The sequence below is a fragment of the Dendropsophus ebraccatus genome, chromosome 9 (assembly GCF_027789765.1).
Source record: "Dendropsophus ebraccatus isolate aDenEbr1 chromosome 9, aDenEbr1.pat, whole genome shotgun sequence".
NCBI lineage: Eukaryota > Metazoa > Chordata > Amphibia > Anura > Hylidae > Dendropsophus > Dendropsophus ebraccatus.
In genome coordinates, this window is record NC_091462.1 from 108222176 (window position 1) to 108294264 (window position 72089).

Below are 72089 nucleotides of genomic sequence, written 5' to 3' on the forward strand. Positions count from 1 at the left end.
TGAAAATAAAAACCACATTCTTTTGAATTTATCCGGAGTGCTGCAGTTTTCTACCTTTCTATATCTATCTATATATATATATATATATATATATATATATACATACATATACATACACCTCCTCTACCTGTGTAATGTGTGACACTGCGGATACCAGCGAGCAATATCCTGTACTATCATATATATACAGTATATATATATATATATACACACACACACACACACACACACACACACACACACACACACAGAGGAGAGTACAGGCTATTGCTCTCTGATGTCAGACATTACACAGGTAGGGCAGCGAAGAAGCTGGGGGTAGGGGGGGGGGTAGGCACACTGGGGTGACAGGGAGAAGCTGATGTGGCAGGGGGGAGGGAGGCTGGGGTGACAGTGGGGAGAGATGCTGGGGTGACAGTGGGGAGAGGCTGGGGTGACAGTGGGGAGAGATGCTGGGGTGACAGTAGGGAGAGATGCTGGGGTGACAGTGGGGAGAGATGCTGGGGTGACAGTGGGGAGAGATGCTGGGGTGACAGTGGGGAGAGATGCTGGGGTGACAGTGGGGAGAGATGCTGGGGTGACAGTGGGGAGAGAGGCTGGGGTGACAGGGGGAGAGAGGCTGGGATGACAGTGGGGAGAGGCTGGGGTGACAGTGGGAGAGATGCTGGGGTGACGGGGGGAGAGGCTGGGATGACAGTGGGGAGAGGCTGGGGTGACGGGGGTGAGAGATGCTGGGGTGACAGGGGGGAGAGATGCTGGGGTGACAGGGGAGAGAGATGCTGGGGTGACAGTAGGGAGAGGCTGGGGTGACAGGGGGGAGAGATGCTGGGGTGACAGGGGGGAGAGATGCTAGGGTGACGGGGGAGAGATGCTGGGGTGACAGGGGGGAGAGATGCTGGGGTGACAGGGGGGAGAGATGCTGGGGTGACAGGGGAGAGAGATGCTGGGGTGACAGGGGGAGAGATGCTAGGGTGACCGGGGAGAGATGCTGGGGTGACAGGGGGAGAGAGGCTGGGGTGACGGGGGGAGAGATGCTGGGGTGACAGGGGAGAGATGCTGGGGTGACAGGGGGGAGAGATGCTGGGGTGACAGGGGGGAGAGATGCTGGGGTGACAGGGGGGAGAGATGCTGGGGTGACAGGGGAGAGAGATGCTGGGGTGACAGGGGAGAGAGATGCTGGGGTGACAGGGGGAGAGAGGCTGGGGTGACAGGGGGAGAGAGGCTGGGGTGACAGGGGGAGAGAGGCTGGGGTGACAGGGGGGAGAGATGCTGGGGTGACAGGGGGGAGAGATGCTAGGGTGACGGGGGAGAGATGCTGGGGTGACAGGGGGGAGAGATGCTGGGGTGACAGGGGAGAGAGATGCTGGGGTGACAGGGGGGAGAGATGCTGGGGTGACAGGGGGGAGAGATGCTGGGGTGACAGGGGGGAGAGATGCTGGGGTGACAGGGGGGAGAGATGCTAGGGTGACAGGGGGGAGAGATGCTAGGGTGACCGGGGAGAGATGCTGGGGTGACAGGGGGAGAGATGCTGGGGTGATGGGGGGGGAAGCTGATGTGGGGCACAGGGAGAAGCGCGGTAGAGGCAGGCTGGTCCCCCGTTACGGGGCCGGAGTGAGCTGGGCGTCCGCCCCCACTAACCTTGCAGCAGACCGCAGACCAGCCAGGACGGCCCCCCCCAGTATAGTTACGGGGCCGGAGTGAGCTTCGGGCACGGAAAGGCTGTAATACACCCTCCCGGAAGCTCACAGCTGCAGCCCCTCGGTGCCTGCATTCTCTCCTGCTCTGCAGCGCAATGTCACATGGCCGCCGAGCAGGAGAGAATGCAGGCACCGAGGGGCTGCAGCTGTAAGCTTCCGGGACGGTGTATTACAGCCTTTCCGTGCCCGAAGCTCACTCCGGCCCTGTAACTATACTGGGGGGGACCGTCCTGGCTGGTCTGCGGTCTGCTGCAAGGTTAGTGGGGGCGGACGCCTAGTCCGACGCTGGGGGGGGGGGGGGGAGAGCTGCACAGAATTCTCCTGCCCACTCACTGTGCGGTCTCTCTCCTCCCCTGTTCTCCTTCCTCCTGCAGGGACTTCAAAAAAATGGCCACCCCTCCCCAGGTAAGCTGTGTACTGCGCATGTCTATGCACATGCGCAGTACACAGTGACGGAGCCTCCAGTTTGAGTGAACCAGACGGACTCCGTCGGTTCACTTCAATGTTATAGAGGTGCCGTATAGTGTCTGTGTGTATGTCGTGAAATGACGTCACACACAGACACTATTAAAATGGCAGCCCCCTGTGCATACATTAGTTTGAATAAAAGACACTCAAGACCTATGTTAAAAAAAAAATAAAAAATACAACACACCTATTTTTTCTTGTTACTTTTTATTAAAAAATTTTCAAAAATGTGACACTGTCCCTTTAAAGGAGGCCAAGTCAAAACAATGGAAATTGCTGTTCAATGTTCCCAAAGGTAAATAATGCATTTGGGGAGGAGGAATCATCCATCCAAGTATCATATTGGCAGTTCTGTGTTAGTAAAGACTTTAGAAGAGAAGGATTTAGGGGCAGTGATTCCTGACACCTCACAATGAGTCACCAGTGCAGCCAGGCATAGAGAAAGCCAACAGTATGCTTGGCTGTATATATATATATATATATATATATATATATATATATATATATATATATAAATAATGGTATGCTAGGCTGTGTGGGTATATATATATATATATATATATATATATATATATTGGTATGCTAGGCTGCGCAGCTAGAGGTATAACCAGTAGGTAGAGGGAGATTGTGATCCCGCTGTATAGAGCTCTAGTGACATCACATATGGAATACTGTGTCCAATTCTGGAGACCTCACCTACAGAAAGATATAGATCAAATAGAACAGGTCTGAACACGGGTTACAAAAAATGGTGGAGGGTTTCAGGCGAGACTTAAAGAGTCACTGTCGTATTTTTTTTTTTTGCAGAAATCAATAGTCCAGGCGATTTTAAGAAACTTTGTAATTGGGTTTATTAGCCAAATCTGCCATTATCTGCATGTAAAAAGCCTTTTCCCAGGTCCCCCCCCCTCCTTCCTCTTTTTCATCCACTCTGAAAAATCTGAAAATTGTGACTTGTTGCAGGAGACGTCCCCTGTCTGCTCTATGGAGAGGGGAGGGGGGAGGAGGAAGGAGGGAGGTAGCCGGCAGCAGAAAGCAGATAACAGAGGATTACAGGCACGGAGCTGGGTGACAGCTGTAATCCGAGCTCAGACAGGTCACTAGTGATGGTCAGAACAGATAACGGGTGAGGGATTTGTAGATTAACTCTTTGTTGTCCTGTTTTGGTCTTCTCTTTAGCTCTCTCCATAGGAGAACAATGAAGACAGGGGGGAGAGCTTCAAACTGCTTTTTCATGATAAAAATGCATTTTTCGGATAATAAACCCAATTACAAAGTTTCTTAAAATCGCCTGGACTATTGATTTCTGCAAAAAAAAATTTCACGACAGTGACACTTTAAGGATGTAAATCTTTAAAGTCTGGAGGAAAGAAGAGAAAGGGAGGACATAATGGAAACCTTTATAATATAAGGGCAGAGTAGATGGACCAAGTGCCTTTTTCTGTCAACAATCTTCTATGTTTCTTAGTCTTGGCCACTAGGAATATTATTTCTCTGCAATCTGCTGTCCACTGCCTGTTGTCAGGGCGAATCTGTCTCAAGTAACAGATACATCAAGACAAGTTACAGGATTGAGTGAGTCTGACTGCTCAAGATAGTCAACACTGAAAGGTAAATCAAGGATTCCCTCTCATTTGTCACCACTCAAAAAGCTCAGGGCAGATGTCCCCTTTGTAAATACCAGTGTATCTACTGCTGTATTTCCACAGTGCTTCACTGCAGTCTCTCTCTCCTGGCAGCATTGGTAGCAGCTCAGTGCTTAGTGTAACCCTTTCCTTGCTGTGATCCTGCTGCTGTTGCTTTCAATTCTGTTCACACAGTACCTGGCAAGCTTATGCATCAGTAATCCCTTCACATGTCATCCAGTATTGTACGGTGCAAACCATCAGCTCAGCACAGTGTCAGCCTGCTCAGTCCAGTACACTCTCTATGGCACTATGTCATTGTACAGCAGAGAGGAGTATGTGCTGTGCTGTGTATGGACAGAGACGTAAGGGAAAGGAAGTCCCTGTGTGTGTACTACTGCATACAACATATCTATGGTCTACACCACTGGTGTCAAACTCAGGCCCTCCAGCTGTTACAAAACTACAATTCCCATCATGCCTGGACAGCCAAAGCTTAGATGGGAATGATGGGAATGGTAGTTTTGCAACAGCTGGAGGGCCTGAGTTTGACACCAGTGGTCTACACCCTGAGATGGAATGAGAAATAGCTGTGTACCATGGAGGGGACTCTGAAGAGCTCAATAACAGCAGTGAGAACAGTAAAATCACCTAACTAAAATAACCACACTAAAGGGTTACTCTAACAGAACCAGGCAGTTTTGAAATGAGAGGAACACTTTATTAGAAATTAAGATAACGGATTATTAAAACTTCTACAATATTTTCAACTTAAAAAAAAAAATCTTTAGACAAACACTCCAGACACAGCTACATTCATGTGTAATGTCTCTAGTACAGGATCCGAGGGGGCGGAGCATGGCACAGGCATTCAGGGCACACCAATCAGGGAATCCCTGTATAGGCACCGCCCACTCGGGACCAGCATTGGGAAAGTTATGAGACAGTTGTGTAAACTGGAATTAAACAACCTTTTTATTGTTTAAAAATCTCCTATCACATATATACAGGGTGGTCCAGAAGTAGGTGGACAGTATGTGTAATAGGGTTATGAAGGGGGAGATTTATCAGACATGGTGTAAAGTGAAACTGGCTCAGTTGCCCCTAGCAACCAATCAGATTCCACCTTTCATTCCTCACAGACTCTTTGGAAAATTAAAGGCAGAATCTGATTGGTTGCTAGGGGCAACAGAGCCAGTTTCACTTTACACCATGTCTGATAAATCTTCTCCTTCATAACCCTATTTTAGATACTGCCACCTACTTTTGGACCACCCTGTATTTAAACAATCCCAGGGTTTTGGGGCCCTTACACATAACATATTACGAGCCCCTTTCTAAAACCCATAACAGCAGTTAAAGGGCTGGCACAGGATAAGAACACCATGGCTGCCTCCCTCTAGAAACAGCACCACACCCTACACCCTAAGAGCACAAATCGCTTATAGTCCTTGTTGGCAGGTTCTGCACTAGGGACTCTAACCAGGGGCTGGTGGCCTTATTGTTTTTTTTTTTTTGTTTTTTGCCCAATCCAATCTACTATCTGCAAAATTTTAAACCAAAAACTTTATTGTAGGTTCGGGGGAAGAAGAAAAAAAAAAAAAAAAAAAAAATCACTAGCATAAAAATCACTGGCGTCAATCCTAACGTCCTGTACGGAATAAAACATTAAACAGAGAAGACAACGTCCTGCCGCCCGTATAATCATCCCCTAAATTATAAATTATTGCTTTCCACCTCACGGGCGGATTCCCGGTCACGTAACATGCATTTTAATAGTGATTGTTTACACATTCTTTGAGTCGTTGCAGGTAATATATAGTTAAGGCATGGAGTCATGCGACCAAAAAAAAAAATAATATTTTTTTTTTTTGGAATATTTTTGGTTCTAAAAATTGCATTTTCTGCTGTGCAACTGGAGTCATGAAAGATGCAGTGCAAAAGGGAAAAAAGAAGGATGGCACCCGGGGGGTTGGTCGTGCGCAGTTCACAGGAGAGCACCAGTCTCAGTGGAATTCTTCATCGGTCTGGAAAATCAGAACTTTTGCAGTGTCAATCCCTCATGGAGGTAAAGAATAAAGAGTGGCTGATTTTCAGTTCCCGTCCATCCCCCATATTGTCCATATTAAATAAAAAGAATATTAATAAAAGTTCCCTGTTCTTCTACTGCCCGATGAGAATGAATACAGTGCAAGCAGCACCAATATAAAGTGACGGCCTCCAGGTCCCCTTCCCCTGGATGGAATCCTATCATGTGACCACGTAAAGTTCCTCCCGGTCCTCCTGGCAGATTTTATAGCCGCAGTCCAGCATCTGGGACCACGCCCAGGATTTTTTACTTCTTTCGCGAGGCGGTAGAAGAAAAGCTACACTGGCGGCCACCATGATGTGCCAGAGGCTGTGAGTGTAGAAGTAATTGGCATTGGTTTCTGCGAAGACGTAAACTGAAATGGCGGTCAATGCCAGGACCACTCCGGGTAAGAGAAAGAACACCCAACGCTGCCAGCTCGGAGGGTAACAGTGGCGACGTCTCACTCCCCGAGTTGTCTGAAATAAAAATAAAAAATTATATTAAAAAACACTTTCACAAAATAATTTTTTTTTTTAAATCAACAGGGGTTGTGATCACACACATGTTAAATACATGTTATACACGTTATACATGTGGCCACTAGGGGGTCTCCCTTCACTGTTCATGAGTACAGCTGCTGCGCGTTCACTTTTAGCAGCAGAAAATCCTGGGTGTGCTCGCACTGTATGGTCAGCTCTCCTGTTACACAGCACCAAAACCTCTGTAACCACACAGGGACATTATTCTGGCTGAATTGTTATATAACAAAGTGCACTGCCTCCTGGTAAGCTGTAGATTATCAAAAGATAATCATATAATTAGCCTAAGGTAATAGTCCTTAGTTGATAACTGCATGAAGAACAGGTGTCTTTCCTTGTGTGAGTGTGCAAAGGATGGGGACTTCCTGTGTTTAGTTTTTTCCCCCTTTTTTTTTTTAAAAGAAAAAAGACAACATATCAGCAGCAAGAGAACATGGACCATGGTTTGGCTGTATGTATAATGTTGATTTAAACAGAAAAAAAAAATAATATTAAAAATCATTTTTCTTAAAGTTTTTTTCCTTTTGTGACAGGTAAGCTTAAAACAAAACAAAGAAATAAAAAATGATAAATAGTCCCAATTCTTTAACAGCAAACAATAACCTCAAAAACCAGAAAATATAAATTCCAGAACTGCAAGATAGTCAACTGAAAAAAATATATAAAAAAATTAAAATTTCAAAAATTCTAATAAATTTAAAACTTCCAATAGATGGCAGTGAGGAGGAAATTTTTCCCATTTGAAGGAGAGCTACTTTGCTACTTTTACTTTTTTTCCCCATGGAGCACTGCATGGCTTATAAAACTAGTTTGATGGTTTCCTCAGTCCCAAAAAAAACTAAAAGATTTACTAAAAGGCATATTTTTCTTCAGAATTTATAAAAATAAAAAAAAAATATATCTAAAATGTGAGTAGCCATGTGATCCCACTCGCTTCCACCAAATGTCTACAGGGCCTTATGAATGGAGGAGCAGCACCAAGTCATGTTCCTGCCACACAGAGTCTGGGATAGCAGCAGAGTCATTGCGCCCTATTTTATTGGGTCAAATTTTTGTCGCAATTTATTTTTTACTGGGAATAAAAGCGGAAACTTTTCAAGGATATTTACCCAGGCGATCACCAGGAGTATTAAAGCAAAAAGACAGGGGCCCAGCATGTTCCAGATCCCTCTGCGGTCAAGCTGCATAGACATTGCGATAAGTAAAGTCCCCAACATGAAGAGGACCTGCAAAGGAAAGAGAAAAATCCACCGAAATGAAAACATATTCATCAGGAATCCATCCAGGACACCAGAAATTAGTCCTTGTTTGGGACTGACATGGCCGTAACTTGGGACTTACATATTTGATGATTTTTTTCAGCCGGGCCATGCACAGTATGGTCACCCAGATGGCGACGACAGAGCCGAAGAAGTCACAGAACTGTAGAGTGTCGTAGTCCATAATGCACATGACGGTCACCCCAGGCTGGTCACAGGCATGGTAGAACTGCAAGAGCAAAGGATGCAGGTAATTCACTTGTTACCCTGAGGGGTTTAGGAGTTTGGCCAGTCAGTGGGTGGAAGGGGAAGAGGCCTCAGGTGCACTGGTCACCTAGGGGGAACCCAAGAGCACTGGTCACCAAGGCGGGAACCCAAGAGCACTGGCCACCAAGGCAGGAACCCAAGAGCACTGGTCACCCAGGCGGGAACCCAAGAGCACTGGTCACCCAGGCGGGAACCCAAGAGCACTGGTCACCCAGGCGGGAACCCAAGAGCACTGGTCACCAAGGCGGGAACCCAAGAGGACTGGTCACCCAGGGGGGAACCCAAGAGGACTGGTCACCCAGGGGGGAACCCAAGAGGACTGGTCACCCAGGGATTCCCTGGATGGGATTCCCATCCAAGGCAAGCTCAGAAGAACTGTTGCTTAGCAGAACCTATGAGCATTGGTCACCCAGGGTGGCTTGTAGTTCTACAAATACTATGCAGTTATTTGCCTTAAGAAAGTCCAAATCTTGGAGGAATCTAGAAGGACAGATTCAGTACAGTCACAGTACAGACTGTGAGCTTTAACCAATGATGTATATGGAGGTATGCTCTGTACAGTGTTTGACCTCCAGGGTTGATTACTGCCTATAGGGTCATTACTGACGTTCCGTAAGACAAAGAACATGCATTTTTTAAGGAGGTGCGGGCCTTGGCTGCAGGACAGGGAGGATGCACGTACTTAATGGCAAAAATATTTACATTGCAAGATCCATAATTAGAAGAGACTCGGGGGAGGGGTGCATTATAAGAACAACTCATATTACATCACGATTGTTACAGTTCAATTGTAGAATGTGAATGTTACCCTATGGTCAGAGCTTTGGTCAACCAGGCGAAACCCAAGAGCACTGGTCAACCAGGCGAAACCCAAGAGCACTGGTCAACCAGGCGAAACCCAAGAGCACTGGTCAACCAGGCGAAACCCAAGAGCACTGGTCAACCAGGCAAAACCCAAGAGCACTGGTCAACCAGGCAAAACCCAAGAGCACTGGTCAACCAGGCAAAACCCAAGAGCACTGGTCAACCAGGCAAAACCCAAGAGCACTGGTCAACCAGGCAAAACCCAAGAGCACTGGTCAACCAGGCGAAACCCAAGAGCAATGGTCACCCAGGAAGAACCCAGGAGCAATGGTCACCCAGAAAGAACCCAGGAGCAATGGTCACCCAGGAAGAACCCAGGAGCAATGGTCACCCAGGAAGAACCCAGGAGCAATGGTCACCCAGGAAGAACCCAGGAGCAATGGTCACCCAGGAAGAACCCAGGAGCAATGGTCACCCAGGAAGAACCCAGGAGCAGTGGTTACTAAGGCAATAAAAAGAGACACTATTATATTACAGTAAAACAGTAAGCCCGTCACCTATGCACCTACCGTTGAGAAGAACATTGTATAGGTGTACACAGCAGCTTCCACAAAATACAGGTGATATACAGCGACTACTATAGTGGGTATAAACATCAGGTTACTGAGTGTCAGTAATAACACAGAGGTCAATTGCTGCGCCACCGACAGCGCGTTACGGTTATCTGTGCAGCTCCATCCGGCCCAGCCTGCCAGAAAAACAAAAATATTCACAATCACAGTCTGATATCTCCAACATGGCAAACCGAGGGCCATACTGGGAGCTTATAGGAAACCCTGGGTGTATAATACTCACCTGCTTTGCAGCTGCAGGCGGCGTACAGATAGCCGTTCCTCCGGAGCAGCCTGCACTCCCCGTACGCTCCGCAGTCATCCAGGCAGGGGCTGAGGTAGGCGGTCACTATGACCCTGGAGACCTGCTGCTGACACGTGCTAAAAAGACCAGAAATATTCCTGTATTACATGGAGTTGATGTGATGGCAGGATGTAAGTATAGCATAGAGGCCTTCCATCATATACCATGTCCAGGAGATCCTCTATGGCCACAAACCAATCAGGTTATAAGCTACAACCAGAAACCTCTACCAGACTAAAAAGATATCACAGATCAGACCTTTTACTGCTATTGCTGGGTAGTCACAGCTCCGCCCCTTATGACAGTCACTGGCCCGGGATATCAAATCTCAGGTACTTTTTTTAAAACTTTCTGACAAGTTAGCGGTGACCCGTCCCTGAGACAACCCCTAAATCTATTCTATCATATACCCCTTTAAAGTTCACGAAAAAAAAAAAATCTTTCAAATCAACTGGTGCCAGAGATTTGTCATTTACTTTTCTTAATCTCATGTCTTCCAGTATTTATCAGCTGCTGTATGTCCTGTAAGTACTGGAAGGCTCGATATTGTTTAATAGAAGTAAATTGGAGATTTTTGGTGAACAACTCCTTTATTGTTAAAATAGCTGACAAAGCTTCCACCTAGTGCTCCTCCCTTAAAAACGCTCCCAGCCCACCCAATAACCATCTTCTAAAGATGGCTTAAAGGAGAAGTCTGGCGAAAATTTATCAAAGTATTGTATTGCCCCCCAAAAGTCATACAAATCGCTTATATACACTTATTACAGGAAATGCTTATAAAGTGCTTTTTTCCCTGCACTTACTACTGCATCAAGGCTTCACTTCCTGGATAACATGGTGATGTCACTTCCTGGATAACATGGTGATGTCACTTCCTGGATAAGATGGTGATGTCACTTCCTGGATAAGATGGTGATGTCACTTCCTGGATAACATAGCGATGTCACTTCCTGGATAACATGGTGATGTCACTTCCTGGATAACGTGGTGATGTCACTTCCTGGATAACGTGGTGATGTCCCTTCCTGGATAACGTGGTGATGTCACTTCCTGGATAACGTGGTGATGTCACGACCCGACTCCCAGAGTTGTGTGGGCTGTGGCTGCTGGAGATGATGGCAGGGGGATGCTCAGTGTCCTCCAGTGCCCTGTGTCCCTCAGTGTCCCCCTGCCATCTTCCTCTCCAGCAGCCACAGCCCGCACAGCTCTGGGAGTCGGAAAGTGACAACACCATGTTATCCAGGAAGTGACATCACCATGTTATCCAGGAAGTGACATCACCATGTTTATCCAGGAAGTGACATCACCATGTTATCCAGGAAGTGAAGCCTCGATGCAGTAAGAAGTGCAGGGAAAAAAGCAATTTATGTGCATTTCCCTAATAAGTGTATATTGGGGATTCGTATAACTTTTGGGGGACAATACAATCCTTTAATAAACATTTTTGCCGGACTTCTCTTTTAATGCTTATACATAGACATTATTACAGTCAAAGACGACGAGCGAGGATATTGCTTATTGTGCTGAATGCTGGCAGAACATGCGCAGCTCCACATCCCCTCAGGAGATCCTATTAAATGTGCAGGAAAGGACATAACATTGTAATAGTGCAGGTTAATCCGCCGGTGTGTTCTTGTATTGACACGCCCGATGGGACAATATTTACTCAATGAGGAGCATGAGAAAAACCAAAGAGCAACGTGTCACCTGCTGGAGGGAGAATTATTATGAGAATAATCCCTGCAGACAATAAGAGTCAGTCCATGATATGGCAACAGTCCGTCCTTAAGGGGGAATTCCAGCAGATTTATGGAAAACACCAGGTCTTTTGGTCATGGTCCCCAATTTATAAGTATATAATACTATGCTATGCCATAATACTGTCCCCTATATACAGAAACATAACTACTATAATACTGCTCCTATATACAAGACTATAACTACTATAATACTGCTCCTATATACAAGAATATAACTACTATAATACTGCTCCTATATACAGGAATATAACTACTATAATACTGCTCCTATATACAGGAATATAACTACTATAATACTGCTCCTATATACAGGAATATAACTACTATAATACTGCTCCTATATACAGGAATATAACTACTATAATACTGCTCCTATATACAAGACTATAACTACTATAATACTGCTCCTATATACAAGGATATAACTACTATAATACTGCTCCTATATACAGGAATATAACTACTATTATACTGCTCCCTATATACAAGAATATAACTACTATAATACTTCTCCTATATACAAGAATATAACTACTATAATACTGCTCCTATATACAAGAACATAACTACTATAATACTGCCCCTATATACAAGAATATAACTACTATAATACTGCTCCTATATACAAGAATATAACTACTATAATACTGCTCCTATATACAAGAATATAACTACGATAATAGGTATTGTGTAGAAAATAGAGGAGGTCACTCACAGCATGGTCCGAGTGTGGAACACTGCAGGGAAGGTGGAGGAGCGGGTGCACACAGACAAACGTTTTCACGCGGTCACTAGCTGCGTCAGGTCTGGCCTGCCAGACCTGAAGAAGCGCGTGACCGCGTGAAAACGTTTGTCTGTGTGCACCCGCTCCTCCACCTTCCCTGCAGTGTTCCACACCCAGACCAATAAAGCAATTCACGGCAACTTTGTTGTGAGTGACCTACTCTATTTTCTAGACAATACCTATGTTGGACTGTTTATTTGGTGTGGCGCACCTCCACTAGCCGGTACAATTGTGGTCTTCGGGTCCTGCTATCCGCCGTCCATACAAGTCTATACCGTTGTGCCACCTGTAGTGCCAGCCACTGGACTCTCCCGCTATTCATAATTACTATAATACTGCTCCTATATACAAGAATATAACTACTATAATACTGCTCCTATATACAAGAATATAACTACTATAATACTGCTCCTATATACAAGAATATAACTACTATAATGCGGTTCAGGGAAGAAACAGAGTGCTGCACCTCACACCTATGGCTGATACTAGTGCCCCTAGGCTAAATAAAAAACACATCAGAATTTTGTGTATGAATTGATCAAGCCATACTGCCCCATGTACCTCGTGCCGGTATCTGATACACATGGGTCCCTACACTAAGTCCACACCGTGCCAGTCAGTGGCCACCAACCCCGCAGGCACGCACAGTCAGGGAACGGGGGCCATGGGACGGCCCTGCGACCCCCATGTCACAGGACCAGACCCAAAAACACCACACCAGAACCCGGCCAGCACCGCCGGCGGAGAAGGTCGCAATACCTCATCCAGACTTGTGCTGTTTGGGGGCGACCTTCTCCGCCGGCGGTGCTGGCCGGGTTCTGGTGTGGTGTTTTTGGGTCTGGTCCTGTGACATGGGGGTCGCAGGGCCGTCCCATGGCCCCCGTTCCCTGACTGTGCGCGCCTGCGGGGTTGGTGGCCACTAACTGGCACGGTGTGGACTTAGTGTAGGGACCCATGTGTATCAGATACCGGCACGAGGTACATGGGGCAGTATGGCTTGATCAATTCATACACAAAATTCTGATGTGTTTTTTATTTAGCCTAGGGGCACTAGTATCAGCCATAGGTGTGAGGTGCAGCACTCTGTTTCTTCCCTGAACCGAATAACTACTATAATACTGCTCCTATATACAGGAATATAACTACTATAATACTGCTCCTATATACAAGAATATAACTACTATAATACTGTTCCTATATACAAGAATATAACTACTATAATACTGCCCCTTATATACAAGAATATAACTACTATAATACTGTTCCTATATACAAGAATATAACTACTATAATACTGTTCCTATATACAGGAATATAACTACTATAATACTGCTCCTATATACAGGAATATAACTACTATAATACTGCTCCTATATACAGGAATATAACTACTATAATACTGCCTCCTATATAAAAGAATATAACTACTATAATACTGCTCCTATATACAGGAATATAACTACTTATAGGGACCCGTATTTACCTGTCATCCACTGGGCACAGCACTTGCATAGAGAGATACCACCTATCGGTCACAGGGTAGGGGATGTTGTGAGTGCCACTTGTTGCTCCATCTGACAACCTGAAGGAATATCCCTGTGTAAAGGCTGCAAGTAAAATAGAAGCGATGTAACACTGCTGCGGTCCTAGTGCCTACATATGGTTATAAGTGGCAGCACATGGGTGGCAGATCTATAACATGGCGGGTGGATCATCCCAGTAATAACAGAGATGGCGATAATACAGTTTATAAATATTCCCTATCCGTCCTCGAGGCAGAAGAAGGAGCTTTGATAATAGCCGTAGCCGTAGGTGACATCTTTGCTTACTTTATTGATCCACATACAAGTGATCCAGCTCTACCCGCCCGGTCAGTGCCAATCCAACGCTCGCAGCCATCACCGCCACTTATCACTCAACATGAAATTAAAGGGCCACAGTTATGTAAACAGAGATGAATCATTCTGTAACCCTATCCTATCCTATATCCAGATCCCTGCGTTCCCATTCAGGATTGATACAGCTCACAGCTGAGGGTTTGTTACAGTAGTATCCAGCCTGACTACTCTGTGATCCAAACAGCCCAGACTCCAGACTGTAACAGTCCCCAAAGATCACCAAGAGAAGCGTATAGTTGGGCGCTTCTTCCTCAGCTTGCTACTCTATCCAACTCCTTACATACTATAGGAGTCCATCTCCGGCAAGGAGTTGGATAGAACAGTGAACCTGGAAGAGAAGTGCTTAGCCTTGTGCTTCTCCCAGCTCTATCTAGAGATTGATATTGCTCTGAACCCCTTAAAGGGGGTAGTTAAAAAGAAATTCTTTCAAATCAACTGGTGCCAGAGAATTGTAATTTATGTCTATTAAAAAATCTCAAGTTTTCCAGTACTTATCAGCTGCTATATGCCCTGCAGGAAGTGGTGTATTCTTTCCAGTCTAACACAGTGCTCTCTGCTGCCACCTCTGTCCATGACAGGAATTGTCCAGATCAGTAGCAAATCCCCATAGAAAACCTCTCCTGCTCTCCAGACTGGAAAGAATACACCATTTTCTGCAGGGCATGGAGCAGCTGATAAGTACTGGAAAACTTTGGATTTAAATTACAAATCTCTGCCACTTTCTGGCACCAGTTGATTTGAATATAATTATAATATATATATTATATATATATATATACACACACACACACACACACACACACACACACACACACACACATACAGGTGAACTCCCCTTTAAATTTGTCCTTAATACCGGATCAGCAATTACAGAAAAATTTTGCAGAATGAGGCCTAATGTTCACAGAAAATCTACACTTGATATAACTATAGCAAACTTATTTTTTTTTTTTAAATCTGCAATTTAATTCCAGGGGTCACATTACCTGTATCGCAGTTGTGCGTGAGGTTTAGAGAGAGGACGGGAGCGGCTGGGCTCAGGCACACCACCACTGTGCTGTTCACACTGCTCACACCTGTCTGATGGGGAGAGAACACAATGATGGAGAGATTGTTCCTGGGGCCGTGTCTGGGCGCCTAATCACTTTCATGTCCCTCCTATGACTCTTACATGGCGGAGTGGGGCACTAACTGACCCACTAAAAATTCACCCCCCATAAAAAACCAGCATGACAGATAAGCCACTCCCCTTTTTCAGGTCTGAGCCATTAAGAAGAGCTGTAAGAGGTCACATGACTTGCGGCATAGCCATCATGGAGAAGGCCTTCAGAATCTTCCGTCTTCCTCAGATTTCAGGCCATTTTGTGGGTTAAATTAACTCGACTAATTCAGCTTGACACCAACTAAATCTCCTGAGCTAAAGGGGGCGTACACTACACCGAAGAAGAGGAGAATCCCTTTAAAGTGGTATTTAAAAAAAATATTTTTCTTTTATATTATTTGGTCCCGGCATAGGCCTGAGATTTGTACTTTACTACTTTTAAAAAAAATCTCAAGTCTTCCAGTACTTATCAGCTGCTGTATGTCCTGCAGGAAGTGGTGTATTCTCTCCAGTCTGATACAATACTCTCTTCTGCCACCTCCATATCAGGAACTGTGCAGAGCAACAGCAAATCCCCATAGAAAACCTCTCCAGCTCTTCAGACTGGAAAGAATGACATACAGCAGCTGATAAGTACTGGAAGATTTAAGTTTTTTTTTTAATAGAAGTAAAATTACAAATCTCTGGTTCCAGATGATTTAAAATTAAAAATTTTATGGTGAACTTTAAGGAGAACCATGGTTATTATTTACCTTATTTAACTGCAGAGTGACAATCAGCATCCCACCGCTGTCCATTTCGGAGTCCAGGTCGAGTAGGACCACACTGGGCAGCTGGTTGGCCACGGGCACAGACGGGGTAGTGACGGGGTGAAACCTCACGGATACCACGTCCAGGTCTTCTCGGATTACCGGGAATTTGCGCATACAGGAGGTGGAGGCCTCGCTCGGCGGTGCGGCGGTGCTGGGGGTCGGCTGCTGGCCATCTTTTAACAAGGTGGAGTTGTTTGTGGAGAACATGTTGAGGAACGCCAGGAAAGATCTGGATCCTAAACTTCCCGGCCTACAGACTGCAAAAAACAAACGTTAACATTCAGAAGGTTGGAAAAGCTGGGTGAGAGAGCGGAGAGACCCCCGGCTGTATAGTAATGTATGGCCCCCGCTCTCTAGACGTTCCTTCTATTCAAACACAGACAATGAAAAAAAAACGTCATCTATATACCCGATCCCCCCACGCGATACCTGAGACGTTGTACACCAGATCGAAGGACACGCTGCCGTTCAGCCACTGCGGCTTCTCCACAACGACGCTCAGCCACTTCTCCCAGGGCGGAGACTGCAGGACCACCCCACAGTCTGGACCCTCGCTGCAGTTCACCTGGTGGGCAGAGGAGTCCGGCTGGGTGATGGAGCCCACGGTCACTTTCAGGGGACACTCGGTAGCATTAGAAGTGCATTTCAGCAGCTGGAGATGCAGCTCCCGGGTATATTCAGGGACAAAGATCCTGAGGAGGAAACAAATATATACAGTATATATGTATCTCATCTGATCGTGATGGAAGTGTGCGCCAAATGGGGGCCATTCTATAGGACAGTCTGCAGTCAGCCACACATGGTTTATTAACCTTATCTGTACTGACCCCTTCTCCAATATATGGATCTGATCTGGGAATAGACACATAGGGGGAGAATTATCAAACATGGCGGAAAGTAGAATTGTCTTAGTTGCCCCTAGCAACCAATCAGATTCCACTTTTCATTTTAAAAATGGTCTGTGAGGAATGAAAGGTGGAATCTGATTGGTTGCTAGGGGCAACTGAGCCAGTTTCACTTTACATCATGTTTGATAAGTCTCCCCCATGGTTCAGAGTATCACACATGAGAAGCTTAGATACAAAGCAACACACGTTCAACAGACAGTATCACACATGAGAGGCTTAGATACTCATCACACGAGAGGTGGAGATACAGTTCAGCCGATAGAAGCATACATGAAAAGCTTAGATACACAGCTCCCCAGAAAGTAACACAAGAAGCTTAGATACTGTGTCAAGCTGAGACAGTACTACATATGAAAGGCTCAGATACATAATTGATGTATGTTTTACATACATCAACCTAGCAGAGAGTATCACACAATCAGCTTAACAGGTGGTATCACACATGAAAGACTTAGATACCCAGCTCAGGAGATGGAAATGCACATAAGCGGTTTAGAAACACGGCTCCACAGGCAGTATCACACATTATAGGCTACATAAACAGATGTATCAACCATGATAAGCTTAGGTACACAACTCAGCAAAAGAAGAGGCTTAGATAAACTAGCTCAGTAGACCGTATCACACATGACAGGCCTAGATACACGCTCAGCAGGCAGTATCAGGCATGACAGGCCTAGATACAAGCTCAGCAGGCAGTATCACACATGACAGGCCTAGACACATGCTCAGCAGGCAGTATCACACATGACAGGCCTAGATACACGCTCAGCAGACCTTATCACACATGACAGGCCTAGATACACGCTCAGCAGACCTTATCACACATGACAGGCCTAGATACACGCTCAGCAGACCTTATCACACATGACAGGCCTAGATACACGCTCAGCAGACAGTATCACACATGACAGGCCTAGATACATGCTCAGCAGACAGTATCACACATGACAGGCCTAGATACACGCTCAGCAGGCAGTATTACACATGACAGGCCTAGATACACGCTCAGCAGACCGTATCACACATGACAGGCCTAGATACACGCTCAGCAGAGGTGCAATAGTTAAAATTCTGCCCGTATGACTTAGTCATACGGACAGAATTTTAACTATTGCACCTTTCATCTTGGGAATATGGCTCTACTAGTATTAGAAGGGAAGAGCGTATATACAAAATCGCTCAGGGCACAGCAGTACTCTGCTGTTATAGTGCTTTCCTGCCCCGTTGGGCTTAGTGTGTAGCTCCGATACAGCAAAAGGAGCACACAGGAACTGCACTCAATACACACAGTCATCCCGGCTGGGGGCATGTGTAAGTCTGACATTACTGGAGACTACCTATTAACAGTTACAGTGTCAGCCGACACCATTGTATAACTACAATAAGAGGCAGCAATATTTAAAAATTGCACACTCTGGTGTTGTTTCTCTTTTAAAGCAGAACAATAAAAGTTATATTTTAGCCTAAAGGTAAAACCGGGTATCACCTGAGTAACCCTCAGGACAGTGTCCACAGATAATTGTACCCCCTATTAGGTTAGGATCGACTGCCTAAATACAGTATCACACCTGACAGGCCTACAGTAGATACGCAGCCTCAGCACACAGTATCTCACCTAACAGGCCTAGATACACAGGCTCGGCCCACAGTATCTCACCTGACAGGCATAGATACACAGGCTCGGCCCACAGTATCACACCTGAAAGGCATAGATACACCGGCTCAGCACACAGTATCACACCTGACAGGCCTAGATACGTAGGCTCAGCAGTCAGTTTCTCACCTGACAGGCATAGATATGTAGGCTCAGCACACAGTATCACACGTGACAGGCATAGATACACAGGCTCAGCACACAGTATCACACCTGACAGGCCTAGATACACAGGCTCAGCACACAGTATCTCACCTGACAGGCATAGATACACAGGCTCAGCACAAAGTATCACACCTGACAGGCCTAGATACACAGGCTCAGCACACAGTATCTCACCTGACAGGCATAGATACACCGGCTCAGCACACAGTATCTCACCTGACAGGTCTAGATACACAGGCTCAGCACACTGTATCACACCTGACAGGCCTAGATACACAGGCTCAGCACACAGTATCTCACCTGACAGGCCTAGATACACAGGCTCAGCACACAGTATCACACCTGACAGGCCTAGATACACAGGCTCAGCACACCGTATCACACCTGACAGGCCTAGATACACTGGCTCAGCACACCGTATCTCACCTGACAGGCATAGATACACAGGCTCAGCACACAGTATCTCACCTGACAGGCCTAGATACACAAACATCTGCAGCCAAGTGCTGATATCTATGATTATCCCTGATTATTGGCCGCGTCCTTCTCCCCTGTGATCTGAGCAAGCGATCGCCTTTATAGTCCAGTGACTGCCCTCATCCATCACCCAATATCCTAAAGCCAATTACTTGTAGGAGGCCGAGTTCTTTATGGCGTCCAGGACTTGCTGCACGGGCACATTCGCCTGCAATATCGGCACCTCCACTTCTCTCAGAACAAACAGTTCGGGCTGGAAGATGTACGTACAGGACTTGGTGAGACCCTGGGATGAGAAGAGGGAGGGGAGGGGGTTAGTCAATGAGCTGCCGTAACTCCGCACGTGAAGATCCCCCCATGTCATAGTTTAGAAATACTGGGAAACTGAATGTATACAGCCCTGTCAATGGTCTCACCTGAATCTCTATTTTTTCGGTGGCTTTGGGCAGATGCGCAGCGACAAACCAGTTCCCGGGTGCGGGATTGCTGATATTCAGGTGTAAGTTACTTTGCATAGAATTTCTAAACCTCATTGTCTGATTGAACGAGAACGGGACACTTGTGTTTGGGGCGAAGCTGTAGCCCAAGGGGTTAATCACCGGCGGGGCTCCGTAACGGAGGTGTCTGGAAAAGAGAAGGATAGGGATGAGAGAGGTCCCGAGTACAAGACACGTCTAGAGCCTGCAAGACAAGAGGGACCTACACCGTGATCTCCACTTCTTCGCAGCCGCCTCCCTTCCCCCGAGAGGCCTGAAGGAGCCACCGGAGCAGCACAGCATCGGCAGGAACCTGGAACTGGAAGAGCCGCACATTCCCGTACCAGCTGAAGAAAGACAATCGCTGGGGACTCTGGGAGAACATCTCCGAGACGTGGGAAAGATCTGTGAAGAGATTAAAAATGGAACCTTATAATGACTGTAACTGAGCTGCGCCACCTAGAGGTTAAATTAACATGAATAGCTCAGCTTTATACAGGTCGTCAATGAGGAATTTCATCAATTCAGAATACTCAGTGCCTGATACCTCAGTAACGCGATGTGATCCACCACACTGCCTGTGTATAGCTAACCGAATAATAATCGATGTCCTTAAATAGAGAAAATGAACTGCCGAATCCTATTCCATACTTACCTTCCCCACTCCCCTGCCGTTCTCACTGAGCCCTGGTCCCACTGCACGACACCTCCAGGGTTGGGAAGCAGAACTGCCTGCTGGCCAATCAGTGGTTGCAGCATTGTCAAGTCTCAAGCACTGATAGGCTGAGCAGGCAATATCATGTGTTGACCCCAAACTAAGGGTGGTATTACACGAAGCGATTATCGTTCGAATAATCGTTCAATCGGTCGTATTTGAACGATTATCTTTAAGTGTAATAGTAGACAACGATTAAACGACGAACGATTGGTCGCTGGTCGTTTAATAGGTTTTGAATCTATTTTTATCGTTTGTCTTTTACACATCGTTCGCACATCGTTCGTTTGAATAAGATGTCGTTAGCCATTCCCTGTTCATTCGCAAATTGAAAGGGGAGTGTTCTTGAATTTTGTTGCTCCAATATAACCGATAATCTTTCCGTGTAGTAAAACGAACGATTATTAGGCAACCGCTATTGCGATCGTTGGAGATCGTTTATCGTTAATTGAAAAAAAAATCGCTTCGTGTAATACCACCCTAAGAACAGGGCTCTGTGAGAATGGTACCATGGAGCGAGGAAGGTAAGTATACAAACATTTTTTTTTTTTCTTGGTGCCTGTGTACAACCCCCCCCCCCCAAGCAAAAAACAAACAAACAAAAAAAAAAAACACCACCACTCTGGAATACCCCTTTAATTTATAGCCAAATACCCCTCTAACTTATGTGTGCTCAGTGGTAACATAGATTGTGCACACATAAATTAAAGGAGTATTCAGCTATAGGTAGACAAAACGTTTTTTGTGGCATAAGGCATTTTTGGGGTGTAGTGTGCGCACATAGCCTAAATGTGAAAACTCTTGTTTAATATCTTACTTCTGTTTAAAGGGCTGGAAGCCTGAGGCTGCACCACTGACAGGTTCGGCTGACAACATGTCTCCATGGAGACTCTGACGGTTGTAAATTGTCAACAGTTTTCAAATTCTACATTTTCAAAAATCAGGACTAGTCTATATAACTGGGCAGGTTTGCCAGTCGGAGTCTGGGAGAGCTGGGTGGCGCTCCTTATGGGTGTTGTAATCACGGGCATATTTTGTAGATTTTGCAAAGCGGAAATGGCGGTTAAGTACAGAAGAATCATCAGATTAAACATTAACAAGGAACATGAGTCATAAAGTGAGTAAATCGAGGAACGGCGGCTGAGGCTGCAGGACGGGTTAGTCTGGGATCGGTGGGGATGACAAAGGCCTCATTTGTTCATGGGAACCTGATAAGGAATGATCCAGAGCCGTGTTCACTGGGTTATCCGTACTCGCTCTGGGGCCTTCACGTGACAGGTCCCTGACAACATAGTGTGTCAATGTCCACGTAACCAGGACAGGAGGATATCAACATGGCCACCAGCATACACTAACAATACCAGATCCACTTACAGGCCCAAGCCTGAGGCTGCACTAGCCGTAATTGGTCCTGAAATTCCAGTCAAAGGTGAAAGAACGAAGACCTCACCTCCCATAAACCTCACCTCCCATAATACCGTCGTGGTTTCTTAGAGGGTTTAGTCAGCGTGCGGTAAAGTCGGTGGATACTGATTCACTGATTTCTTGGTTAATAAAACTGAAGTTTATTTAGCTGAGTGAATTGTATTGATGTTTACTATTGGCAGTGTAACCTTCATAAAAGAGACACGACCTGTCATCCATGTGGCATGTGTTTGTTATTATTGTTTCAGGGTGGAGCCCTGGAACAAGTCACAGCCGTATCCACATGATGCCAGGACACGACGGCCATTGACGCATTCCTCAACGTTTTGATGCATATATGACCTTTGTAAGCACTGTTGCCAGTGGACAGGGATTAGCTTGGACCAAAACAAAGTCAGTCAGCATGAACTTTTCAGCAATTCACTTTACTGCAGCTGGGATGGGACCATGTCCTATCATATATTAGTGACCATGATCCTGTCATCAGTTGTCCTTGCTTTCGCTTCTTAACATCATAGCCTCATCTTAAAGGAGAAATACGGTGTCTGACATTTTTTCCAAAAGAGACGGGGAGGAGGAGGCTGAACATAACTTGCATCTACCTCCATGGCTCAAGCATAGGGGTCCACTGTACCCCGCTCCACTTTCTGGTCTGAGCGGGGACCCGGGTTCCGACGTGTCATTCCCGCTCAGCCAGTCAGCAGCCGAGGAGAGACCCCGCAGGAAGCAGCCGGGGGACCAGGAACCAGAGCAGGGGACAGCAGACACCTGTGCTGGAGCAAGGGAGAAGGTGGCTGAACATAACATGCACCTACTTCCCCTGCTCCAGCTCTTGTGACAAAAATGTCCGACACCGGACTTCCCCTTTAAAGATGACCATACACCTCAGACTTATGTTGGTTTAACTCGATCAACCACCGACCAAGAGAGATAGGGGTTGGGTGTGATGGAAAATCACAACTGACCCTTTTGTTAAAGGAGAAGTCCGGCGAAATTTTTTATTAAAGTATTGTATTGCCCCCCAAAAGTTATACAAATCCCTAATATACACTTATAACGGGAAATGCTTATAAAGCTTTTTTTCCCCTGCACTTACTACTGCATCAAGGCTTCACTTCCTGAATAACATGGTGATGTCACTTCCTGGATAACATAGTGATGTCACTTCCTGGATAACATAGTGATGTCACTTGCTGGATAACATAGTGATGTCACTTCCTGGATAACATGGTGATGTCACAACCTGACTCCTAGAGCTGGAGAGGATAATGGCAGGGGGATGCTCAGTGTCCCTCCAGTGCCCTGTGTCCCTCAGTGTCCCTCTGCCATCATCCTCTCCAGCAGCCCGCACAGCTCTGGGAGTCGGGTTGTGACATCACCATGTTATCCAGGAAGTGACATCACCATGTTATCCAGGAAGTGACATCACCATGTTATCCAGGAAGTGAAGCCTTGATGTAGTAGTAAGTGCAGGAAAAAGCACTTTATAAGCATTTCCCATAATAAAAGTGTATATAAGTGTGTAACTTTTGGGGGGCAATGCGATACTTAAATAAAAAATTTTCGCCAGACTTCTCCTTTAAGAAAAAGGATAGGCCGCAGCAAGAGCGCTCCTGCTGCGGCTTACCCCTCCCCATAGAGAACACAGGAACGTTTGGCCGTGCTGTATGGGGAGGACGGGCGGTGGGTGGACAGCACACATGACGGCCGGTACATGAAGGTGTATGGGGGCCTTTAGTCTGCATGTCAGATTTTATTAATCCCTCCATATAAAATATGCACAAGCCAAAAAGACAGAAATGGCTGCACATCGCACCCATGGCTGACACGAAAGCTTATTCAGCTACATTTAAAACCAACATCAGAAGTTAGTATATAATTTGGCCAAACCATATTGCCTCATGTACCACGTGCAGGTCTCCTGATACACATGAGTCCCTAACCAAAAAACATCACTGTGCCGGTCAGTGACCACAATCCCCGCAAAACGTGCGCAAGCAGAGAAGGGGGGCCACGGAATGGCCCTGCAACCCCATTGTCACAGGACCAGACCCTAAAGGGCCCCCGGCGGAAAAAGTGGACGCCAAGCAACACAAGTGTGAACAAGCTCCTACCTCTCTCCATTCCTCTGCAGGTAGAATGGGAGAATACTAGGAGATCCTCCCCTTATGTACACAGGTGCTTCCTCCATATAAAAGACTGCGGTTGCTAGGCGGTATATGCTTGGCAACCAGACTATTACACTAGGGTCTATTCACACGTCAGTATATTTTTCCAATCCGCAAATTTCAGTCAGTATACAATCCGCAAATTCAGTCCGTATTGCATCCGTATTGCATCCGTATTGCTTCAGTAAAATACAGACCCCATAGAGTTGTATTGGATGTGTCAGTTACTGTCCGTACTAGGGTCTGTCCTTTTTTTTTTGCGGAACGGATTGCAGCCCAGTACACAACACGGATGTGTGTATAGGTCCATTGAAATACATTGGTCCTATATTATTGCGGCTCCGCAATTAAGGACATGAACAGGACGTATGAATAGAGCCTAAGCTGGATTCGGCCTTGACTTATATAATCTCCTTATAGGAAAAATGTGATTTAATATGTCCCTGGATGCAGGCAGAAATTCATGGTCAGCCATATTCCCTTGGTCTTGGCCGGCACCCTGGGTAACGTTTCTCTGTCTCTATGAGGACGTCCTGTATACCTGCAGATAGCAGTGTTTGCGTTTCTGTAGTCAGGCTGGGAACAAGCAATTAACCATGACTGTGCTGGGCTGCAGCTCTCCCTCCGGGGAGACAGGTGTGGTACCTGCCTGTTATTACACGCCGCCACATACCGCCATCCTCTGAGGCCAAAATCATCCAAAAAACCGGTTACAAGTCAAGGGAAAGGTCAGGTATCAGGCTGTAAAATAACCAAAAACTGCACAAAGGTGACTGAAATAATTATGGAGGACTGACAAGCCTAGCCAGACACCAACCCCGCTGTGTTCACAGAATACAGGCTGCCATACACATGCCATGCTGCACCATAGGAAGCTGTAAATAACGTAGATACTGTGGTGCCTCTGTATTCCGCACACGTGACCCAGGACGACCCCAGGGATGCATCATATCACTGCTAAAAACAATGGCGGGAGGGGAGGCGGTAATTACCACACACTCATTTATTCTGTGAGAGAAAAAAAAAACAGGTTTCCGGAAAATTCTGGCTCATTTACAAGCGAAAGACAATGGAGGATTCCACAGAGCACACAGCAGGCTATAGAAACAATGATTTAAAGGAACAGTACACATACAAATATAGTCCAGATATTCTTCACCCTGTTAAGCCACATTCCCCAGTAACCACTATGTGACCTACAAGTCTTGGACGAGGCAGGAGAAGAGAAAGGGGCTTTACTGTGAGAGGATCCTGCAAACAGCTCTTCATATCTCACCTTCCTGGACTCCAGTGTGTGAAAAGGAAGAGTTTTAAAGGGATTTTCCAGGAATTTTATATCCTTAAAGCGACTCTGTACCCGCAATCTGCCCCCAACAAACCACTTGTACCTTCTGATAGCTGCTTTTAATCCAAGATCTGTCCTGGGGTCCATTCAGCAGGTGATGCAGTTATTGTCCTAAAAAACATCTTTTAAACTTGCAGCCCTGTGTCAAATTGGCGTGGCCTAGAGTACCCATGCACAGGCACCTGTGCAGTGTTCACACAGGTGATGAATAGGAGAAATCTTGCTCAGGGGCTTTCCTAGTGATTAAGAGGGTGGGAAGGAGAGACGGAGAGGCGTTGCAAGCCTAGGGCACACACACTCTAGGCCACGCCAATTTGACACAGGGCTGCAAGTTTAAAAGTTGTTTTTTTAGAACAAAAACTGCATCACCTGCCGAACAGGCCCCAGGACAGATCTTGGATTAAAAGCAGCTATCTGATGTACAAGTGGTTTTGGGGGGGGGGGGGGGTCAGATTGTGGGTACAGAGTCGCTTTAAAACAGGCCCATTGGTGTGTGTGTGTGTGAATGGGAGACGGTCAGGTTTGGCATAAGTTTGCTATACCAACAGTGGGGCAGTGTTGCCCCATTTACTTAGATAGACAGGCCATGAATATTTACAGGCTGAATTGCCCCTTTAAGCAAAGGTCATAGCATACATAGCAACCAATCAGATTCCAGGGGCAGCTTGGTGGCTCGGGGGGGGGGGGGAGAGGTGTCAGAGTCCTCTTCACTGGGACCTAAGAGTTAAACCTGGGCTACAGACGCCATCCTTGTGAAATATCCTTCCTGGTGACGGGGACATTTGGAAATACTTGTCACAATCAGGAAACACGACTAATGCTTACACACTTATCGCACAGAAGTATAAAGGACAAGTGGCCTGACACAGAGGACACTTACTTTCACTTCATGTCATCAGTTAACAGCGTCACCTGGGCGGGGCTTCACGGCAGTTGGGCCCCATCTCTTGGCTCGGGAAAGAGGCCCAACTGTCATTAAGCCCCGCCCAGGTGACAGTTAACCAATGAAATGAAGAGATTTTAAGGGGGATGACAGTATCACTTTAAGTGCCAGGAGTTCTAGGGGCGCAGGGACCTGATTATAGACGTCTGGGCATGATGGGAGTTGTAGTTTTGCAGCAGCTGGAGGGTTTATTAAAATTTTTGTAGTCGGATCTAGAATCCCTTTAAGGATCTTAGAATTCCAATATCCTGATCCGGCATACACAGCATGGGGTGCCGATTACTATCCAGGGATAAAGGAACACTCCAGGGCAAAACTGTTACACAAATAGCTCCCGCCCAGGGTGTGAGGGGCGGGGCCATGACACCTGCGTTGTCTAGAAGATCGGAATTACTGCATTACTGAGTTTATATCTGGAATCCCACTAGTTGGGCATCACACTGATGAGGGACTATGCACCGATCCCATATCCGCAAAGACCAAAGAGAGTCCTGTCCCTTTAACAGAGCTGGCTGGCAGAGCTGGTGACCGGAGGGCAGGGAAGCAGAGCGCCAGGGACACTGGATTTTTCTGATAATTACCACGATGTACAATAATAAATAAAGTGGTATACACACAGCGCCCGGGGGCACCAGCGCCACCACATCTGAAGAGTTCTGTCACTTTAAATTGCTGTTATGAGAGGATAAAGCACACGCAGAAATGGTGCCCATGGGCATTATGGTGCCAGCTCTGCTCTGGGAGAAGCAGTCAGTGATAGGTTCCTCCATAGACCTGCCCAGGTGCCAGGCTGCCACAACCTGCTGTATTATCAGGGGAGTCCAGTGCCACATGCTGGCCCTCTATATAAGATGATGCCCACAGCCATGGTATGGGCACAATGCCAGGGAGGCTGGTACTACTGCCGGCCCTCCTATAAGATGATGCCCACAGCCTACAGGGGCACAATGCCAGGGAGGCTGGTACTACTGCAAATAGCCACCACTGCCCACATGGAAGGAACTATCTACCCCTATAGCAACCGGCTGACCAATGACTCTCCAACTGCCCCCAAAGTATCACTCCCATCAGGCCCCGACTGCCCGGACATGATGGGACTTGTAGATGGAGAGCGCTGCACTAACACCACTATGGGGAGGGGGAGGTGTTTTTTTTTACACCCCCCCCAATACCATCCCAAATTCTAAACACAGTGCCCGACATTAGGGCAGGTTTGTACCATCTGGGCCACTGTGACCATCTGCCAGGTGGTGGGGGGCACAGGATATGGAGTTATGGTGGGTGGTGGGGGCACAGGACATGGAGTTATGGCAGGTGGTGGGGGCACAGGATATGGAGTTATGGTGGGGGGCACAGGATATGGAGTTATGGTGGGTGGTGGGGGGCACAGGATATGGAGTTATGGTGGGGGGCACATGGGGCACAGGATATGGAGTTATGGTGGATGGTGGGAGGCACAGGACATGGAGTTATGGCAGGTGGTGGGGGGCACAGGATATGGAGCTATGGTGGGGGACACAGGATATGGAGTTATGGTGGGTGGTGGGGGGCACAGGATATGGAGTTATGGCAGATGGTGGGGGGCACAGGATATGGAGTTATGGTGGGTGGTGGGGGCACAGGACATGGAGTTATGGTGGGGGGCACATGGGGCACAGGATATGGAGTTATGGTGGGTGGTGGGGGGCACAGGATATGGAGTTATGGCAGATGGTGGGGGGCACAGGATATGGAGTTATGGTGGGTGGTGGGGGGGGGCACAGGATATGGAGTTATGGTGGGGGGCACAGGATATGGATTTATGGTGGGGGGCACAGGATCAGGGGGTCTTAGGTCTGAGCTGGGATAGAGGGGCACAGGACCAGGGCATCTTAGGTCTGAGCTGGTACATGGGGCACAGGACCAGGGGGTCTTAGGTGTGAGCTGGTACATGGGGCACAGGATCAGGAGCTGGTACATGGGGCACAGGATCAGGAGCGGGTACATGGGGCACAGGATCAGGAGCGGGTACATGGGGCACAGGATCAGGAGCTGGTACATGGGGCACAGGATCAGGAGCGGGTACATGGGGCACAGGATCAGGAGCTGGTACATGGGGCACAGGATCAGGAGCTGGTACATGGGGCACAGGATCAGGAGCTGGTACATGGGGCACAGGATCAGGAGCTGGTACATGGGGCACAGGATCAGGAGCGGGTACATGGGGCACAGGATCAGGAGCTGGTACATGGGGCACAGGATCAGGAGCTGGTACATGGGGCACAGGATCAGGAGCTGGTACATGGGGCACAGGATCAGGAGCTGGTACATGGGGCACAGGATCAGGAGCGGGTACATGGGGCACAGGATCAGGAGCTGGTACATGGGGCACAGGATCAGGAGCGGGTACATGGGGCACAGGATCAGGAGCTGGTACATGGGGCACAGGATCAGGAGCTGGTACATGGGGCACAGGATCAGGAGCTGGTACATGGGGCACAGGATCAGGAGCGGGTACATGGGGCACAGGCTGGCACCGGGGGGGGGGGTGGCGTCACGTGACCTGTGACCATGGGGTAACTCACCCTGAGTAGAGGCGGCAGCGGGGGGGCAGACCACCCCCAGACAGCCGAGCAGCAGCAGCAGGACGGGGGTCTCCATGGCGGCTCAGGGTGCCGGGCAGCTCAGCAGACTCGTCCTTCCCTCTCCGGACACTACAACCACCATCATCCCGATGGGGAGCACTCCCAGGCCGCACACATGTCCCAGCATACACAGCGGCGGCTCCGGTGCACTGTCCCCTACCTGCCCGGAGACTGACAGCTCACTGCCCAGCGCAGGATACCGGCCTGGAGGGGGCGGGGTCACGGGAGGGGCGGGGCCCGGCAGATACAATGTTGCAATATTGTGTCAATCTCCTGCTGTCCATAATCCGCGCCCATAAACATTGCCGGCCCCGCCCCTCAGTGCTGAGCCACGCCCCCTCCAGGAAGTGCCCGGAGCCCAGTGATGGAGATGGATGCGCGGCCTGGAGCCGCCCTCTAAGCTGGGACACAAACTGCTGGCTAATTCTGTGTATACTGACTGCCCTGTATGGGGACACTCGGGTATATATATATACTTATAGGATGTGTGATAATACCATACACCTATAATATATCTCCAATGTACATATTACCATCATACTGAGACCAACCAGTATATATATATATATACCTATAGTATGTGTGATAGTACTGTACACCTATAATATATCTCCAATATACATATTACAATCATACTGAGACCAACCAGTAATACCAGTATACAGGGGAAGGAATCCAGCTATACCATGACTGCCACACTGTTACTGACTAATACCACCATACAGCGACTAAACAATGCCACCACACTGTTACTAATACCCCCATACAGTGACTGAGTAATACTGCCACATAGTGACTAAACAATACCACAATATAGTGACTGAGTAATACTGCCACATAGTGACTCAACAATACTGCCACATAGTGACTGAGTAATACTGCCACATAGTGACTGAGTAATACTGCCACATAGTGACTGAGTAATACTGCCACATAGTGACTGAGAATACTGCCACATAGTGACTGAGAATACTGCCACATAGTGACTGATACTACCACACAGTGACTCAACAATACCGCCACATAGTGACTGATACTACCATATAGTGACTCAACAATACCGCCACATAGTGACTGATACTACCACACAGTGACTCAACAATACCGCCACATAGTGACTGAGAATACTGCCACATAGTGACTGATACTACCACATAGTGACTGAGAATACTGCCACATACTGACTGAGAATACTGCCACACTGTTACTGACTAATAATACCATACAGAGACTTAATAATACCGCTGTATAGCGACTAAGAATACCGCCACATACTGACTAATACTGCCACATAGTGACTGATACTACCACATAGTAACTCAACAATACTGCCACATAGTGACTAAGAATACTACCACATAGTGACTGATACTACCACATAGTGACTGATACTACCATATAGTGACTAAGAATACTACCACATAGTGACTGAGTAATACTGCCACATAGTGACTCAACAATACCGCCACATAGTCACTGAGAATACTGCCACATACTGACTGAGAATACTGCCACACTGTTACTGACTAATAATACCATACAGAGATTTAATAATACCGCTGCATAGCGACTAAGAATACTACCACATAGTGACTGAACAATACTGCCACATAGTGACTGATACTACCACATAGTAACTCAACAATACTGCCACATAGTGACTGATACTACCACATAGTAACTCAACAATACTGCCACATAGTGACTAAGAATACTACCACATAGTGACTGAACAATACTTCCACATAGTGACTGATACTACCATATAGTGACTCACCAATACTGCCACATACTGACTGAATAATACTGCCACACTGTTACTGAACAATACTGCCACACTGTTACTGAACAATAGTGCCACCAGGGCCGTATTTACCACTAGGCATCCATGGTCCGGTGACTAGGGGAAGCACCTTGCAGGGGTAGAACCAGGGAGCGGGGGGAAGGAAACATAGGGGGAGATTTATCAAACATGGTGTAAAGTGACACTGGCTCAGTTGCCCCTAGCAACCAATCAGATTCCACCTTTCATTCCTCACAGACTCTTTGGAAAATGACAGGTGGAATCTGATTGGTTGCTAGGGGCAACTGAGCCAGTCTCACTTTACACCATGTTTGATAAATCTTCCCCACAGTGACTAAACTATACTGCTGCACTGTGACTAATGCTGTATACTGTGACTGAATAATACCACCACAAGTGACTGAATAATACTGCCATATTGTTAATAATACTGCCACACTGTGACTGAACAAACACTAATATATCAAGACCAACCTTACCAAGTCTTCATAAACCGCACCACCAGACTATGACCACATCATATAACATAATCTCCATACTGTTACTGCACGTCCTATACCAGGACCAGAGACTGGGCGTAAATAGCCCCCCCCCCCCCATACTATAGCACCTCACACCACATTGCAAAAAGAACATCCTGTCACTGTAGGAAATTTAGCTTTAGGCCACATTCACACTGAATTTTATCTTGATGTATATTTGTGTGGGAGAAGATCTTGAATAACTTGTCGTTTAGTACCTGAAACTTGTGATTTTTCTAGGCTTAATCAGTATTATCGGCGATCTTCTCACAGAGTCTGTCCACAGGGCGCGGGTACATTTTTGAAATCTGCTTTTTTTAAAATCCGTTTAAAAAAAAAAAAAAGGGATTGGAAAAATCAATACTTTTTTGTGTAAATCCGTTTTTTCATTGACTTACATTAGGCTAGGTTCACACTGCGTTTTCAGCATCCGTTTAACGGATCCGTTTTTTTTAACGGTTAAAAAAGTGGTGTCAACAGTACTTTATTGTGCGTAAAAAAAAAAACGCATCCGTTTGGATCCGTTTTTTTTTTATAATAGAAGTCAATGGAAAAACGGATCAAAAACAGAAGCACACAAATGCATCCGTTTTTTGCAATCCTTTTTTTGCAAAAAAACTTATCCGTTAAACGGATGCTGAAAACGCAGTGTGAACCTTATAAGAAAAGTATCAAAATGCATCCGTGTTTTTTTTTTGAACGTACACAAAATACATAGCTGACCTTATTTTTATGTCCGTTCAAAAAAAGGATGCCTTTTCCTACGTTTAAAAAAAAAAAAAATGAATAAAAAAAACGGATTGTGAACGCTGCCTAAGTATTATACCTCCGCCTCCAATGCTACGTTTACACGGAGCGATAATTCGCCCAATCAATCGTTTTACCGATTTTGAAGCAACGATTTAGTTTTTATAACTATCAGCATTTAGACGAATAAATCGTTAGAGAAATCGCTTGAAAATTCGTAAGAAAAATCGTTATTGCGATCGTTTTTAAGATCGCTTAAGCCCATCTTTTACATAGGATAAATCGGTGAAAGACTGTTTACACGAAGCGATCTGCGAATTTCCAGCGAACGACAATTTAAGAACATGTTGAAAGATCAAAATGAACGATTTCTCGCTCGTCGTTTGATCGTTTGCTGTGTTTACACGGTGCGATTATCGCTCAAATGCCATAGTTTATGCATTCGAATGATAATCGTTCCGTGTAAACGCAGCATTAGTGTAAGCGATCAGGACCCCGTAGTCACGCAGCAGGGATCCCATTCAGTTAAAACAGGTGCACCAGCAGTAGCAACTAGGGATGGTCCGAACCTGCCGAGGTTCAGGTTCGTACGAACCCGGACTCTCGGCAATGATTCCCGCTGTCTTAAACCTCCGTGCAGAGGGTGGATAAAGCGGGAAGACCGCCTGGAAAACTGGGATACAGCCTATGGCTGTGGCTGTATCCCGGTTTTCCAGGCAGTCCTCCCGCTGTATCTACCCTCTCCACGGAGGTTTAAGACAGCGGGAATCATTGCCGAGAGTCCGGGTTCGTACGAACCCGAACCTCGGCAAGTTCGGACCATCCCTAGTAGCAACATATAGCCTTATGGCTGACGTGAAGTGGTTAAAGTTGCCCTATCATTGACTGATCATTGTAGTTTAGCATATTATAAAATAATTGGCCATCTGATGAAAGTATATAAAAGATAATACATTTTTATACTTACCTACCCACGCTCCCCAGTGTCCTCTGGCCTGTTCCCTGCTGACCACAGCCAGCGCTGAAGCTTCTATATCCGTCTCTGTAGTAACAGGCTGCTCTAGTAACGCGGCGCTGTCCCGTCTCGGTCAGTGATCGGCTGAGACGTCTTTCCCTTCTGAGACACTTTAGCGGTGGCTCCGGTCAGCGGGGGACACCAGGGAGCGTGGAGAGGTAAGTATACAGCTTTATTATTTTTTTATAACAAGGGCTGCACGGACATCGGTTACAATATCGACAAGCTGTGTAATAGGATCTTGAGTCTAAAGTAAGTGAAGGAATGGAAAGATGTCATATTCTAAGCAGTAGACAAAGGAGGAAATGTCATCTGGCCAAGAAATATGTATAAGAAGGAATATATATATATATATATATATATATATATATATCGACAACTGACAAATGAAAAATACTAGAAAAAAGATGACATTTAATCCTGTTTCCTCCTTCAGTTTGATGGATCTTGATGACCTTTAAAGAAGAAAGTGCAGGAAGAAGAACAGCAGGAAGCACAATGTGTACAGCAACCAACTATTCCAGCCCCGTATCTACTCACGATGATACACAGGAATGCAGAAATACCGCCAGGTAGGCCGATAGCTTCGGGAACAGGCGCTCTGACTAAATTTATTGATGAGAAATTGAACCCATTGGTTGAATGTCTACCTTTGTGTATTCAGCATTCAGCAGACTTATTGCGAAAGATTAACGCTGCGTTTACACGGAACGATTATCCTTCAAATTTTCGTGATGACGATGCGATAATCGGTTCGTGTAAACACAGCGAACGATCAAGCGACGAGCGAGAAATCGTTTATTTTGTTCTCAAATTGTCACATGTTCTCAAATCGTCGTTGGTCGTTCGCTAAAAATTCGCAGATCGCTTCGTGTAAACAGTCTTTCACCGTTTCACCCTACGTGTGAGATGGGCTAACAATTCCTTCCATACATGTCTTTACCTTTTCTTTCTCCTTCCCTCAGTTTTGAACCTCCTGCTCTCCGAAAAAGACACAAAAAATGTATCTGAGATGTTGAGTCCGTCTCTGCTCTCAACCCCCTACCTTCTGAGATGGCTAAACAAGTCCCTATCTGCAACTTTGTAGTAACTTTGTAATGTAATGTAATAGTATATATTGTCCTCCCCCCCAGTTATATATAGACCCCCTGTGTCCTCCCCCCACTTATATATAGCCCCCCTGTATGCTGCCCCAGTTATATATATAGACCCCCTGTGTGCTTCTCCCAGTTATATAAACCCTCTGTGTGCTGCCCTTAGTAGTATATAGACCCCCTGTGTGCTCCCCAGTTGTATATACACCCCCTGTGTGCTTTCCCCAGTATATAGACTCGTGTGTGCTGCCCCCAGTAGTATATAGACTCGTGTGTGCTGCCCCCAGTAGTATATAGACTCCTTTGTGCTGCCCCCAGTAGTATATAGACCCCCTGTGTGCTGCCCCCAGTAGTATATAGACCCCCTGTGTGCTGCCCCCAGTAGTATATAGACCCCCTGTGTGCTCCCCCAGAAGTATATAGACCCCCTGTGTGCTTCCCCAGTTACATATAGACCCCCTGTGTGCTTCCCCAGTTATATATAGACCCCCTGTGTGCTTCCCCAGTTATATATAGACCCCCTGTGTGCTGCCCCCAGTAGTTTATAGACCCCCTGTGTGCTCCCCCAGAAGTATATAGACCCCCTGTGTGCTTCCCCAGTTACATATAGACCCCCTGTGTGCTTCCCCAGTTATATATAGACCCCCTGTGTGCTGCCCCAAGTAGTATATAGACCCCCTGTGTGCTTCCCCAGTTATATATAGACCCCCTGTGTGCTGCCCCCAGTAGTATATAGACCCCCTGTGTGCTGCCCCCAGTAGTATATAGACCCCCTGTGTGCTGCCCCAAGTAGTATATAGACCCCCTGTGTGCTTCCCCAGTTATATATAGACCCCCTGTGTGCTTCCCCAGTTATATATAGACCCCCTGTGTGCTTCCCCAGTTATATATAGGCCCCCTGAGTGCTCTCCCAGAATTATATACACCCCCTGTGTGCTCCTCCAGAAATATATAGATCCCTGTGTGCTTCCCCAGTTATATATAGGCCCCCTGTGTGCTCTCCCAGAATTATATAAACCCCATGTGTGCTCCCCCAGAAATATATAGATCCCTGTGTGCTCCCTTAGTTATATATAGGCCCCCTGTGTGCTCCCTAACCCTTCCCATATAGCAGTAATCCTCCAAAACAACTAAACTAACTAACAAAAAAAAAAACACTTATACTCACCTGGGCTGCGCGTCTCCTCTTCCCCGCACTCTTGTGGCCGCAGGCATCGTTTTGCCTGCAGTGACAAGAAGCCGCTCTCCCCTTGCGGTGTCAGAGCTTGAGTGACGTCACTGACACCAAAGGGGAGAGCGGCTTCTTGTCACTGCAGGCAAAACGTAATTTGTGAGATTTTTAACGCTATACCATTCTAAGTGGGATGGAGTGAGAGAAATGTTTATTAAATATTGATAAAAACACGTTATAATACTAGCGCTGCCTTTCAGAATCCCGGGAAAGAGGTGTGGAAAGAGGTGTGAAAAACGACTATCTGCACGCCGTGAGTAAAATCAATGTGACAGAGTAAATGAATGCCGTTCCGCGCTGTGCCGGAGATCGGCAAGTGCAAGGTAATGTATCATTAAGCTAATGTATCACCTTGCACTTGCCGCTCTCCGGCGCAGCGCGGAACGGCATTCATTTACTCTGTCACATTTATTAAATATTGGCCAATTCTGCTTGCAGATCCCATTTTTGGACAAATATTTTACACCAACCTCATCAGTAACCGCAAGGAGAGTAAACTTCCCAATAATTTGGGGCACAGGAGGGGGGTTATTACTGCTTAGGGGCACAGGAGAGAGTGTTACTGCTTGGGGGCCACAAAAAGAGGGAATATCAATACGGAGGGCAGTTATTACCACTTGGGGGGCATAGGAAGAGGTGAATATCAATACTTGGGGGCAAAGGAGGGGGGTTTACTGCTTGAGGCTACAGGAATGGGGATGTTAACACTTGGGGCACTGGAGGGAGATTATTACTGCGTAGGGGGCACAGGAATAGGAAGTATCAATACTTGGGGGTTACAGGAGATAGATTGTTATATTTTGGGGGTATAGAAGGAGGTGGAGGTTATTAGTACTTGGGGCACAGAAGGGCAGTTATTGCTATTTGATGACAAAGAAGTGGCGATTATTGTTCATTGAGGACACAGGATTTGAATATTATAATTTGGGGTCAAAGAAGGGGGCATTAAAATGTTTGTCTGATAGATGCTGCAGGGACAGGTCATGTCTTTATGATCACCCAGACTGAATGGAGAGAAAAAGGGAAAGTGAACAACTCTGTCAAGAGAAGACACCCCCTGTGAGTCACTGGATGTAACTGCATTGTAAGCACAGTATTGTTACTTTATAGGGGGTAATTTTGAACTGTCTACAGTACTTTTTATTCAATAGCAGTACTGCTGGTAGTATTCAGTCATTTGGCAGTGGTAAGGATTTGGTGGTCAGGATGTAGCGGTATTATGTGCCCTTTGTGTAGTTGTAATATTGGTAATAATATTTAGTCGCTATGTGGTGGTCATTGTTTCCTATTACCTAGCATTTAGCAGACTGGTGGTAATATATATATAGTGATAATATTTGTTCCTTGTGTAGTGGTGTTAATAAGTAACTGTAGGAACATTATATAGTGGTATATGGGTGGTTGGCAGTGCCAATACTGTGGTATACAGAGGATTTTCTGTATTTTTTTTATTGGGGGGAGGGTAACAATTTCAGTTTTATGCTTCAGGCAGCAGAGGTTTTCCCTGCTGTGTCAGGCATATGCATATATTTGGTGTAATTTCTTTGCTTATTGATTACTTAAGCTTATACCTTACCTTGCCTCACCTTTTCCCTTCCTATGTTATCTTGGTGATCCTTCTTTCTTTGTGAAAAATGTTCAATAAAATTAAATTTGTTGAAAAAATGGTTGTTTGAATTTTTAATATGAGCCCCCCCCCCCTTAATGGTGAACAATTTCAGGTCAGGCTGAGTTCACACTACGTTTTTGCAATCCGTTTTTCTTATCCTTTTTTTGGCAATAAACGGATGAAAAACTGATGAAAAAAAACGGATGCATTTGTGGATCAGTTGTTTTTTTTTAACGGACACAAAAATGAGGTCGTCGTTTTTGTGTCCGTTAAAAAAACAGATCCGTTTTGATCTGTTTTTTTTTTTCTTTCTGATGAAAGACAAAGGAAAAACGGATCAAAACAGATGCACGCAAATGCATCATTTTTTGTCATCAGTTTTTCATCCGTTCTTTTGAAAAAAACGGATGAAAAAAACGGATTGCAAAACCATAGTGTGAACCCAGCCTTATGGTGTATTTACAGAGCGATTATCGTTAAAATTTTCTCAATAACGATCTCATTTGAGCGATAATCGTTCCGTGTAAACACAGCGAACGATCAAGTGACGAGCGAGAAATCGTTGATTGTGATCTTTCAACATGTTCTCAAACCGTTGTTGCTCGTTTGCTAAAAATTCGCAGATCGCTTCGTGTAAACAGTCTTTCAAAGAGTCACCCTATGTGTGAGATGGGCTTAAGCGATCTTAAAAACGATCGCAATAACAATTTTTCTAACGATTTATTCGTCTATACGCTGATCGTTATAAAAACCAAATCTTTGCTTCAAAATCAATTGGGTGAATTGTCGCTTCGTGTAAATGGACCATTACCCATAAACAATCTTGTTTGCGATCGTTTATCGTTAGTCATTAATCGTTAAAAATTGCTTTGTGTAATAGGAACCTAAGTTAGATTAACGAGATTCCCCCGGTTTTTCTAGTTACAATTTCTCATACTGTTGCAGTGACTATGTATTAATATTCATATTTTGGCAGGGGCCAACAAAGGCTACAGAGGGCCCCTGTGCAAAAAATGTGCTTGGGCCCCCCATAACCTATTTGTTCTGCCACCTGCCTTAAAGGGGTTCTCCAGCGCTACAAAAACATGGCCACTTTTCCCACTACTGTTGTCTCCAGTTCAGGTGCAGTTTGCAATTAAGCTCCATTTACTTCAATGGAACTGAGTTTCAAAACCCCACCCAAACTGGAGACTTCCCTGTCTTGGAGCCTGCGCCTTCTGTCACCACCACTAGATGGCAGCGTAACTCTTTCTATGGCACATGCACGGAGAAAATCTACTTTGCCATCACGTTTTTCAACTAAGTGCAAAGAACCAGATTCCTGGAGCCACTATGCCCGACGTCATGTTTGTGTTTCAAAACTCGTACTCTGAATTTTCTTTCGTGCTTCCCACATACATGATGTCACAGGCAATACGATGGACAGTATAAACCACAAACGTACTATTGCAGTTAAAGGGGTATTCCACTTAAATATAACTTTTGATATGTTGCTGCCCATGGTGAGACTAACAATTCCTTCCATACTTGTTATTATATATTCAGTCTCCTTCCCCCAGTTCTCCGCTGGTGCTTTTTGCTGAAGACACAAAAATCTGTGTGTGAGCTTTTCTCCCTGTCTCCCCCTCCTCTTCTCTCCCTTCTGAGACAGCTGATGTGAACAAGTCGCTGGCAGCAGGGGCGTAACTAGCAATGGCTGGGCCCCATAGCAAACTTTTGATTCCCCCCCCCCCCCCCTCAACCGACCACTATGCCATCAACACACCCAGCCCTACACAGGCTCTGTACTACATATACATTACAGTGCAGTTACATCAGGTGACTCACAGGGGACGTCTTCTCTGATCAGAGTTTTTCCTTTTTATTTTCTTCTCCATCTGCCCTGGGCCACTTCTCAAAGCCACAAATCCACAGAATCTGCCAGACATATTAGGCTCCTCACTCTGGCACCATCCTCATCTCTATACACACTGCACATCTGTATTGGCCTCCTTAAGCCCTCATTCAGTTTGTAGCCCTGACTATTTGTAGTGTGTGTGTGTGTATATATGTCCCTGATAGTATATGCCCCCCTCTGTGTGGTCCCCTTATAGATTGCCCCCCTTATAGATGGCCCCCTGTGTTGTCCCCCTTGTGTTATCCATCCCCCCATATAGGTAGCCCCCAGTGTTGTCACTCACCCTATAGGTCGCCCCCTTATGTTATGGTAAACAAGCCAAGTAGCGTGGATTCAAACCAATAAGGAGCTGCAGTAGTCTTTTCCTAAACAGCCTATTTATGTAAACAATATTCCACTATATATAAGGTGCAACAACATTGTAAACCACTTATGAACAAAAGTTAGAACAATCACTCACCCATTGGGCTACTGCGGCTGGAGCTGTCCCTGCGTACGTTTCGCCGTACCTGCTTCTTCAGGGAACTCAATAGAAATGAATAGAGCTACGGGTCACGTGTTGTATCTGCGGCTCTATTCATTACACAGAAGTCGGGGGCCTGATACGAAGATCGCCGGGGGGTACAGAGGTCGAACCCCCCTCCTCCAGGGGAAAAGTTAAACCTATAGTGGATCACAAATCATGGATATCACACAGATATCCGAGAGTCCAGTGATCACAGCTACTAAAAAACACTCCGACGCGCTGCGAGGGCAAGCCTCTTAATCATGGCCATCAGTCCTCGCAACGTGTCGGCATGTTTTTTTAGCATATTTGTTTAGTTTTTTGTAATGCCCAAATAAAGAACAGATTGGATTTTAGAAGCTGTGATCACTGGACTGTAGGATAGCCTACGGCGGGGGCCCGCAATATTCTCGCGTGCTTCAGGACGCAACCTACATCCGTTCAACTAATATACAACACGTGGGTGAGATGACAAGAGTTTTGCCTTTGTTGTATTCTATCACACAGATAACCTGCAACCAGATCAGTCACTTGAGAAGTCCACTATTACAGGTTACAGTTACCTTATTTCTTGTCTCTGTCTCAGGTATCCACCTCCTCATTCGTGATCACTGTAGCTGTAACGGCAACGCGTTGCAACCTTACACTTCTATCCATGTTCCATTCATTCTAGAGCACAAAGAGAAGAACAGCGGACGTCAAAGGCCGTGTCAAGGTGAGCAACACTCATCTTATATTTTAGATGTTTTAGATTAATATGTTATAGCTGAATCATTCAGCTATAGATATATACACCTACCAAAGACTACAGTATATACAAGATGTATCATACTAACAATTCTATTACCATTTACAGAGAGGCTTCATTCTGCATGTTTTATATAAAGCGTAATGAATAAAGCCCTCATTTAATCCTAGTGGGTTTAAAGTGTCACTGTCTTTTTTTTTTTTTTTTTTTGTAGAAATCAATAGTCCAGGCAATTTTAAGAAACTTTGTAATTGGGTTTATTAGGCAAATATGTCATTATCTGCATTCAAAAAGACTTCCCCCCCCTCCCTCCTCTCTCTCATTCACTGCTCATTATCAGGAAATCTCGTTTCTTTTATATCAGTCGAGCCCTGTGTATCCTATGGAGAGGGGAGGGGGGAGGAGGGAGATTAGTCACCAGCAGAGAACAAAGGATTACACAGCGGGACCTGTGTTAAAGCCGGTATGCAGAGGTCAAAGAGGTCAGTGGGGACTTCAGAGGGGATAGCCTGGTGATGTAGCTGTAAATTAACTCTTTGTTGTCCTGTTTTGGTGCCTCATCTCCCTCCACCCCTCTCCTCTCCATAGATAACAATGAAGACAGGGGGAAGAGCTTCAAACTGCTTATTCATGATAAAATTGCATTTTTCAGCTAATAAACCCAATTACAAAGTTTCTTGAAACCGCCTGTACTATTAATTTCTGCAAAAAAATAATAAAATAAATTAAACGACAGTGACACTTTAAGTTTTTTAACCTGAAATTTTATTTTGCCTCCTCCTAAGGAGTGCATAGTGCTGTGTAGCGTTACTAGTAAGAAAGTTGTTAGAGGTGTACTGTCTGGCGTCCTTACCATATTGGGTTCTAGCTAAGACTGACTTGAGGGTACGGGCACCTGGCTGACAGCCAGGGCCCAGATAGGACCACTGTGGAGAGCTATCTAGCTGGCGTCCTTCCTCCACAATGCCCAACACGAAAGACCTTTGCACCTCCTCCATCTATGTGACTTACTTCCCTAGGGTAACTAACGTGCGCTGTGAGTGGGTGAAGAGCGCAACAAAAGAAATAAGGAGAGAGGAGATAGGAGAGAAGAAAAACAGGTTCCTACTGGTCTGCAGATTCAGGGGACGCATAAAGAAACAATAACCCTTTACATCCTTCAGCTGTGCGGCTTCCAAATACACATATACAATACAGTGACATCTAGTGGCAAACTTTAGTACTACTTTCATCACCACACAAATAGAATAAGTACAGACTTTTGCGAAGGGTGTACACAACTGTAACACCCGTGGTAGGGCACCACAAATGCACGGGACCCTGGTCTACTCCTTTAGCACCTGCACTTACACATCTCACAACACTTAGGCTATTCTGACTTTCTGTGTGCGTTCCAACAGCCCGGGTGGGTCTAACACCACTCCAGGCCACCATGACAAGTGCCCAAGTGACCCTAAACTCCCCCAAGGTGCCAAACCATCTAGCCAGCAATCGCTTCAACCAGCTTGCCACATATGTCCTAGAGAGGATGCCTTGACTACTCACTGATCACCTTACTCTGTCCTCCTAGTGTTTATCTGAGTTGATACCTCTAAGTTATGCAACACATCCTCATGGTCCCATGTGCCTTATTGTGTCGCCCTCTCTGCAAATTGTTAGACACTGAAACTGTTTTCTACTTTCATTATGGTCGCCATGTATGCTTGTTAATGAGTCTGTGGTGCGACATACTGTGGGCTCCTACCATGCTACTGAATATAGAATACTTGAATATAGAAAATATAATATGTACTGCTCTTTTCTATGTGTCCACTAGATGGTGCTATTGCACTGTTTTCATAATTCCTTGTTTATTATATGTAGTGGTAATATAATACTACAGCTAGTCACAGACTACATAGTCTGCATAGTCTGTGTTTGTTACAGCTAGTCACAGACTACTCTCCCGTGCTTGGGGATACCGGAGGCTTTAAGTAAAAGTCTTCAGCACTTTCCTCCCTTGAGGAGGGGTTATTTGATTTAGTTTTCCTACACATCGTTTTTGTTGTTTAGGGAAGTATCTATGTACACTAATGATGGTATTGGAATTACTATCTCTTAATGTCAGAGGGTTACGCACGCCAGGCGCTTGCAAAAGTCTTCCTTGAAATGTTTAGAGAAACCTTGGATACAGTGGTCCATTAACTCTACACACACTTCATATTCCAGGGGGGTTTCCCTTCTCATACACCGTTCTCTTAGATGGGAGGTAAGGTATGGAGACCTAGAGGGTAGAGGAGGGCAGAGGCACATGCTTGGGTCGACACTGTCCCGGTAGTGATCATAGGATTGTATTTGCCACCGCCGGCATCGCTGACTGTACTACATGAAGCCGCACAGTTTGCAGCAGCGTTCCCACAAGCTTCTATTATATGTGCAGGTGACTGTAACCGGTTTCGAGAGGCTGCCCCAGATGTCTCAGTTTCGGGCCAGACCCCACTAAGCCAGGTAATGGGGGAACTCGGTTGGAACTCGGTGTGGAGGCATCATCACCCAAACAGCTTAGAATACACATGTTACCTCTAGCGGATTATAATAGGTCCGTTTTGGGTGGTAGCCCGGGGTCCTGAGCTCCTTTGGGGCCATGGCCACCCAAACAGACTGCACTGTCTCCTGGCTACAGTTCTGCCATGATTTGTAGATTGCAGCTTTTTTACCGCAATTTTTGCACAAATTAAGGCAAAAGGCTGCAGCCTGGAGACAATTCAGTAACACTGAATGTAACTATGATGTCACCATAGGTCCTGTACGGTCTGCACTATAGAGGAGGAATACTAAAGCTACAGGTATATGAAAAGGACAGACAGGACAATCAATGAAGAGAGGGATAGAGGGTGACCACTCTGGGGTGGGGGCAAGGGGATACAGGGTGACCAGTCTTCAGGTGGGGACTGGAGGATACAGGGTGACCAGTCTGGGGTCGAGCATGAGGATACAGGGTGACCAGTCTGGGGTGGAGCAGGAGGATACAGGGTGACCTGTCTAGGATGGGGCAGGGGGATGCAGGGTGACCAGTTTAGGGTGAGGGTAGTGTGGTGTCCCACCACGGGTGTTTCTTATGTCACATCTGTCACAAAAGCCTCTTACTCAAAGCTAAGTGGTGATAAAGGTAGTTTATTATTTCGCCACTAGATGTCAATGTTTTCTATGTATGCTCTTATCTATTGCACAGTAGGAACACAAGAGAGTAGGATCATGGAAGCGATGTGTGTGTGTGTGTGTGTGTGTGTGTGTGTGTAGAAAGGATGTAATTTGGGGTCTGAATTTATTTTTATGACTGTATTAAGTGGTCTGGTTGAGGTCTGAAGTAATGTTGTGAATTGGATTGGGGGGGGGGGGGGTAGTAAATGATTTTATACTTCAAATATTTGAGAGGGTGCATACAGTCCTCCATCTCATAGGATAAGAGAGAATCAGCACATCAGGAGGATTAGTTGGCTGACACTTGTAAAAGCTTAGAGGCCTCATATATCTCTGATCCCACAAAGCAGAAGAGGTGTGAGTGGCTAGAGGCGAGCAGACAATACCTTCACTAACTGCAGGATAAGAGAAAATTGTTTTTTAATGCTCAAAAGAATTTGGAGCTGGGTAACCAGTCCAGTAGCGTGCTTGTTCAGCTCCTCCACCAGAACAATGCATCCCTAGCGTCTGAAGGGGGCGCACCGTTGACCTCCAGTGTGGACATCTTGCAGCAGTTTTCCGAGTTCTACCAAGAACTCTATAAGACCAAGCTTCAGCGCTCTGAGGAGGAAATAGACAGCTATGTAGAAGGCATTCCACTGCCTACCCTCCAATGCTGGAGGCATCCTGGTCGCTGGAAGAGCTGGAGCTCGCTATACATGACTCCACTAGGGACAAAGCCTTGTAGTCTGACGGCATACCTCTGGAAGTGTATCTACAATATCAGGACATTCTACTGCTGGCAGTCCTCTGTTCTTCCTTCTACTAGAATTCCCTCTCAGACTCTTTCTAAGCAGTTACCATTGATTTAATTCTGAAGCCGGATAAGTCACTGATGGGTCTGTGGGTCTTATAGGCCAATTTCATCACTTAACTCTGACTATAAGCTCATGGCCAAAGTATTGGCTAACCCACGTAACTAAGTGATTACATCTCTTATACTTACCAACCAGTCAGGTTTTGTGCCGGGACGTCTGATAATATCAGGCGGACACAGATAGCTGTTCAAAAGGTTGTTGGTCAGAGGGACAACTCTATCGAGTAGCCCTTCTTAGAGCGCCATTACACAAAATGATTATCAGCCGTATACGGACGATATAGTCGTCTTGTGTAATAGAAAACCATAATTAGCTGACATGAACGATGTCGGCTGATCATTGTCTGTCGTTGAAAGACAAACGACTAAAGGGCAAATTCCACGGCCAGGCGACGAGAGTAGTGATGAGCGAATAGTGAAATATCTGAATATTCGATATTCGTACGAATATCTCCCGAATATTCGATCCCATTAAAGCCTATGGGAACAAGTATTCGATTATCGAAAAACATCTATTCGACCACTTGGAGGTAAAAAACGGAAACTGGGGGATTTGAACGCTTATCGAATATTTATATAATATTCGGCAAACTATTCGATAATATTCAATAGATCGAATACCTTACTGTTCGATCGAATATCTATTTGATCGAACAGTATTTGCTCTTTACTAGACGAGAGGTAAGGAGCAGAGAGAGAGAGAGGCACGGCTGAGTGATACTGATGGTGGTTGTAGTAGTCTCTCTCCCTCTGTCCAGGTGAGGACGGTGAATGAAGATGTAAGGACCTTTCTAGCTTCCCTATTGCAGGGGCTTTATACATAAGTTTGGTAGGTGTGTTCCTGCCTGTTTCTATGTACAGGTGTGAGGTAGCCTGGCACTATCACCCACTGCCCCCTCCCCAGTGGTCAAGCAAGTATTTCAGGGGCCAGTTCCATCTTGTGCTGCAGGGCAAGTTCCAGGCCGCCTGACTGAAACTAGCCATTGTCCTACAGGAATCTCCTATCTTGTTGGATCACAAAACTGGAGAGAACGGGGTAAATGCTTAGGATGGTTGTTTGGAAGGTGAAAAGGACAGTGCACATTCAGTCTGTGTATACATATATCCACATAGAAATGTATGTATACATTCAAACACACATACTGTACACTTCTCCTTTACAATCCCCCTCTTTTCGGGGACTCAAAATGCAGTTGAGGGTGGGTGTTTTATTGGGCTGTATTTACCACCCCGGCCCTACTTGATTTTTGGTAGTGATCCAGGATGGAATGAAGTTTAATTTTGCATTTAGGCCCCTAGACATTACCCACTTCCACAAGGACATCTTCCCCACCAGTCACCGTAACTCAACATCTCCATCCAAGGAATACCCTATGTTTAACTTTGATGGTCTTCTTTCTTCTTGGCCCTGGAATGAAGTTCTTTGCTGGAGTGCAAGTCTTGTCTTCGCCTGGACTCTTCTGCAGTCCCAGCCTATCCCGATGTCATTTTTGAGTTTGATTGGTCAGACTAAATGGCCTATTTCTTTTGGAAGCCAGGTTCCGTCTCTTGTCAAGTATTTAAGTTGAATTGTTAGCCAGTCGACTTAACAGGTTGGCATCCTTTGGCTTGGAGCTCTTCCTTATCAACATGACTGAAGTAGGGAGCTCTGTTGAAGTGTTACAGACTCCATGGACAGAGTCTTTACCAAGGCAGATTACGATCCCTGAGCAGAATGTGATGTCTCTAAGCCTAAGGGCCAGTTCCCACTACAAAAACTAAGCGGAGATTCCAAGCGGAACCCCTGCCCACAGACTCCACTGAACAGAGTCCGCGGGTGGGGGTTCCGCTCAGAATCTCCACCTGATTTCTGTAGTGTGAGCGGGCCTTAAGACCTAATTTTGGAGAGGGACATTCCCTATTACCTTCATTCAATCCATCCATTAGGGATCATAACTTTCTTAGGGTTGAAGTTGTAATTACTTTAGGCGGTGTTTGTACCTTACCTGTGCCTCGAAGTTTCTAAACCCTTCTCAGCTACAACTCCCCTTGACTATATATAAAAAAAACTTAGGTGATCAAGCCTTGTACACACAGACACTCAGGCAAACAGCATATATCTCTATACTTCCAAAATACATGTAGATCACATACCCAGATGTAGATGGCTTTTGACTATAGACTGCAAAGGTATGTAAAGCTATACACCTGTTTATTGTCTCTGGGTATATGCTGTCACACATTTGCACCTAGAATATCTATATGTACAAACATAATGAACACAAATGTAACTATAATTACAAATTAGAATATACAGTATACAGACATGTGATAATCTCAGGCCGAAGGGCTGTATTGGCATTGCACCCTTGACCCTTGTCTTCATAAGAATTCATGGTGCTGGATCTGGCCTTGCTGCAGTTGGTTAGCCAGTCTTTGTCTTTTGGATTGTTGCCAAAAAGGCTCTTCCACCAGGACAAGGAAGAGTCTTTATCTAGATCAGGGGTGGGGAACCTCCGGCCCGCGGGCCGCATCCGGCCCCTGAGACCTCCCGATGCGGCCAGCGGCCCGCAGCTCCCCTGTAATGCGCGCTGCTCTGGAGGAGGAAGGAGCCGGCGCACACAGCATCCTCCTGTGTCTATGCCGGCTTCTTCCCCAGCAGAGCAGCGCGTCTTCAGTCTCCTGCGGGCCGTGCGCGATGACGTCATTTCATCGCGCGCCGCCTGCAGGAGAAGACCGGCACAGAGGACCTGGGACATAAGAGGACGTGGGAGAGAAGAGGACCTGGGACATAAGAGGACGTGGGAGAGAAGAGGACCTGGACAGCGTGGGAACGGAGGTAAGGTGAGTGGGATGTTTATTTTTTTTATTTGGGGGTTAAATAGGCTACCAGGGACATGACAGATGGGGGTTAACTAGTCCACCAGGGACATGACTGATGGGGGTTAAATAGTCCACCAGGGACATGACTGATGGGGGTTAACTAGTCCACCAGGGACATGCCTGATGGGGGTTAACTAGTCCACCTGGGACATGACTGATGGGGGTTAACTAGTCCACCAGGGACATGACTGATGGGGGTTAACTAGTCCACCAGGGACATGCCTGATGGGGGTTAACTAGTCCACCTGGGACATGACTGATGGGGGTTAACTAGTCCACCAGGGACATGACTGATGGGGGTTAACTAGTCCACCAGGGACATGACTGATGGGGGTTAACTAGTCCACCAGGGACATGACTGATGGGGGTTATTTAGGCTACCAGGGACATGACTGATGGGGGTTAACTAGTCCACCAGGGACATGACTGATGGGGGTTAACTAGTCCACCAGGGACATGACTGATGGGGGTTATTTAAGCTACCAGGGACATGACTGATGGGGGTTAACTAGTCCACCAGGGACGACATGACTGATGGGGGTTAACTAGTCCACCAGGGACATGACTGATGGGGGTTAACTAGTCTACCAGGGACATGACTGATGGGGGTTAACTAGTCCACCAGGGACATGACTGATGGGGGTTAACTATTCCACCAGGGACATGACTGATGGGGGTTAACTAGTCCACCAGGGACATGACTGATGGGGGTTAACTAGTCCACCAGGGACATAACTGATAGGGGGTTATTTAGGCTACCAGGGACATGACTGATAGGGGGTTATTTAGGCTACCAGGGACATGACTTGGCTAGACTAGACTACAAGGGGCATCACTGGGGGTTAACTACAATAGCAGGGGCATCACTGGGGATTAACTACAATAGCAGGGGCACTAGGGGAACAATACTTTGCCCTGGGTGCTGCAAACCCACGCTACTAATTGCCGCGCATGGTATGCGGCCCTCGAATTATTTTATTAATGCCCGACCGGCCCTCGACATGGAAAAGGTTCCCCACCCCTGATCTAGAGCATGCACAATCCCTGTAATCTTGGTTATGTCATGTTCCAGTTGGATGGTGGCTTGCTTTTGAAACCCTCTAAGCTTCCTCACAATGTTCTCCTCCTTGCTGAAGTCTAGCAGCAAACGTCTCAGTTCTGTGCTAAACCAAAGAGGAAAAGTCCTACTGGTTTGTCAGGGTGGATGTCAAGTCTCTTCTCTGGAGTGATTGGTATCCTCGTTTGATCTGTTACATCTACACCTAGAACAGAATTAAGGGCCCTATTCCACAGGCCAAGCAACGATGTAAACGAGCGCCGATCTTCTAGATCGGCGCTCGTTTACTGGGCCTATTCCACGGCCCCGATAATCGTTAGTGAGGGCTGCAGGGACATAGTTACCGATGTCCTTGCAGCCCTTGCAGCATACATTACCTGTCCGGGCTTCTCCTGCGCTCCGTCTTCCTCCCCGGGTCCCGCGGCACAGCATCAGCTTTCGTGTGGCCTGACTGAGCTGTCAAACCGCTCAGCCAATCACTGGCTGCAGCATTCCCGGCCAGTGATTGGCTGAGCTGTCTGACTGCTCAGTCAGGCGGCACCGAAGCTGATGATGTGCCACGGGACCCGGGGAGGAAGATGGAGCGCAGGAGAAACCCGGACAGGTAATGTATGCTGCGCTTCTCAAATCGTCGGTCGCCCACTGTGCACCGCTATTCCACCGTAGCGATGCGCGGTGGGGGACCGATGATTTTAGGTCTGGCCCTAAATAAACGATCAGCTGATGACACGATTATCAGCTGATCGTTTTCCCTATTCCACCGAGCGATAATCGGCCTAATGGGGCCGATTATCGCTCCCGTGGAATAGGCCCCGAAGGGTACAATATGCTCCTGGGAGGAATTCTCCTCTATTGGTTTAGTTAGTGGTACTGTATACACAGAAAAAAATATATATTTATTTTCTGTTGTCACCATCCCTGGCACACATATTTTAGTTTGGAAGATGTTAGGGGGTTAGCCTTTATCTCACAGGACCCTCAGAATCCCAACACTGGTGCGCAATTCTCAGATAGGGATGGTCTCCCTCATAAGTTAGGATACCTGAGGGAAGCTGTGGATGAAGTATGGTCTCGTTGTTCACCACTACCCCCAGATTAATGATGTTAAACCCTAGCCTTGTGTTACCAGAGGATGGTACTAGGGACAATGTGGTACATGTAAGATTGTGGCAGCCATGCCACTGATTTACCCACCATTTAGTATGGTTTACTGCAAAAAAAAAAGAGCTTATTTACCCTTCTTAGGAGATTGAATAGGTAATGGCCACTGTACAAAGAGGTTAGAATAAATTGCCCGAGATCTCTGGGCTTGCGTGTATGCCAGGCAAGCTGCACTCTGTCTTGCTCTACCAGAAGACCCACATCAAACCTTCTCTCATAGAGTAGAAGATAGAGACTTTGTTGCATCTATGGGCGAATGTTACAAACCCTCTAAAATGTGGTTTGCATCAAGCTTGGTCCTAAACCTTTGGCTGGCATGTCCCACCAAGTCCCCAAGTTTACTCCTCAAGACTTCCAAATTCATAGTGTTCAGGGCCCCTATTCCCATTGATCCTCCTCTAGGCCCATAGCAATCAATTTCCTTCTCCTCCTGTGACTCCCGGACCTGGGTTTGTCTGCCTTTATCCAACCGTTAAACATATCAGTTTGGTTCTTAACAAACTCTTCACAACGGTGATCCCAGAAATCAACCCTAAAATTACTTATGGAAATCCTCTGTAATTATCGTCCATGGTGATGATAACTGAGGGACAATAGGGTCAGCCAATCTGTGTGTAGGGCCATTGCAAGGATCCACATGTGGTATTACTGGTTGGAGAGGCTCAGTGTCTGACAGGATTTTGACTACAGTGATGCATATCTGTCCCTTTCCTTTAAAAAGGTAACATTGATCCTTGTCACTTGCCCATAGAGTCAAATCTCGGATAGGTGTGGTCCGCGACAGTTACCGGTATACCCACTGAGTGAAAGTCCAACACCCTCCACCTATTGCCTCACAAAATGACCATTCAAATGCTCCATCTATGTTGATGTTGAGATTACTATCTTTACCCCGTGGGTCTGAGGACGCTTATATGTTCCGGTATTCTTCAGTCATAGGGGTGCCATCCATCTATACATTTATTATGGGAGAATCTACACTATATTGCGTGCAATGTGCCATCTCCAAGGGTTGGCATCTGAAACCATACCATTTGAGTATCAGGTCCCCATTAAGCCTAGGTGATAAAATAATATCCTATCACCTCTGGTAGACAAATGTTTCTCATAATGGTGGTCATAAGATCAATGATTCCTTTCTTTGCATTGCTTTGTGCTTTTAGGACCTTTTCCCGGTACAGGCCTGTGAGCTGTAAGGGGTCACTTTTGTCATTCTAGAGCACCTGTCCTGTCTAGCTGCAATTGAACCGTCCTTTGAAGAAGGCGGATAGCCGAAACGTACGTCGGGGTGGGGCTGCCGGTGGACACTTTACTTCATCTTTACCTTGGTAATATACCTGTATTAGCACATTGGCACCTTATTTATTAATAGCATATAGGTGTATGTTTTTCTGACTTCAGTAGATAGAGTATTATCATTTCTGTTATGTACATTACACCTTACGTGGTCCACTTGTATTACCCCCTGCTTGTATGCTCGTTGTCGTTGTTTGTTTTAACATTTTTTCCAGTGGTGATTCATTGCTTTTTTTCCTGCTCTTTTGTCTGTGTTTTTAAGTAATAAAGATTTTTCTTGTTGATATAAGGCTGAGGTTCAGTTGTTTCTTTATCGGTTTGTGTGTTTCTTGGAGAAACCGCATATTGGACACCTGGATAAGGCACATTTAAGAAATCCAGATACATGTAACCAAGTTGGGCTAACACCCTTATCAGTTTTCAGGACACTGGGTGACAGTATATTAGCCAGCGTAACACCCCTCCAGGCTACACATCTGATCCCCGCTGATAATAATACATCATAAACAGTGTCCTGATACAGCAAAGGGACATATTTCCGGATATTATCAGGACACTGTGATGTAATATTATCAGCGGGGATCAGATGTGTAGCCTGGAGGGGTGTTACGCTGGCTAATATACTGTCACCCAGTGTCCTGAAAACTGATAAGGGTGTTAGCCCAACTTGGTTACATGTATCTGGATTTCTTACTTGCAACTCCACTTATGTAGTTTATTTAGCCAAATGTGGGACGTGCCGATTACAATATGTAAAACGTAAGCTCAAGATCAGACTCTCAGAACAGGTTTCCAGCAAATCTATGCCTGGTATTTCCTGACATTTCCTGGTATTTATACCAGCCTCACTGTATGTGCAACTGAGCAGGTTCATCTGCCCCCTAAAGGGGGAGACCATGTTCACATTTTAAGAAAGCGATAGGCGTTTTGGCTCCTCCCTCTTTGTACACGAGCTCCTCTTGGTCTAAACCACAAAAGTGATCTCTCATATATTTACTAATTGACATTTACTATTCTGTATTTTTCCTCTTTATGTGCTTTTGCGCTTATTAGGACGTTTTCCCTGCTGGACACTCCATAGGAATTACACCCTGGGTCGTGACCTCAAGGTCTGTGTAGAGAAATTGAACTCTGCTGATCTACTAAATTGCGGAAAATAGGCCTATATGTGCATTTCCCATAATTAGTGTATATTAGGAATTTGTCTAACTTTTCTCATGTAATAACATATTAAAAAATACATTTGGCCGGACTTCTCCTTTAAGGGTTAATTGTTGTATTCAGTTGAATTCATTTATTATACACCTGTACGCTTCCTATGTGGTTTTGTTCCGCCCCTGTTTGGGGTGTGTTTCAGCTTAAGCGGTCTTTTCCTCCTATATATAAAGCTGTAATTCACATTGTTATATTGCCATGATTGAGGGACCGCATCCCGAAACGCGTTGGTGTGTTTTTTTAATGTATTTGTATGGATTTTAAGAGATATCTTTAATAAAGCTGCAAGAATTGTACTGGAGCTGTGGACTTCCATTTGTTTGTATGATATCACCTGAGTACGGCCCCAATTACTACTGCCACCCGCTCCTTACTAATGAGGACCATCATTATTACTATGCACACGGTGAGCTGACCTTCTCTTTGTATATTGCCCAGGTCACTACACCTGGCTTGGCTTGCTAGTGGCGGCGGGTGAGGTCCAACTGGAGACACGTAGCCCGGCAGGAACACAACAGGACCACAGACAGCAGGAACCATGGGCAGGAATTACAGGAAAGCTGGGACCACACACTATGAGAAGCATGCAGAGGCTCCAACAATAGGGTCAGGCCAGGGCTGGATTTTATAGGGAGGTGTTAGGTAAAGATGACCAGCTAGGGACACACTGTCCCTTTAAATTTGAGACACCCGGTGCGTGCCCTGGGAGGCAGGAGCCAGGGCTGGTAAAGTGTCTGAGAGGGCTGAAGAGATGGCGGCGTCCACAACGTGGGGCGAACAGGTGCAGCAGCGCCCTGGGACACCGCCGCAGCCATAACAAATTGTACATTGTGTTTCTTCTTCTAACTGAGATTTAAGTACATGCACTTGCTCAACCTTTTCCACATAACAATGGCAGTGAAAGTGAGAAATATCAGCTGCTTCCTCCTGACTTTTCTTGGCTGCAAGTGTTTCACTGTGTTCTGGCCGCTTTGCTTGATCAGACACGAGTCATTCGCTGAGAAATCCGCGCTCAGACGATATTGTAAAAGAAACGAAAAAGTCATTAATACTCGAGGAATAAAATTACAAATAAAATAGGTTCACTGTTGTTAATTTATCAAATGCAAAGCTGAGTTACCTGTCCGAACTTCGTGGCCTGGGCTCATGGGATAACACAACACTGCACTGTGTACCAATGTTACCTGTCCCAACTGCGAGGCCTGGGCTCATGGGATAACACAACACTGCACTGTGTACCAATGTTACCTGTCCGAACTGCGAGGCCTAGGCTCATGGTATAACACAACACTGCACTGTGTACCAATGTTACCTGTCCGAACTGCAAGGCCTAGGCTCATGGGATAACACAACACTGCACTGTGTACCAATGTTACCTGTCCGAACTTCGAGGCCTGGGCTCATGGTATAACACAACACTGCACTGTGTACCAATGTTACCTGTCCGAACTGCAAGGCCTAGGCTCATGGGATAACACAACACTGCACTGTGTACCAATGTTACCTGTCCGAACTGTGAGGCCTAGGCTCATGGTATAACTCAACACTGCACTGTGTACCAATGTTACCTGTCCGAACTGCAAGGCCTAGGCTCATGGGATAACACAACACTGCACTGTGTACCAATGTTACCTGTCCGAACTGTGAGGCCTGGGCTCATGGTATAACTCAACACTGCACTGTGTACCAATGTTACCTGTCCGAACTGTGAGGCCTGGGCTCATGGTATAACTCAACACTGCACTGTGTACCAATGTTACCTGTCCCAACTGCGAGGCCTAGGCTCATGGTATAACACAACACTGCACTGTGTACCAATGTTACCTGTCCGAACTGCGAGGCCTAGGCTCATGGGATAACACAACACTACTCTACTAAAGGGTAGCTCCGACTGTATAGTTTTACCTTCCAAAAATAAGTTCTGTATTAATTATGTTCTGAGCTAAAGGCCTTATTACATATCATCTGTTACGGCCGATAATCGCTACGCTTAATAGGAGACAATGATCAGCCGACATCGTGCATTGTCCTTCAACATGTTAAAAGAGAAACGATACCGATAGCAACGCTCTGCTGCTGTCGCTTTGTGTAATAGGAGCAGTGGCAGCAGACCACTTCTATCTCCTATGAGCCCATACCCCCCCAGCAGCTCCCCACAACCCCCCTAACACTTACTTGCTTGCTGTCAGTGTGTTAATAGGTCGGCGAGGAGCAAGCGATCGCTGACTTGACTTCCCAGTGGACAAGCAAGTATTTCAGGGGCCAGTTCCATCTTGTGCTGCAGGCAGGGCCGGCGTTAGGGGGGGGCAAGCAAGGCAATTGCCCGGGGCCCCCATCCCCAGTTACAGTAGGGCAGGAGAGCACAGACAGCGTCCTGCAGCGTCTGGCAGTGATCCCTGACTACAGCTAATGGCTGCTATCAGGGGTCACACAGAGGCTGCAGGACGCTGCTCCCCCTCCCTCCAGCTCCTCTTACTGCACGTGACTTCCTCCTCTGGTGTGGAGCTGTCGGGACGATGGAGGAGAGGGTTGCCGGGTGAGGATGACAGCCTGCTGCATGGTACATGAGGGGGATGCACCACTGCACCCAGCATGCTGCTAGATGTAGTGAGTATACTGTATATGTAGTGTGCAATGTGTATGAATATAGGTGTATAATGCATGAATGTAGTGTGTGTTACATGTCATGTGTGTGATGGATGAATGTAGTGTGTGTATGAATGTATGTGTATGATGGATGAGTGTAGTGTGTGGTACATGTCATGTGTATGATGGATGAGTGTAGTGTGTGTATGAATGTATGTGTATGATGGATGAGTGTAGTGTGTGTATGAATGTATGTGTATGATGGATGAATGTAGTGTGTGTATGAATGTATGTGTATGATGGATGAGTGTAGTGTGTGTATGAATGTATGTGTATGATGGATGAATGTAGTGTGTGTTACATGTCATGTGTATGATGGATGAGTGTAGTGTGTGTATGAATGTATGTGTATGATGGATGAGTGTAGTGTGTGGTACATGTCATGTGTGTGATGGATGAGTGTAGTGTGTGTATGAATGTATGTGTATGATGGATGAGTGTAGTGTGTGGTACATGTCCTGTGTATAGTGTATGGACTGGATGGTTTGTATCTGTATAATGTGTTTTCATGGATATGTTAGTGTGTGTGTATATATATATATATATATATATATATATATAAATAGTGTGAGTGTGTATCAGCACTGAGGTGAATAGACTGTGTATAGGAGCTGCAGCCATTCTCCGGCCTCATGAGTCCTATGTATTTGCTGCATGTGACTGAGGCCGATGATTGGCTGCAGCTCCTATGTATAGTGTATGATGATGTCACTAAGACAGTACAGTGTATTTTATTGAGGAAAACATAAGGTGGTATTCACTCCTTAGGTGATGGTCACTCTATGGCGGTAATATTGGTCTGTATATAGCGGATATATAGAGTCATTACTGCCATAGAGTGACCGCCACATAATGACTCTATATACAGACCAATAGTACAGCTATAGAGTGATCGGCACATAATATTGGTCTGTATTCAGTGTATATAGAGTCATTATACGGTGGTCAATCTATGGCGGTAATATTGGTCTGTATATAGTGTATATAGAGTCATTATGTGGTGGTTACTCTATGACAGTAATATTGGTCTGTATATAGAGTTATTATGTGGTGGTCACTCTATGGCGGTAATATTGGTCTGTATATAGTGTATATAGAGTCATTATGTGGTGGTCACTCTATGGCAGTAATATTGGTCTGTATAGAGTTATTATGTGGTGGTCACTCTATGGCAGTAATATTGGTCTGTATATAGAGTTATTATGTGGTGGTCAGTCTATGGCGGTAATATTGGTCTGTATATAGAGTCATTATGTGGTGGTCACTCTATGGCGGTAATATTGGTCTGTATATAGAGTTATTATGTGGTGGTCACTCTATGGCGGTAATATTGGTCTGTATATAGTGTATATAGAGTCATTATGTGGTGGTTACTCTATGACAGTAATATTGGTCTGTATATAGAGTTATTATGTGGTGGTAACTCTATGGCGGTAATATTGGTTTGTATATAGAGTTATAATGTGGTGGTCACTCTATGGCGGTAATATTGGTCTGCATATAGAGTTATTATGTGGTCGTCACTCTATGGCGGTAATATTGGTCTGTATATAGAGTTATTATGTGGTGGTCACTCTATGGCGGTAATATTGGTCTGTATATAGAGTCATTATGTGGTGGTCACTCTATGGTGGTAATATTGGCCTATATATAGTATGTTTTCTTCAATAACGGTAAGGAGGTAATATTTGGTTCTGAAATAGTGATATTTATTTCATTTTTTATTTTAATTTTTTTCATATAAATAGTTCTTGTGTTTACACCACTAGCGGCAGTCCTGGCATGTAGCGGCAGTCCTGGCATGTAGGGGCAGTCTTGACATGTAGCGGCAGTCCCGGCATGTGGCGGCAGTCCCCGCATGTAGCGGCAGTCCCGGCATGTAGCGGCAGTCCTGGCATGTAGGGGCAGTCTTGACATGTAGCGGCAGTCCTGGCATGTAGCAGCAGTCCCGGCATGTAGCGGCAGTCCCGGCATGAAGGGGCAGTCTTGACATGTAGCGGCAGTCTTGGCATGTAGGGGCAGTCCCGGCATGTAACCTTCTGAACTGAGTAAGGGCCCTAATCCATGGAGTGAAAACTGTCCGAATCAGGACGATATCGCTCCGGGGAAAATGATCAGGTAGTATATATCTATATACAGCAAGGATTGCACAGACATCACTAATGATATACTGTATATATACACATAGGGGGAGATTTATCAAACATGGTGTAAAGTGAAACAGGCTCAGTTGCCCCTAGCAGCCAATCAGATTCCACTTTTCATTACTCAGATTCTGAGTAGATGGAATCGGATTGGTTGCTAGGGGCAACAGAGACAATTCTACTTTACACCAGTTTGATAAATCTCCTCCATAGCTTTTGCTGCATGATAATTGAGCCTTGTAGAAGGCTCTCTAAGCGAGCTCCATTCTATCAGATTGGCGCTCACTTATCCTGAATATCAGGCTGCGTAATACGGCCTTAAAAGTGGCTACACACCTTCAATAACTGCTGGCTGAACAATCCTTCAGCTGACAATTATCTCTCCCATACGACCCCATCCTTTCCATACACAGAAATTTGGCACATCTAAGTGTTCCTGTGTTCTCTATGGGAGGGGCCAGACAGATCTGATGGCGGCTTATGTCTCTGAGAACAAAGAGGCTGGGCGTTGATTTTCCACCAAGCCTGATCCCCTATGTCCACTGATAACATCTGTCAGAGGACTGTCCAGAGAGCCCCATACACCTTACACTAATGGCCGAACCCACCAGGAGCAACAGGTACCACCAACAAAAGAATAACATGCATAGGGACCTTAAATTGTTGCTACAATATTTCAGCATTTGGGGCCCCACCTTCAACTTTGCCCAGGGCCACATTTAGTCTAAAACCGACCCTGGCTGCAGGAATGTGGGATGGGCAAGGGGTGGGGTGGGATTGGCCACCTGACCAAAACTAGCCATTGTCCTATTGTTTTATTACACTTTGTCCTGGGGGACTTTTATTACTCCTGCACTGATCTCTCATAGATAGCAGTATACTTATCCAGCACTGATTGCTGCACTGTTCTGTGTGCATTGTATGGTATATATACCATGTGTGCAGCATATGATATATACCCTTTGTACAGCGTATGGTATATATACCCTGTGTGCAGCATATGATATATATATCCTGTGTACAGCGTATGGTATATATACCCTGTGTACAGCATATGATATATACCCTGTGTGCAGCATATGATATATACCCTGTGTACAGCATATTATATATACCCTATGTGCGGCATATAATATATACACTGTGTACAGCATATTATTTATACCGTGTGCGGCATATGATATATACACTGTGTGCAGTGTATGATATATATCCTGTGTGCAGCATATAATATATATATAGCCTGTGTGCAGTATATGATATACAGCCTGTGTGCAGCATATGATATATAGCCTGTGTGCAGTATATGATATATACCCTGTGTGCAGTATATGATATATACCCTGTGTGCAGTGTATGGCATATAGCCTGTGTGCAGCATATGATATAGCCTGTGTGCAGTGTCTGATATATAGCCTGTGTGCAGTGTATGGTATATAGCCTGTGTGCAGCATATGATATATATATTGCCTGTGTGCAGCATATGATATATATATATATATATATATATATATATATATATATATATATATATAGCCTGTGTTCAGTGTATGATATATACCCTATGTGCAGTGTATGATATTTATCCTGTGTGCGGTGTATGATATATACCCTGTGTGCTGCATATGATATATATACCCTGTGTGCAGTGTATGATATATATCCTGTGTGCAGCATATGATATATACCCTGTGTGCAGCGTATGGTCTATAGCCTGTGTGCAGTGTATGATATATACCCTGTGTGCAGTGTATGGCATATAGCCTGTGTGCAGCATATGATATATATATATATATATATATATATATATATATATATATATATATATATAGCCTGTGTGCAGTGTCTGATATATAGCCTGTGTGCAGTGTCTGATATATAGCCTGTGTGCAGTGTATGATATATAGCCTGTGTGCAGTGTATGATATATACCCTGTGTGCAGCATATGATATATATACCCTGTGTGCAGTGTATGATATATATCCTGTGTGCAGCATATGATATATATACCCTGTGTGCAGTGTATGATATATAGCCTGTGTGCAGTGTATGATATATACCCTGTGTGCAGCATATGATATATATACCCTGTGTGCAGTGTATGATATATAGCCTGTGTGCAGTGTATGATATATACCCTGTGTGCAGCATATGATATATATACCCTGTGTGCAGTGTATGATATATATCCTGTGTGCAGCATATGATATATATACCCTGTGTGCAGTGTATGATATATAGCCTGTGTTCAGTGTATGATATATATCCTGTGTGCAGCATATGATATATACCCTGTGTGCAGCGTGTGGTCTATAGCCTGTGTGCAGTGTATGATATATACCCCTGTGTGCAGCATATGATATATATACCCTGTGTGCAGTGTATGATATATACCCCTGTGTGCAGCATATGATATATATACCCTGTGTGCAGCGTATGGTATATACCCTGTGTGCAGCATATGATATATACCCTGTGTGCTGGTGTAATATCAGTGCATTACTCTATGGAGATAACCCAGCTGGGTCAGGTCAGTAGTGTAGTGCTCTGACCATCTGGGAGCTCACTGCAGTATACTGAGTTATGATGCAGAGTCCCGTTACAGATAAGTGTTCAATCCAGGATATTCAGCCAGCACATTGCCCGTATACGATACGCTGCACAGCTGTGTGTTTTAAGCCTTAGGGTATATTCACGTGTATCATATGACACTGATACCCACCCCTCCCTGTTCCTGCACTGCAGCCTCTAGTGACCATCACATGCAGAACAGAGGAAGATGCTGAGCGAGGAGTCAGGAGCGAGGAGATGTAAGTGTTATGTCCCCTACCAAATTGTCGCCCAGGGCCTCCACCAACCTTATCCCGGCTCTGTCTTCTCTGGTGTCTGTTGTGCACAGCTGAAGGAGTTAAAGGGTTAACTGCTGTTTGCTCTATGGCGACTGTTGTCCAATCACTGGTGCAGGTACCACACAGGCTCACAACCTATCACACTTCTTCCCTCTCCCCTTTGTAGTATGTTCTCCACCAGTAGGTGGTTAGACCGGCTACCCCTATATAAGAGAGTTAGTTCCTGGTGGAAGGGTCCTTGTCTTCTGTAGTGGAGTTGGTGAAAGACAGAAGTCTGAGAGAGAAAAGCCAAGATGTACTGCTAAGCCCAAAGGTGGGGAAACTGTCTCCTGGGTTCATCCTCGCCTACACCTGGGATCCTTCTAATCCATCAGGAGAATCTACACAGACAGAGAATGATCCGCAGTGGAACAAAGAGCCCGAGCTGACGTCATATTACACTCATACCTGCTTGACCTTCTCGGGAAACCTTGAGGAGTTAGCTTCATCCAGTAGTTCAAGCCTGGGGCTCGTGCTACCAAACCTGACACTCGCTGGACTTGTTTGGCAAAAGGCGGTCTTCTTATTCTAACCAGGAATACGAGGTCTTCTTCTCTTCTTATTCTAACCAGGAGTACAAGGTCTTCTTCTCTTCTTATTCTAACCAGGAGTACGAGGTCTTCTTCTCTTCTTATTCTAACCAGGAGTACGAGGTCTTCTTCTCTTCTTATCTAAACCGTGAGTACAAGGTCTTCTTCTCCTTCACACTAAGTTCTCCTACACCACCATCCCGGCAGAGTACTGTACTCACTAGGCAAGGTCCCCAAGACAGTCCTCAAACACTTCTACTTCTTACTACTACTTTCAGCTACTACCTCACCCACTACCAACACCTGCACCATGTAAAGATATTCAAATGTACATTGCACTGAACTTCTCAACACTAGAAGAAGAAAGAGACAGTGCCCGGCGCACATAGCGTAATGCTGCAGCAGATGGTGTTATAAAGTAGCTAAGATTCGGTGTTGCTCAACTTTTGCGGCCGCGCTACAAGCATGACGCCGCCTGAAGGTTGATTTTTACAACTCTTTGCCCGCTGCCCGTCCGGAGGTCCGAAGAATTCGGTGGAGAAAATAGAGTAAAATCTCATCTGAGGCCCGATGTGTGATGTCTCCGGAGTTCAGGCGCAGAGCGGCTTTGCCATGGGTAGTATTTTAATGTTTTTTCTTTACAGAAGCTATATCATGGTCAATTTCCATCCTACTTACCTTCTACGTAGGCCATAAGCACCTTCTACGTAAGTAGGATGGAAATTGACCTTGATATAGCTTCTGTAAAGAAAAAACATTAAAATAAAATGTAACTACGTACATATTTCATATCATTTTATCGTTTCAATCCAACAAGATCTTAGTGATACTGCATTAATGTTGTAATAGACGGATATAGAGCAATTGGTTCTGATACCAAGCGCTGTTGATTATGCACTCAATGACAGCTGTTCCTGGAAAATCCCACTCTGGGTGTTCCCACACCCTCTGACATAAATATCTGACATGCATACACATTTGTAATGATCTGATGAAGAGGTTCAGCCTCGAAACATATTGTTTTTTACATCATTCCAATAAAGGTGTATATAACTTTTACACTACGACTCCTTCCATCCATCGGACTACTACCCATGGCAAAGCCGCTCTGCGCCTGAACTCTGGAGACATTACACATCGGGCCTCCGATGAGTGAGATTTTGCTCTACTGAACGTTCGGCATTTGATTAGCTGGGGCTGCTGAACTTGGATAAAGCTCTAAGGTTGTCTGGAAAACATGGATACAGCCAATGACTATATCCATGTTTTCCACATAGCCTTAGGGCTTTATCCAACTTCAGCAGCCACCGCTAATCAAATGCCGAACGCTCGGGGTTCAGATGGACTCGAGCATGCTCCAGGTTTGCTCATCTCTATTCTCAAGGAACGCTATGTTCTGTATAAGTGCTGGACTTTACAAGGCCCAATGCCAGTGTGGCCGGGGTGGGTATCGCCTCTCCTGGCCACTAAGACAAGTGCCCGATTAGTAACACCAGAAACCCACCTGCTGTTCCCACCTAACAACCCAGGGACACTGCATATGTGTATAGTATATACTGATGGTAGACACTGATAGTCATCCACTGAGCTTCCATTGTGCCCCAAGGCCATGATTACAGGAAGAAGACAATGTAACCAGTTGGTCAACATTCTCTATGTCACCCACTGTCAGCCATGTGAGTGGTCTTATGGTAGTTTCTATAGAGTGGGTGGTGACACATTCTAGGGATCGTTTTATCATCCTCTGGGCGAGCTCTCTTCTCTGCAGGGCTGGGAGACAAAGCACTTAGGAACAGGTATAATATATATGTGCCACCTTCCGTGGGTGTAACTAGTTGCCAACTATGTTGCCATAGTTGCCAACATTTGAAATTTTTTTCCAGGAGCACTTTGGTTTTGACATCTAGGTGTGGCTTCTGGTGGGTGGGGTTGGTGGGTTGTGGCATTTTCCTCATTGTATGGACCTTACAGTTAGGACAATACAGAGGGAGCATAACATAGACCCTAGTATCAGACCATCAGCATATTACACACCCCAGTATCAGGCCCCCAGCATATTACACACCCCAGTATCAGACCCCCAGTATATTACACACCCCAGTATCAGACCCCAGCATATTACAGACCCCAGTATCAGACCCCCAGCATATTACACACCCCAGTATCAGGCCCCCAGCATATTACACACCCCAGTATCAGGCCCCCAGCATATTACACACCCCAGTATCAGACCCCCAGTATATTACACCCCCCAGTATCAGACCCCAGCATATTACAGACCCCAGTATCAGACCCCCAGCATATTACACACCCCAGTATCAGACCCCTAGAATATTACACACCCCAGTATCAGACCCCAAGCATATTACACACCACAGTAATGGACCCCCAGTGTATTACACACCACAGTATCAGACCCCCAGTATATTACACACCCCAGTATCAGGCCCCCAGCATATTACAGACCTCAGTATCAGGCCCCCCAGCATATTATAGAGCCCAGTATCAGACCCCAAGCATATTACACACCACAGTAATGGACCCCCAGTGTATTACACACCACAGTATCAGACCCCCAGTATATTACACACCCCAGTATCAGGCCCCCAGCATATTACAGACCTCAGTATCAGGCCCCCCAGAATATTATAGAGCCCAGTATCAGACCCCCAGTATATTATAGAGCCCAGTATCAGACCCCCAGTATATTACACACCCCAGTATCAGACCCCCAGCATATTACACACCCCAGTATCAGACCCCCAGTATATTACACACCCCAGTATCAGACCCCCAGCATATTACACACCACAGTGTCAGACCCCCAGCATATTATAGCCCACAGTATCATGCCCCCTGTAATTTATAGACCCCCAGCATCAGGCCCCCAGTATATTATAGACCCTATTATCAAGTCCTCAGCATATTTCATACCCTATTTTTGGCCCCCAGCATATAACAGACCCCAGTATCAGCAGCATCCTCACTTCTATACAAACTCCCCAATTGTATTGCTCCACATGCTCCCATGTATTAGGACCCATATTTTTTCCAATACTCCAATTAAGTATTTAGGCCCAGTTTGGCCCTCGTATAGCACTCAAACTCCCTCTCTGCCCTCACATAGCAATAAGCCCCCCCCCCCATCTGTACCCTCATATAGTGGATAAGCCTCCTCTGTGCCACCATATATGTGTATATATCTCTGCCACCAAACATGCTCGAAGTTTGCTCAACCCTAGTGCTGACGGTTGCACAAAAGGAGTTTTGATCTTGTAGATTGGTGCTCACTTGCTGAACCTGTTACACGGCTCATCTATGATACAGACAGAGCAGACCGTCGTTATCTTTCTATTTATTTTTCACTATGTTGAAAGACAAAGATCAGTCAACATCATGCATGTTGGCTGTTGGTTTACTATCCACCAAGTCCATTTCGGAAGCAGTGTTACCCAGTGTTTTATTATGTAGTTATTGTACTTATTATTTTCTGGTTAAAGTGCATAAATTTACATAACCCTATCTGCTGTAGAGAAGTGGCAGGCTGCACACAGATGGAACGTATAAAAAGTATACTCCTAGATATCTCACTTTTTAATATAATATGTAAGGAACTGCACTGTTCCGGCTAATTTCCGGGCCACTTATCCCCCTGAAGTGGCGGAATACCCTTCTAGCTAGCAGGCACTCCCCTCACCATCCACCTGTGCAACACACAGCAATCAAATGTGTATACAGCTAAAGTAATGTATTCCCTTAGCCTCGTCCCGCATTCGGACATACCGGCATGTGTCGCATATCCGCATATGGACGTGTCGGTACGTCCTTGGACTACCTATAGATTTCCTCATTCATTATTTTCCTATAGCATTAGACATAAATGTTACTATAACATTCCTATAACATTATAATTTTGTGGACTAATGAAAATCATACAAGAACTTGTGTATTTATGGGTGATTATGTCTGTCTCCAACAGGTAAAGCGCGCCACCATGGGCAAAGTCTTCATCGGAATACTAATCTTTGCTATATTCTTCTTGAGCTTTAGCTTGCACAGGCTTTATTTCCAGGTGAGAAATTTCACTTAATTCATGTCAGTAGAAATTACAGAACTTTGCCCACCATTGGTGTACATAGTGGTGTTGGTGGTGGTGGGAAGAGCTTACGTACAACTTCATTCAGGATAGTAGAAATTACTTTGGCCACCATTGGTGTATGTGGAGGGATTGGCTGACCCACAACTTATTCAAGATGTTAGAAAATATTTTGGGAGAAATGACTTTCCTAGAGCTTATTTATGATAGTAGATAATACTTTGGCCACCACTGGTGCAGATAAGGGGAAGGGCTCAACCACAACTTTTTGACTTTCACTTTTATTCTTGTGTTTGTAAAGAATGTTGTAAATTTCAGGAATCTCTGAGACATTTTGTTCAGAACTGCATTGCACCCACCAACCCTAAACAACCTGTGACGACTCCTCCACTGGAGACCTCTCCACCGAAAACTGAGCTTCAAGCACAAGTAGATGCAATATTCGATAAAATAGAAGAGCTCATCCCCAAACCTACATATACGCACATAAGCCAAACCTCAAATGGAAAGAACAGTAAGACTTCTATTGTCAACCCACGGGGGGTGTACTGTGTGGGAGAAGACTTTGTGGTCCAGGTTGATATGTATGATCACGCGGGGAACAAAAAGTCCTATGGAGGAGACTTCTTAAGACCGAGACTCATTTCTCCAAACCTTGGAGCTGCTGTTTCAGGAGTAGTGGAGGATTTCAAGAATGGCTCCTACCATGTTCGCTTTCCATTGTACTGGGCCGGCACAGTCAACATTAACATTTTGTTGTTCTACCCAAGTGAAGGGGTGGCCGCTGTCTGGAGGTCGAGACATTCCAGTCAAGGAGTTATTGGTTTCCAAGGGAAATTTGAAAAGTCTGGTAAAACTGCGGCGGCTACATGTGGATTTAAGCTCCCTGAGGCTGATGGGAAGGAGATCTGTGAGTACAAGGACACTCTATACGAGGAGGTCTTCGAATGCTACAAAGTTGAAGGTTTTCCCTGTGAGAGTCTGGATGAAATGAGGGGCTATGATCTTTTTGCAACATATCTTACCCCGGTGGAAAAGCAAATATTTCAAAGGTATAATTTTCATTATTAATTTCAGAATTTTAAAAGGGAAGTCTACCCGAGATGTTATCCAGATGACAGTAATGGTTAGGGGACCATGTTCCATAATGTCCATGCAGTCTCTCTCTAACCTGCAGAAGAATCTTTGGTCGTTTTGACCTTGTATTATAAAGTGCTATTTCCAAAGAAGCACATGTCATTGTCCCCAAATTAGAGAAGTCACAGAATATAAGGAGACGTTAATCTTAATGAATCTAAAGAACAAAAGAATAAAACCATAGAGAAGTGATGTATTTTAGCTTTCACGGAGTACGTCCCCCTTCCAGTGAAGGTTGTAAAATAAAAAAAATTCTGTAGAAAGTCATCCCTAAAAATCGGCTCTTTAAAGGAGTATTGTGGTCTGGTAAAAAACATATTGAATCATATCACCTCCTTGAGACTAACAATTACCATACGTTATTATCCTTTCAGTCTCCTCCCCCTAGGTGTGAGCTGCAGAAAACTGTGTGTGAGCTGTTTACTCCATCTCCCCTTCTTCCCCCCTCCCTTCCGAGATGGCTCATGTAAACAGTGTCCCTCCCTGGCTGTTTCTGCACTCTGTGATGCCAGGAGGGTTAATCACAGTAAGGTCACATGTAACCTGACTTCAAATTAACCCTCCTAGCATTACAGAGTGTAGAGACAGCCAGCCATGGACAATGTTTACAGGAGTGGGGGGAAGAACGGGTTCAGAGCAGAGAGGGAGAGAACAGCTCACACACAGTTTTCTGTGTTTTTAGCAGAAAGCAGCAGACACAGAACTGGAGAAAGGAGACTAAAAAGATAATAACAAGTATGGAGCTAAATGCTAGTCTCCAGGAGGGAGATGATTCAACGTGTATTTTCCCTGACCAGAATACCCCTTTAATACTTTATGGACATAATTTGTTGCAAATACAATGGACTCACCACTTGTACCATTTCTGTTTTAAAGCTCAAATATCGTTATCGAAATCCCACAATCATTTCCGTCTGTCACAGTCACCCAGTGCAACAGTAAGTTTAAGCAATGTTTTTTTTCCCTGTAATCTGAAAAATATTTCTTCTGTTAGGTCAGGGTCACATGGAGACTTAAAGGGATTTTTTAAGGGGGACTCTATCCAAGCCCTGCTTTCTACTTCAAGCCCTGGTTAGTTTCTAGAGTTTCTAGAGCTCTTTTTAGTCTAATATAGATACAGTATATGAGAAGAGTATTTGCTTTGTTGATCTTATACTCTATTATACCCTATACTCCAGAGCTGCATTCACAGTTCTGCTTGGCAATCTGTCAGCACTGTGCAGTCAGACACACCTCAGCTTGTTATATTGCTGTGACATCTTGTACAGGTTTTGTGTGGTTCTCCAGCTGTTGAAAAACTATAACTCCCCCTTTTTTCTTGGATCTTTTCCAGCATCGGTGACATTACCCCCAAAGCCAAAGTGTCAGACTGGAATGAGCTCTCCTTACCCGAGCGGATACTTCTACGGTAACACCTGGAATCCAGTTTACTGTAGTATGACGGCTTACAAAACGCCCGAAATGTATTCCAATTGTCTGCAGGGGAAGGATCTCTTCCTGATCGGAGACTCCACGTTGCGCCAGTTCATGATGCACTTCACCGAGGGAATCAAGAGTAAGGCTATAGTTACATGTTACTAACACTGCTGCATGCAGATACAGAGCCTCCCTTAATGTGTATATATAGCATATTACCGTTAGAATTGACATTACAATGGGGGAAGCTGTCTGTGTCGGGAGCGCTGCAGGAACAGCACCGTATAGCAGAGCTACTGCAGCGCTAGTGACACGGACAGCTTCCCTCAATGTATTGTTGCTTCCAGTATGCATTGTCCATCTTAATATGCATTAGACATAAACATCAGGGAAGTTCGGTTTTGCTAAAACTGCATGCACACTGTGGCAGGACCAGGGCTTTAGCATTCCTGCAGTTCCCAACACAGCCAAAGGTGGCAGCAGAGGGGCTGTGTCCCCTCTTACTGCTGCCTCCCCAAAAATTGACATTTTCTTCAATAAAGTTCCATTACAAAACTGTGTTGTTGGGGTGCCAATTGGGTGCCGGATTTAGTCTTTAAAACAAGTGTACCATCAGGTACATTCGCTTTAAGTGTTGCACATGAAACGAACGCCGGTGTTGGTCCTTTCTTTGAACTGTGGCCTGGAAGAAGGCCGGCTCGCCCCAGTGTGATGTCCTGCTCTCCTCTCTGTGATGCGGCTTCATTAGAATCAATGGGGCCGCTTCATAAATGGGTAGGGGGTTTCCTCCCACTGGTGGTGGGTCTCTGTTGTACAATATATCCTAATAGGACATAGGTTGACTTGACATGTGATGACATTACATTTTCATCTGATCTGTGATGTTTTGTCTTTATCAGTAGTGAAATATTTCCGCTACCATTACAGCGGCTGGGCTGGTTGGTCTTTAGCACTGGAAGCACTGAATATGGACAAGGATATATACGTTTCCTACAAGAGGCATGGATTCCCATTGGAACACGATGAATTCTACTACTTCAAGGGAGACCTGTACACAAGTCAACAGATTGACCTTACCCCCGGGGGAAAAAACACCATTTTTGCTATCACAATGGGACAACACTTTAGACAATTTCCTCTAAAAATTTTCATTCGTCGAGCTATCAACATCCGGCGAGCTTTAGAACGGCTGTTCCTCAGGAGTCCCGACACCAAAGTCATCATAAAGACCGAAAACACCAGAGAGCTTTATGCCCCAGTGGAAAGACAAGGGGACTTCCATGGCTACACCCAGTATCTAGTCCTCAGGGAGGTTTTTCAGGGGCTAAATGTTGGCTTTGTGGATGCATGGGACATGACGGTGGCTTCAGGTACAGCGTCTGTGCATCCTCCCAGTTACACATTTGAAGGAATACTCAGTCTGACCTTCAGCTTTGCTTGTTAACAAAACAACATAAAGGAAGAAAGACGATTTGGAAAATTACTTGCATAGGACGGGTTTCTTGGACGAGGACCAGGACAGGTTACTTGGACCTGGATCATGTTTTTGATTAGGGAAAGTGTTTAACTCTTTAACGCTGCCACCCGGGCCTTAACGCAAATGGGCGTACATGTACAGGTACCGCTCTATTAAGCAAATCAGCTACCAGCAGCTGGGCTCTCACCGTCAATGATGGGCCGCCATGATTGTGCGCTGCAACCGCGTATAAGTGTAAGTGACAGAAGCAGCTCCTGTCACTTACCGATCAGGACCCCCACAGCATGTCTGGGGGGGTCCCGATCACATTGCCTGACTGCCGGAGGTATAGCTTCAGTCTTCTGATAGAGTCTACCACAGGCCACAGGCAGGCTCTATCAGAAGGTCACCGGTAACACTGGTCCCTGCTATGCTATGGCATAGCAGTGATCAGTGTATACAGCCTAGTGTGTGTATGTAATAGTCACCTGGCAGGACTTAAAAAGTGTAAATAAATAAATGTTTTTAAAAATGTGCCAAGCCCCTTCCCCAATAAGAGTCTAAATCACATCCCCTTCCCATTGTATAAATAAAACACATAAAAATGATAAAATAAATAAACATATTATGTGTCGTAGCGTGCGTAATTGTCCGATCTAATAAAATAAAACAATTATTTCCACAGGGTGAATGGCGTGAATACAGTAAAAAGCAGTTTAAAAAAACAGCAGGATTACTGATTTTTTATTACATCATATATATATATATATATATACATATATATATATATATATATATATAAAATTTGTAAAAACCTTATCAATACGTCCGATATACACAGATGTGATACTAATAAAAACTAGAGATCATGGCACAAAAAATGACGCCCCATACAGCCCCGTAGGTGAAAAAAGAAATATATATTTGCAAAAAAAAAAAGTTTTACTGTTAATAAAAACAGTAAAACATTAGCTGTAAACCTGCATATCGCTGTATTCAAACTGACCTGTGGAACAATGGTATCATATCAGTTTTACTGTAAAGTGAATTACGTGAACACAGAACCCCCCAAAAATTTTTGGAATTGCATTTTTTGTCCCAAATTCACCCTGTTACATCACTTATTTTATGGTAGATTGAAAGGCGCCATTAGAAAGTACACCTGTTCCTGGAAAAAACAAGCCCCCACATGGCCCTTAGGATGTGTTCAGAGTCTTGTACCTTGTGTCTATGGTAGGGCTCGTGCACCTCCGCTCAAAGATTTGACCGATCAAAGATGTCAATTCTGAGAGTGGACGAAGCGGAGGCGCGCAAGCCCTCCCATAGAGACACCGTTTGACACGGAGGAATATTAAAATGCAAAAATAAAAATTGGCTTGGTCATTAACCTGTTAAGGACGGAGCCCAAAATGGCCTTAAGGTACGGACCAAATTTCAGGAATATGACCTGTGTCACTTTATCCATTAATAACTTCGGGATGCTTTTACCTATCCGGCTGATTCTGAGATTGTTTTCTCTTGACATATTGTACTTTATATTTCTGGTAAATTGGAGTCGATACTTACAGCCTGTCTTTATGAAAAACGCCAAAATAACGTGGAAAATTGCATTTTTCTAACTTTGAAATTTTGTGCTAGTAAGTAAATGGTTATGCCACATAAATTAGATGTTAAATTGCATTAAAAATATGTCTACTTTATGTTGGCGGCATTTATTAAACTTGCCTTCAATTTTTTTAAGACAATAGAAAGTTTAGCAGCATTTTTCCAAATTTTCACAAGAATTTCAAAATCAGATTTTTTAAGGGACCAGTTCACGTTTGAAGTGTATTTGAGGGGACTGTATGTTATGAAGCCCCACAAAGCACCCCATTTCAGAAACTGCACCCCCCAAACTGTGCAAAAGCACATCCAGAAAGTGTTTTAACCCTTTAGGGGAGTCACAGAAATAAAAGCTAAGTGTGTAAGAAAATTGAAAATGTTCTGTGCAGAAATTTTATTGTAATCCAATATCTTTCATAATTATAATACCAGAGAAATGCACCCCAATATTTATTGCCCCGTTTCTGCAGTTTATAGAAATACCCCATATGTGGCCCTATTGCGCTATTTGACACAACCACAAACCTCAGATATAAGGGAGCGCCTAATGAATTTCAACGCCTCCATTATATTTGGGCATTTCTGACTGTACCACTTCAGGTTGGCAGAGGCTCTGGGGTGCCAAAACATAAAAACACCCCTAAAGGAACACCATTTAGAAAACTACACCCCTCAAGGAATGTAACAAGGGGTGCGGTGAGCATTTGGACCCCACAGGTGCTTCACAGATTTTCAGAACAATGTGCGTGAAAAATGAAAAACATTTTTCATTAAGACGTTGTTCTAGCCTTCAATTTTTCATTTTTACAAGGGGATAAAAGAAAAAAAACACAAAACGTGTAGCACAGTTTCTCCCGAGTACGGAATTACCCCACATGTGGCCATAAAGTGCCAAGCGGGCGCAGGACGAGCCTCCAAAGGGAAGGAGCGCCAATTGGCTTTTGGAAGCTGGATTTCATTGGAATGGTTTTCAAGGGCCATGTCGCATTTACAAAGCCGCCATACAGCCAAGACAATGGAAACCCCCCACAAGTGACCCCATTCTGGAAACTACACCACTCAAGGAATCTAACAAGGGGTGCAGTGAGGATATGGACCCCACTGGTGACGGGCACAAATGTGGAACAATGTAACTTGAAAGTGGAAATTTTAATTTTTTTACTTTCACTGCACAAATGTGCCCGTCATCAAGGGGTCCATATCCTCACTGCACCCCTTGTTAGATTCCTTGAGGGGTGTAGTTTCCAGAATGGGGTCACTTGTGGGGGGTTTCCAGTGTTTTGGCAGCACGAGGGCTCTGTAAATGCGACATGGTGTTCATCATCCATTCTGGCCAAATCCAGCCTTCAAAATCCAAATGGCGCTCCTTCCCTTAGGAGGCTTGCTCTGCGCCCATATGGCGCTTTACATCCACATGTGGGGTATTTACGGACTCTGAGAAAATTGCTCTACACATTTTGTGTTTTTTTTTTATTTTAACCACTTGTGAAAATGAAAAATTCAAGGCTAAACCAACATTATAGTGTAAAAAAAAATTATATTTAATTTTCACTGCAAATTGTTCCACATTTGTCACCAGTGGGGTCCATATGCTCACTACACCCCTCGTTACATTCCCTGAGGGGTGTAGTTTCCATAATGGGGTCACTTGTGTGGGGTTTCAACTGTCTTGGCAACACAGAGGCCTTTTAAATATAACATGAAAATCTATTCCAGCCAAATCCAGCCTCCAAAAGCCAAATGGCGCTCCTTCCCTTTGGAGGCTTACCCTGCACCCGCATGTCGCTTTATGTCCACATGTGGGGTATTTCTGTACTCGGGGTAAATTGCTCTACACATTTTGTGTTTTGTTTTTATCTTTTAACTCCTTTGTGAAAATGAAAAAAAAATCAAGACTAGATCAATGATTTAGTGTAAAAATAAAAAATTTTTTACACTAAATGTTGGTCTAGCCTTGATTTTTTTCATTTTCACAAGGGGTTAAAAGAGAATATAAATGTAAAACGTGTAGGGTAATTACCCCTGAGTACGAAAACACCCCACATGTGGGCACAGGGTAAGCTAAGCCACCAAAGGGACAGAGTGCCATTTAGAGGCTGAAATGGAGGATGGAGGCCATGTCACATTTACAAAGCTCCTGTGCTGCCAGTACAGAGAAAACTTCCCACAAGTGACCCCATTCTGAAAACTACACCCCATAAGGAATCTAACAAGGGGTGTAGTGAGCATATGGACCCCACTGGTGGTAGGCACATATGTAGAACATGTGGTGTGAAAATAAAAAATTCAATTTTTTTTACTTTTCATGGCACAAATGTGCGCATCACCAAGGGGTCCATATCTCCGCTGCCCCCCTTGTTAGATTCCTTATGGGGTGTAGTTTCCAGAATGGTGTCACTTGTGGGGGGGGGGGTTCACTGTCTTAGCAGCACAGGGGCTTTGTTATTTCATCATGGCAAGCCTCTAAT

The 72089-nt window shown here is 45.3% G+C and overlaps 2 protein-coding genes across 2 annotated transcripts; one reads left to right on the forward strand and one right to left on the reverse strand.

The window, feature by feature from the left end:
- Window positions 1–4982: 4982 nt before the first annotated feature.
- On the reverse strand, window positions 4983–29173 carry PGAP6 (post-GPI attachment to proteins 6). Its single transcript, XM_069984287.1, has 13 exons — window positions 28848–29173; window positions 19915–20092; window positions 19628–19835; window positions 19364–19497; window positions 16434–16696; window positions 15945–16261; window positions 15077–15170; window positions 13676–13799; window positions 9586–9722; window positions 9300–9478; window positions 7742–7888; window positions 7510–7626; window positions 4983–6337 (listed from the first exon to the last, which is right to left on the reverse strand). Exons 1-13 carry the CDS (start codon window positions 28921–28923, stop codon window positions 6041–6043), a joined length of 2271 nt encoding a protein of 756 aa, XP_069840388.1. The 5' UTR covers window positions 28924–29173; the 3' UTR covers window positions 4983–6040.
- A 30102-nt stretch (window positions 29174–59275) lies between these two features.
- Window positions 59276–68234, forward strand: LOC138801837 (NXPE family member 4-like). Its single transcript, XM_069984937.1, has 8 exons — window positions 59276–59306; window positions 59597–59886; window positions 59993–60127; window positions 63894–63986; window positions 64329–65062; window positions 66024–66085; window positions 66481–66702; window positions 67463–68234. The coding sequence occupies exons 1-8, from the start codon at window positions 59276–59278 to the stop codon at window positions 68005–68007; spliced, it is 2112 nt and encodes a 703-aa protein (XP_069841038.1). The 3' UTR covers window positions 68008–68234.
- Window positions 68235–72089: the final 3855 nt, after the last annotated feature.

What these genes read in the sequence shown, in the direction of transcription:
- PGAP6 (XM_069984287.1), bottom strand. Translation starts at nt 28,923, where the DNA reads ATGGAGACCCCCGTCCTGCTGCTGCTGCTCGGCTGTCTGGGGGTGGTC. An exon ending in CCGAAAAAATAGAGATTCAG is followed by an intron (nt 19,498 to 19,627) that starts GTGAGACCATTG and finishes TTCTCATCCCAG; the next exon opens with GGTCTCACCAAGTCCTGTAC. An exon ending in ATACAATGTTCTTCTCAACG is followed by an intron (nt 7,889 to 9,299) that starts GTAGGTGCATAG and finishes TTGCTCTTGCAG; the next exon opens with TTCTACCATGCCTGTGACCA.
- LOC138801837 (XM_069984937.1), top strand. Translation starts at nt 59,276, where the DNA reads ATGCTGAGCGAGGAGTCAGGAGCGAGGAGAT. An exon ending in GAAAAGCAAATATTTCAAAG is followed by an intron (nt 65,063 to 66,023) that starts GTATAATTTTCA and finishes TCTGTTTTAAAG; the next exon opens with CTCAAATATCGTTATCGAAA. An exon ending in CTTCACCGAGGGAATCAAGA is followed by an intron (nt 66,703 to 67,462) that starts GTAAGGCTATAG and finishes TGTCTTTATCAG; the next exon opens with TAGTGAAATATTTCCGCTAC.